Raw genomic sequence first — 72,089 nt, 5'->3', positions numbered from 1 at the left:
ATGTTACATAATCTTTTCTTAAGGTTGTAACTATTTTGAAAATGTTTTCTCATCTTTGAGTGATTTCTATCCAGTCTGGCATTTTGCCCATAAACAAAAGTTTCAGGTTCTATTTGACATCCTTTTCTTTCTTCCAGCTTTTAAAGAATAATCCTTTTAGATATTAAGTTGGAAAATGAAGTGGTGAGCAACATTTTGTGTTTTTACAAGGGTTTTCTTTTGAATGTGAATCTACTGAGCTAACAGGAAGTTTCTGATTCCATTACCTGGTCATCTTATCTTGCCAGACACATTAAAAAATGAAATTTAACAAATAACTTAGAGACTCAAGAGTCTATCTGGTGCTTTCAGGAAACATGAAAACAAAAGCCTATGTAAGATATTCTTAAAATGAATTGCCTCTCTATTTCCAACTTCATATTGTTAAATATGAAATACTATCTTCTATGCAATTTTGCATGAACTTCTTGAAGTTCTGATCCCAAAATTAGTGCCAAAAATAGTTTAATAGAGGCACAATTTAGGGATTTTAAAAGCTTTTGTTACCCTAGAAATTAACTTTAGATAAGTAGTGTTCTTGGTCTCCTCATTTTGGCCAGCAAAGGATCAATATTTGAGCAGTAAGATAATACAGTGGGGAGTATGCATGGAAGACTCTTTAATTCTATTCCATGACTCCCCCATTTCATGAAAATTATTTTATGGCATCCCCAATTCTTTTTTATACCTGAGTTTGGTTAAGGGAATTCTTCCTGGAGTCTGGCAGGACATTATTCAATAATGTAGTTCATTGTGTTGCTGAAAACATGCAACTTCTGGTAAATAACACACCAAAAGTTTTCTCTGGAGTGCAGCTCCTCATCAGGGATTTCATTTTCTAGCCCTGACTATCACAAAAGGAGGTGCCATGATTAATACTCACTAGTGTAATGTGAGTGGAAGTGATGGCTGGCATTTCTAGATGGAGGTGTATGTGAGATGGGGATTCATTTTTCACACTCCTATCTGCCATTTGCCAGCTGAATGCCAGGATACCAACATCTCAGGGAAGGTGGAGCCACAAGACAGAGGGAGTCTGGACCCTAGCATCAGCACAGGAAGGCAAGTTGCATATCAATGAATATCCATACTGGACTGTTTATGAGCAAGAAATTAGCTTTTATTGTATTAAATCGCCAGGGGGTAGATTTTTTTCCCCTAAAACATCTACTGTCATCTTATAACTAGAACTAGTTTGTGTTTAGTTTCTTATTAAGAAGGTGGAAAAAATCAAATTAGTTGTTTCTAACTTTCCAATGTTTCTCAAAAATAATTCAAAATGAGATGCTATAGGTAACTAGATGTCCTTCAGTTTCCCCACTATTTTGAGCTGCCTTTTCCTTCAACACACAAGAAAAATAAATTGAGTACCTCATCCTGCATGATGGGGAAATTATTGGGGAATTTCCTATGTGTTTATAAAAAACCACATGAGATGGAATTTCAAGAAATACTTCATGTTGCCTGCACTCACACCCTGAACTTCTTCATAAATCTCTTTTGGTCTTTTTGTAATAATGAGTCAATACCAAAGGATGAATTTCTTAGGGCCATCCTACACTTTACACTCACCCTTCTCTTCAGTCCACAAAGCACAGACACTATTTGAATTTAGATATTAGGGAAACCATAACATGTAATAGGAAAATTTAACACAGATGCCATGTATCATGACTTATACAGCCCACTAGATACGTCCCTTCACAAGTGTTCCCTCCTGGCTGTCTCTATCTTTACAACCTCTGCTTTTGCCATGTTGCCCATGTTGCTGGAGATAGATCTCATACGCAGCACTAACATTTCCCATGTCTTGTCTTTTCTTATTTAAATCAATATACCATAACCTGAATGCACACGATGAGTTATGACAGATGTATATACTTGTGAAACTAATGCTTTGTATAGAACCTTACCATCATCACCTAAACTTTTTACTTTCCCCTTTGCAGTTCATATCTCCCCTCGCCCTCCTTTTTTACTAAGTACTATTCCATTGTATGAATAAACTACTTTATAAAATAATTTTTCTCATCTGTGAATGGACACTTGAGTTGTTTCTAGTTTTTGGTTATTGCAAATAAAACTGCTATGAAGATTTGTGTCCAAGTCGTCTTAGTATGGACATGTGTTGTCTATGAAAAATACTTTTAAATGGAATAGTTGGGTCATATGGTAGGTGTATGTTTAACATAGTAATTATCAAAAATAATGTTTTAAGTGCTTATAATGTTATACCTTGTCACCAGCAATATATGAGAGTTCCAGTTCCTCCACATTATTTTCAAGGCTTGGTATTAGGAGTTTTAAATTGTAACCATTTTCATAGGTACAGAGTAAGATCTTATGATGGTTTTAATTAACATTTCCCTGATGACTATTGGTATTGATTTTATATGCTTTTTGAATATTTATTATTTATATATTTTCATTTTTAAGTTTTGTTTATAATTTTTGTAGGTATATAGTAGGTGTATATATTTATGGGGTACATGAGATGTTTTGATATAGTCATCCCTGTGAAATAAACACCTCATGAAGAATGGGGTATCCATCCCCTCAAGCATTTATCCATGAAGTTACAAACAATTTTATTACACTCTGTAAGTTATTTTAAAATTTGCAGTTATTATTGACTATAGTCACCCTGTTGTGCTATCATATAGTAGTGTTTATTCATTCTTGCTATTTGGTTTTAACCATCCCTACCTGCTTCCCAGCCCTCCACTGACCTTCCCAGCCTCTCATAATCATCCTTGTACTCTCTATGTCCATGGGTTCAATTGTTTTGATTTTTAGATCCTACATGTAAGTGAGAACATGCAATGCTTGTCTTTCTGTGCCTGGTTTGTTTCACTTAACATAATGATCTCCAGTTCCATCTATGTTGTTGCAAATGACTGGATCTCATTATTTTTTATGGCTGAATAGTACTCCATTGTGTGTATATACCACATTTTCTTTATCCATTGATCTGTTGATACACATCTAGGTTGCTTCTAAATCTCAACTACTGTAAGCAGTGCTGCAACAAACGTAGGAGTGCAGAACTCTCCTTTATATACCGAGTGTAAACCCAGCAGTGGGATTGCTGAATCATGTGGTAGCTAAATTGAAAATTTGTATATTCTCTTTCATGAAGTGGATATTCAATAATTTGCTCATTTTCTGAAAGCTGTTTGCTTGATCTTATTAAAGTCTGAAATTGTGGAGACACACATACACACATAAACACATACACGTAGACACTCTGGATAGAAATCCTTTGTTAAGTACATGTAGTGTAAACATTTTCTCTCAGTCTGTAACTCTCTTTGTTCTTGAGATGTCTTTTGAAGAGCAAAGATTTTTAATTTGATATGGTTTAATGTATTACTTTTTTCTGTGACAGTTCATGCTTTTCATATGTTCTCTAAAAAAAACTCTGCCTATCTTAATCTTGCAAAGATTTTCTCCATTGTTTTCTTCTAGAATTGTTTTTAATTTTAGCTTTTAATTATACATATGCATTTTGGGTTAATTTGTAGATATAATATTAACATAAGGTAATAGTCAATGTGGATATCCCATACTAATATCCAGTTGTGTCAACACCACTTGCTGAAGAGATTTCCTTTCCTAATTGAATTGACTTGTCATTTTGTTGAAAGTCATTTGATTGTTTTTGGGTTGACTCATTTCAGAACTGTTTTCCGTTCAACTGATCTTTATGTCTGTCATTTTGCCAATATCACTGTATCTTCAGGGAAAGACTTAAAAGTGAAAACCCTCAACTTTTCCTCTTCATAAAGGGCATTGTATCCATTAAATTGTTTGCATTTTCATAGAAACTTTAGAATCAGCTTATCAATTTCTATAAAAAGGCTATTTAACATTACGATTAGAACTGTGATAAATCTGTATGTCAGTTATCAATACTGAATCTTTAAATGATGTATATAGTATATGTCTCAATTTTTCAGGTCTTCTTTCATTTCCATTAGGAATGTTTTATATATTTTAATGTATTTATCACACATATCTCCTGTTAAGTTTATTCATGTGTCATTTTTTTGAATTTAAGATAATTTTTTTAAAAAATTACTTTCCAGTTCTTTGCTATGAATAAATAAAAATTGAACTGATTGCAATATATTAACACTGCACCCTCTGACTTTGCTAAATTCATTTATTAGTTTTAGTGGGTATTTTTTATTCATGTCTTAGTATTTTTGATGAACACGTACATATCATTTTCAAGTGAACATCATTTTATGTTTTCCTTTCTAATTTTCATGCTTTCTATTTATTACTTTTTCCTACTGTACTATCTAGAACTTTCTACTCAAAGTTTAATAGAAATAGTGACCATAGCCATTCTTGCTTTTTCCTGATCTTAGGGGGGAAAGCATTCTGTCTTTCACTATTTACATACAGTATCTCAGTTAATGGCCCTAAATAACTTGAGTGGTAGGCACCTAATTATTGTTTCTCATTTTGATATGCTTAATGTCTCACAGCTTGTGAACACCAAAACAAAGACTACCCTAGGTCAGGTTGATCATAGGCTTTTATTCTCTCTTTTTTTAATCGTTATTTTTATAGATTTAGGAAGTTACATGGATACATGGCATAATGGTGAGGTCTGGGCTTCTAGTATGCTTGTAACCTGTAGAGTGAACATTATACCCAATAGGTAATCTTTAAAACTTCACCCCTCTCTCATTCTCGCCACTTTTGGAGTCTGTACCACCTATTATTTCACTTTGTGTGTCCATGTGTACTCATTGTTTAGCTCCCACTTCTGAATGGGTACATGCATTATTTGATTTTCTGTTTCTAGGTTATTTTATTTAGAATAATGGCCTCGGCCGGGCACGGTGGCTCAAGCCTGTAATCCCAGCACTTTGGGAGGCCGAGGTGGGCGGATCATGAGGTCAGGAGTTCGAGACCATCCTGGCTAATACGGTGAAACCCCGTCTCTACTAAAAAATACAAAAAACTAGCTGGGCGACGAGGCGGGCGCCTGTAGTCCCAGCTACTCGGGAGGCTGAGGCAGGAGAATGGCGTGAACCTGGGAGGCAGAGCTTGCAGTGAGCTGAGATCCGGCCACTGCACTCCAGCCTGGGTGGCAGAGCAAGACTCCGTCTCAAAAAAAAAAAAAAAAAAAAAAAAAAGAATAATGGCCTCCAGCTCTATCCATTTTGCTGAAAAATACATGATATTATTCTTTTTTATGGTTGCATAGTATTCTATGGTATACATACACCATGTTTTATTTATCCAATTATCCATTATTGGACACTTAGGTCAATTCTCTATCTTTGCTATTGTGAATAGTGTACAATAAACACACAAGTGCAGGTATCTTTTTGATGTAATAATGAAGACTGGTCCTTTTAATTAACCCAGATGGAAATAAAGAAAAAAAATCAAATAAATGAACAAAGACTTCTGGAAATATGAGATTAGGTGAAGCATCCACTCCTACAAGTTATAGGCATTCCTGGGGGAGAAGAAGAAAAAGTAAAAGTCTTGGAAATGATTATGATGGAAAATTTCAGGAAAACGTCCCTCGTATAGCTATAGAATTAGGCATCCAGATACAAGAAGCTCAAGAAACCACTTGGAAGATTCTCAGCAAGACAAATCTCATCAAAGTATATGGTCGTCAGACTACCCCAAGTCAATGTGAAGGAAAAAATTAAAGCAGTTAGAGAGAAGCATCTAATCATTTATAAAGAAAATCTCATCACACTAACAGCGAGCTTCTCAGCAGAAACCTTACAAACCAATAGAGATTGGGGGCCTATTCTTAGCTTTCTTAAAGAAAAAATAATGTCAACCAAGAATTTTATATCCTGCCAAGCTGAGCTTCATAAGTGAAGAAGAATTAAAGTTTTTCCTAGGCAAGCTGCTAAGGGAATGTGTCACCCCTAGACTGGTCCCAGAAGAAATGCTCAAAGAAATTCTAAATATGGAAACAAAGGAGCAGTGCTTGCCATCATAAAAGCACATGAAAATATAGAACCTATAGATACTAAAAAGTGATTACACAATTGAGACTACAAAGCAACTAGGTAACACTAAGACAGGAGCAAAACCTTGCTGGCTTATATTCTTAATGCCTGCTCTGCACTGCCTCAAGAGAAGCTGGATCAGAGTCTGCCACTAAATTTCAGGCCGCCACCCACGCTGCTTGCACCAGGCTTAGACCCCCAGGCACATTCTCTCTAAGCTTTGAGACCAGGTCTGTGCTAGACAACAGCTGAAGTCCATACCAGAAATCTCCTTTCCTGAGCCAGAGCTGCTTTTTATGACCCATTCATTTGGCAAGGGTATGACTCTCTGTGCATGGTTGGGGATGGAAGGCATAAATAGGAGGGAGAGGGAGTAAGGGAGTGGAGTGGTAGAGGCTTGCCACAAAGAACACTGAGCCACTAAAAGAAATCTTTTTCTTCCCTAACTCTGTTAGTTCCTCAACTCTGTTTCCCCTGGCTAATGGATTAAGTCTATATCTAATCTCATAGCAGTAGTCACTTACTAATCAAATACCTCTTAAATTATTTATTCCTTATCTCTTTTTCTTATCATAATATAACCCTATTGCACTGTTGATTGTGAAATGGCAATGAGATTATATCAGTGAATATGCTTGTAAACCAAAAGCTGCCATATAAGTGCAAAGTAACATTGCCATTGTTGTTACTATTGGTACTGAAAGAAACTCAGAGAATGGACACAAAACTAAGTTTGCTATTTCTGAGAGTCACAAAGGACCAAGATTAAGGTGCCCTAGAAACCTACGAAAAGATTGCTTTTACATTTTATTACCTGATTTTCATCTTTTGCCAACTACGCCTAAGACGTTCTTTCTGGGAAAGGAATTTAAAAGTGGATGTTAGTATCTGGGAAAAAATGTAGGCTCTGTGAATATGACAGTAATTTTTAAACCTGGACTAAATTGTACAGTCATTCATGAGTAGTTTTTGCACTAATTTTTGCACTAATTTTCCCTTTCAAAAAACTACTAACTCTAGTACTACTAGCATTTATCTTAGGTAGATATATCTCTAGTATACTTGTCAATAGCAGTCACTGAAGCTAGGAAGGAATGATTTTTTAAATCTATGAATCCAGATGGTGTGAAATGAAGAATCATCTTAATCAAAATAACAGCATCCAGAAACATCTGGTCCCATAAGCTTTGTTTATCATTTCCTGAACCTCAGTAAAAGCTTTGTCTTGTGATTTGTAGGTGGCCTGGTATTTCTTACAATTTTCCAGATGTTTTTCCTGAAGTCAGGACAGCCACAGGAAATTTGTTTAACATTATAATTTTTAATCATGAATGAGTATGTAATACTTTTGACTTTCATTTCCTTTCAGAACCTTCTCAGATATTGTCTTTTTGTTCAGTTTTGAACTTTATTGAAATACCTCACTTTCACATTCCAAAGTTATTTACTAGAGGGAAGAAAATATACATTTTTTGTTCCTATTTTCTCTAGACCTAGCATAGTTTCTGTCATATTCTAAGTCCTCAATAAATATGTGAACTAGTGGAGTAAATGAATGAATAGTTAAATTGAAATTTTATTTTCTCTCATATAAACATGTTAAGATGTTAACACACACACATACTTGGTTTTGTGGAAAGAGGAGGAAAAATAAATTATTTCAAGACATTTTTTATGTTGTTCACATATCATTGTCAGACCAAGTGGCAATATGTGTACTTTATAGTCATCAATATGAACATTTACAGAATTAGATGGAGTCATTTCATGCTGCAATTCCATGTAAAAATTGCCTTAGCTATAGAAATTGTATGTGTTTTCATAATTTTCTAGTTAAACATGCTGGTATAATGTCTGAGGCTCACTGAGACCTCCTGCAGTTTCAGGAATATGCTTTCTTTACGTTATAAGACTGTTTGTTTATAACTGTCAAACCACCAGCAAGTTATCAACTCACATTCAATACAGGCACCAAGCCACACTTTTGTTAATGTGAATTCTTGAAGAAAACAGAAACTAGACTGTTTTTATAAGTTTTAAACTCATAAGTCAAAACACAGCGATTTTTTAAAAAAAACAATGATTTCTTTCTCAAAAGGTTTTTTTCTTTCCTGGGTGGTGTTCAAGCAAGAACTGTTTTGGAAATGCTGACAGGATCATAGCAAAGGCATCCAGAGGGAAACATATAATATGTTTATTTATCTTAGAAACCACAGAACATTGCAAAAGGCCAAATTGGCCCTGTAAAATGTGTTGCTAACATGTACAGTATGATAGCTTAGTTTGGATAAAGTCAAGTCATCTCTGTGCTGATAAGAAAGATCACCATCTATATTCTGGCATCTCTAGAATTTATATCTACAGCTCAACCCTTTCCCTTGAACTCCAAAATTCTAGATCTAAATCCTTCTTGACACGTCCATATGGAAGTTGAATATGCATCTCAAAAAGAACAGATTCAAAACCAGATATTTGATTCTCAGTTCTTCCAACTCAACCTCCCAGTCATTCCGATCTCGGTAAATGGTGACTTCATCCTTCCAGTGGCCCATGCCAAAATTCCTGAAGTCATCTCTGTCTCTTTTCTTTCTTTTTCATGCCCCATCTGATCATTCAGCCATCCCTGGCCTCTCTACCATAAAAACAAACCCATATTTTGATCCCTTCTCAACAGTTTTTCTACTATTATCCAGGTCAAAGTCTTCCTCATCTCTCACCTGATTATTGGACTAGTATCCGAAATACTCTCTCTTGGCCTATTCCTGTTACCTTACAGTCTATACACAAAAAGGGATCCTCTCAAGACAGTTAAATCAGGTCACTCCTCTGCTGAGAGCCCTCTAATAGCTCCCTGTCTTACTCAGAGTAAAAACTCATCTTTACAATGGCCTAAAGAGTCCTACAGGATGCAGTTGTCATTACCTTTCTGACCTTGTATCATATATTATCTCTACTTGTTCACTTTACTCTTCTCACATTTGTCCTTTCTGGTCTTGTTGGAACCTGTCATGTATTTTTTCCAAATTCAGGACCCATTTTTTTTTGCTTGCTCCCTTCAGTTCTTCATCTCCCTGCTCAAATGTCACTCCTGATAAGGTCTTTTTCCGACCATCCTATATAAAATAGCAAGTCTCACTCCCTTCACATCCCTTATTCCCCAGTTCTGCTTGACATTCTTCCACTTTAATTGTCATGTCCTGGCATGTCTCCTCCTGCTGCAACATCTGCTGCAGAGAGCAGGGTATTACGCACTGCTGTGTCTCTGCCACTAGAACAGTGTCAAGCACACAGTAGGTTATTAATAAATATTGGCTGAATAAATGAAGTAACATGTGCTAGTAGATATGTCTGATCAAGCCAAAAAAGTTGGATTGTTTTGACATTTTTGAGTGTATTTTAAAATTGATTTGTGTTTTTATGCTTGTTCCTGATAGCCTGGAAGCATTCTTTCAGCCCTCACAGTCCCTACAGAATGTGTGCCCTGGGAAGAGTCTCCTGCTGTCCAATGCCTAAGTGATTGATGGTGGTCATAATACTCAGGAGGCAACTCACCCAGTCCTTGTCTGGTTATCTTGTACTGGGGTAGGGTGTGCATATGGCCTTTCTCTTGGTTCAAAATTGTTCAACTTCACTGAAGGTTGTTTTGCTTTCCTGAATGTTTGTGCTTGTATATGGTTTTAATAAGTTTTGTGTTCTCCCTTTCTTGATTTTACTTTGTTTTCCACTATTACACTTAGTAGTGTGAAATTGACAGTCTGTCACAGACCTGTGATTTGAAGTCATTGTGACAGATGGTGTGCTTGAATACATAAGCAGATCCACTAGAAGGAATGTTTTAGCAATAAGTATGGGAATTTAAAATTGAGCCACAAAATCAAGAGTGAAACGACTGCAATGTTGACTCAGCAACCTCAAATGTCTGTGCTGCAGGAGAGTCTGAAGGACAATGAAGTCTTGTGAAGAGTTGTTGTGTGTGTGTGAAGGGGCATTCTTGGACTAGGACTGCCTGGAACATTGGATGAATGAGAAATGACTTTATAAAACATTTTTAGTTTACTTGAGGGATTAGGCATTTCTTCCTTTGTATAAAGATAAGATTATGATATCCTGCAGCTGCTTCTGCAATAAAATTGTGGAATAAAATGGTTTCTTGGAAGAGCGTTATGGAGAAGGGTAAAGGAAAATAAAAAAGATAATAGTGATGATTCAGACAAATGAATGAGCTGAAGAAGAGGAGATCCAACTTATGTCTAATTTATGTCATGAGAATTACATAGTAACATTTATTGCCAGATCAAAGTCTTTGACGAGAAATGCTTTAAAGAACATGAATATTGTGTTCTGGAAAATCTGTGTCACTTGATAAACTAAGATGGCTGTCCTGAAGACAGAAAGTGGTATGGCCTAGGCTAGCATAAATGTACAACAGAGGCTTTTCCAACCAGGGGGGTTAGAGACAAATTAATAAGTTTTCAACCTTTTATGTGAACCACACATAATCGAATAACAGTTTTAATAAAAACAAAAAGATAATTAAACATTTAAAAAGGAAAAAAGAAAGTGGATATGAATGATTAAATTGAACAAATATTCCTCCCAGAAGATAAGTTCAAGATTGAACCCCCAATACCTGTGAGTCTGACTTCATTTGGAAATAGAGTCTTTGCAGATATAATCAAGTTAAGATGTGTTCATACTAAATCAGGGTGAGCCTTAATCCAATATAACTCATGTTCATAGAAGAAGAAGAGAAAAGACACAAACACATGAGAGAGAAGGCCATGTGAGGATGAAGATGGAGGCAGAAATTAGAGTCATGCTGCTATAAGGCAAAGAACAACTAGATCTAACCAGAAGCCTAGGAGGAGCAAGGAAAGGTTCTCTTCTAAAGGCTTTGGAAGGAAACTGACCCTGCTGAGACCTTGATTTTGAATTTTTAGCCTCCAGAATTGTGAGAGAATAAGTTTCTGTTGTTTTATGCTACTCAGTTTTTGGTACTTTATTATAGCAGCTGTGAGTTCCTTAAAGAGGCTAAAAAGCAGGAGACAAAAGACAGACATGGTACAATAGGAAATGAGAGGACTCTCTGCTGACTTATTTCTCCAAGTGTGGACCAAGAAGCAGCAGCATTGCTGGAAGTTTGTTTGAAATGCAGAATCTCAGACCTCAATCCAGACCTGACAGGTAAGAATTTCCCTTGAGATTATTATAGCTCCAACTGTGTGCCTGTAATAACAATGGCAGTAGCAACAACCATAGTTGAGCCCTTTCCATTTACGCTACGTTTATCTAAAAGTTATACTCTACACTTGCTAACTGAATTTACATACCAATCCAAAAGACAGGTACAATTAATATTCCCATTTTATGGACAAGGAAATGAGTCACAGAAAGGCTAACTAACTTCCCTTAGTCATGCAAATTTTAAGTGTGGAAGTCAAAGAAATGAGCTACATTTATCTTTATTTCAAAGGAAATAAAGATACACATATATGTATATATACAAAAAGATATATAAAGAGATATATATGTGTGTGTGTATATATACAAATATATATATATACATGGGGGGAAGTTGTGTTGACACTTAAGAGTACTGGAGAATCAGGATTGTCTCTCATTTTGATATTGAACCAAATTAGAAATAGCTTGACTATTCTGCCTTACAGATAAGTGTCCAAAATGGTTTTCCCGTCTTTAGATTTCTACTTATTTCTCACCACAGTTGTCAATTAAGCAGCAAGATAACTGCAGGCTTTTCCCCATAAGAGAAAGGCTGCAACATAAAGGGTATACTGTTCAAGGTTATAATATGGACTGTACATCATTGAAGGCTACAACATGAAGGATGCATCACTCAAGGCTACACCATAATGGGTGAATCACTCAAGGTTACAATAAGAAGAGTGAATCGTTAAAGGCTATAACATGAAGGGTGCATTATTCACGGTTACAACAGAGAGAAGGATGCATCATTCAAGGTCCAGCTCTGAAAAAACAACAAAATGTCCACTGATGGACATGCACCTTGAATTCCTGAACGTGTTCCAGTGGAAACCACCTCTTCAATTGTAGTCATGAGAGGAGGATTTCTTGGGAGAAGAAAAAGAGAAGAAAAAGAGAGATTCCCCCCCTCTTATTAAACATACTGGAAAATTCTGATTTTATGGTCCTGCAAGAATGTGGAAAGATGGAAAAGAGTAACTTTCCCTAATGCTAATAATAGCTCGATATATGTCAAATGTAAATGAAAATTATTGCTTCTGCTTCTGAAGAAGAAAAAGAGTTTGATTAAGCTTCCTTTATGCCAACCTGTCAGAGATGTATCCAGGCATACCTCTTGGATTTGGAACTTAGTCCCTGTCTTGAATTGTGCCTCCCCATCCAATCTTGCTCTTGAAATATTATGCATCTATGGAAACCCACCTCAACTGTTATCTCCTCAAGTTGTTCGTGTTCCACTGCACTCATTCTGCTACTATTAGCGGAATTGATTACCTCTCATGTGAACCTCTACTGTAACTTGCATGTATTTCTGTGATAAAATTTATTCCACCATATATATATTATTTGCTGCATTTAATAAATTATTTAAATTTATCCTGTAGTATTTCAATTATTTTTCCCATATGAAACTATGATTTATAGGGCCTTTAACCATCAAATATCCAACTTCATAGAAAACAAAAACTATTTTTACATATTTGCTTATTAATTGTTGATAGCACAAATGTACAATTTGATAAATGTTTACTCTAAGTAAATCATCCCCAGGCTTGTTAAATTGTCTACATTGATAGCTGTTTCTAAATTCTACAGAAAACATTTCTAACATTGGTGGTTTAACTAAAGAAAATACTTATGTCTAATACATCTAGTAATTGTAGAAATGTTCAGTCTGAGTACATGAAGTCACATCATAGTTTTAATATTTATTTAGCAGAGGAGTAAATTGAAACATCAGTTCTCTAGCCCAATCAGGAAATGTATGCTTTGTGCTTTATAAGCTTACATTGAACATAGATGATGTAAGTTACCATACTCAAATGTAAGACAGAGAGAGGTAGAAGAAATAGCAGAGAACTTGAAAAGATATACTGTTATTGTCAACAGAGCAATGTCTTCTCTCTTCATAAAATTGTGTTTAGGGAATGTTAACAATTAAGCTTGTATACAATAGTAATTTTCAATGTATTTTTAAATTTATTTTTTCAAAATAATGACATTACCAAAAATTTTACATAGCCTGTATTGAATTCACACATTCAAATGAGGCTTTACCAGTAATAATGGGGATTAATACAGAGCTAGTGTTTGGCATTTGACTTTATCTCAAAGGAGCTAACTGCTCAATGAATTACAGAAGACTCATACTCTTTTTATTTTTTCCTGGAAATTCAAAAAGAAAAGCTTTACTAAATATTGACATATATATTTACTCCAAATTTTACATTTAGTGAAATAAGAATGTCTCTAATAGCTCAGTTAACATCAACAGAAAGCTTCAAAAGATGATCTGAAAATGGCAGGCAAAATTTCTTTTTATTGTAGGCAATTACTTAACTGGAAATTTGGCTTTATGCATAATAAGTCATGTGGGTAAAACATCCACATTGCAGTTAGGTTTCCAGTATCTAGCTTTTATTTATTTTTTAGCAATGACATTAACAAGATTTTGCCAGGTTATAAAAATGAGGGCTTTCTTGAGAATTACTTATAGTTTCCGAGTTGAATGGCAGAGCGCACATAGACACATCTGAAGGTGGATGGCTGTATCTCCCAGTACTGGACTGGGTTGCTGAAAAGACTCACACCCGAATAAGAAGCCTTTTTGGTATTGTGTCCAGGTGGGCAGAAGTCACTTGATCCAACTACAGAGATATTGTTGTTATGAAGGTAGACAACCTACAACATGAAACGACAGAAGATAATTATCATTCTCTAAATATGTTGAGGCCCTTCAGGTAAATATTTTCTTCTTTTTATTATTTTTTCATCCTTCACTTTTTTTTTTTGAGATGGAGTCTTGCTTTGTCACCCAGGCTGGAGTGCAGTGGCATGACCTCAGTGCATTGCAGCCTCTGCCTCCCAAGTTGAAGCTATTCTCCTGCTTCAGCCTCCTGAGTGGCTGGGACTACAAGCACACACCACCATGCCTGGCTAATTTTTGTTTTTAGTAGAGATGGGTTTTTACCATGTTGGCCAGGCTGGTCTCGAACTTCTGACCTCAAGTGATCCAGCCACCTCAGCCTCCCAAAGTGCTTGGATTACAGGCGTGAGCCACTGCAACTGGCCCCACTTTGAATAACTGACTACTTCTCAGATTAAACTTTTGATTTCTCCCTTCCTTTTGAAAATTTGTTTTTCCATTCTTTGGTCTTGTCTTCCCCATCTCAGTAAATTGCATGCGAATCATTTCAGATGCTCAGGCTGTATACATTGTCATTATCCTTGAGTTCCAATTCCCTTATGCTCTCTACATAATCAACAACAAATCTTGCTAGCTCAGCCTTCAAAATGTACACTTAATCTAGTTCTTTTCTCCATGTCTACTCCTACAGCCTTGTCCAAGTCACCATTGTTTCTTTCCAAATGATTGAAGTTGCCCTGATTATTCTTCCTGCTTCCCCTTTTGCCTTCTGAAATTTTATCCTTTTTTTTAAGCTCTAAGAGCAATTGCTTTAAAAAGTAAACCGAATGATATGTTCTTTGCCTCGGAACTCCAGTGATTTCCCATCTCATGCAGAATAATAAAATCTAAAGTTCTCAAAGGGGTCTACAAATCCTACATGGTCTGATATCCTTCTACTCTGACCTCCTCTTCTCTTACTGTACAAGTCAATCATCTGGTCTACTTGCTGCTCTTCTAATGCACAAAGCATGATCTCTTCTTAAGTTATCAACACCATTAACTCAACCTGGCATAATTTCTAAGGTGTCTTCAAGGCTTCCTGCCTCATGTAATTCACTTTTTCTTACCAGAGAGACCTTCCCTGACCACCCCATTCTGTCATTCTCTGGGGCAGAATTACATTTCTGCATTTTTCTTCATAGCATTATCAATATGTCACATATTATGCTTATTTGCTATTGTTTGTTTCTCTCCTCTAGAGTAAAAGCTCCATGAGACAGGAATGGTTCTGCTTATTTATGGCTGTATCTCCAGTACTAGAACAGAGCAGGTGTTCAATAAATATATGTTGAAGGAATAAATGTTATTTCATATATCAGGTCTACATGACTATATTGGGTCTACAGGAAATATTATGTTTTCAGGGCAAAAAAATATAAACCTTTTAACAAAATTATATAGAACAAGAAAGTGCTGTGTAGTGAAAAAGAAAAAGAGAGCATAAAGTACAGCAATTGAAATAAAGAATCAGGAATTCCAAGAAATTCTTAAATATTAAATATCACAGCATTTAGAATAAATAGACCTAGGAAGTTTTAATAAACATGTATTTTACATAATACATTTTACTTGATGAATACAGTGCAATAAAATTAATCAGAGATTTTTTCTGAATTATGTTTTATAATCATGTTTAAGATAATGGTAATTTGTCCATAGATTTTCTTAGGGTCACTAAATACCAGACTTATACAAAGAATGTTAGAAATGAGTTTACACTTCACTTTGAGGATATAAGTTCTGTAGGTCAAGAAGCAACTTCTCTGAAATCATACAAGCAAGGTTAAAATATAACGCTAAGACAACAAGGTCTTAAGTGAGCTATAAAACCTATGAAGTACTCCCTTAAAAAAATAACTTGAAAGGCTAGGCGTGGTGGCTTATGTCTGTAATCTCAGCACTTTCGGAGGTTGAGGAGGGTGGATCACGAGGTCAGGAGTTCAAGACCAGCCTGACCAACATGGTGAAATCCCGTTTCTACTAAAAATACAAAAATTAGCCGGGCATAGCGGCGCATGCCTATAATCTCAGCTACTTGGGAGGCTGAGGCAGGAGAATTGCTTGAACCTGAGAGGCGGAGGTTGCAGTGAGCTGAGATCGTGCCATTGCATGCAGTCCAGCCTAGGTGACAGAGCGAGACTTCGTCTCAAAAAAAAAAAAAAAAAAAAAACTTGAAATATTTGCTCTACCCACTAGGACATTCACATTCATGTGCTGGCGAAAATGGCTTTGTTTCTGTAAGGGCTTAAAAGTGAATTAGTAGATGTCATATAAAAACAGAAACAAGGAATATTAAAGTGAAAGCAACACTTATATGCATGGTTTATGATTCTCATCTTTTGGAAGTATCTTGTTGTCATTTACCATCCTCTATATTCCAGTAGTGATTAACAACTAAAGGAAGGGGTGTTTGGTGAGCATTTATGGTTAATCTTGAAAGTGAGAGAAGAAAATATCAAGACATAAGTATTAGTCTGTGTAGAGCAAAATAAAAGCAGATTCCAAACTCATTCTATGGGGTCAATATTTTCTAAGACCAAAGCCAGACAAAATTCATCATAAGAAAAAAAATGTAATCCAATCTCTCTTATGAATATGGACAAAAAATCTCTAACAAAATGTTAGGAAGCTACATTTCACAACATATAAAATGATTTTATACTATGGGACCAAAAATGATTTATCTCAGGGTTGTAAAATTGGTTTAAGTTATGAAAATCAAAGTAATATCAATGTAATACACTATATCAAAAATATAAAGGCCAAAACTCGCATGATTATCTCAATAGACGCAGGAAAAACATGTAAGGAAAAAAAAACATTCATAATAAATGTTTTCAGTAAACTAGAAATAGAAGGGAACTTTCTCAACTTAATAAAGAGCATCTATAGAAGACCTGTGACTAACATCGTAACTAATGGTAAAATGAATGCCCCCTCCTCCTAAACTAACAAATAGGGCAAAGATGTTTAATTTCATCACCTTTATGCAACATTGTGCTGGAGATTCCAGCCAATGCAATGGGTGGGTTGTGGGGGAGGGGGGACCTAAAAGAATCCAAATAAAATAACTAAAGCTGTCTATTTGCAAATAATATATCCTAAATATAGAATATCCAAAGGAACTCACAAAAATTACTGCAACTAAAAACAAATTTGGGATAGTACCAGGATAGCTCAATATATAAACATCAATTGTATTTGTATACATTAGCAGCAAACAAATAAAAAAGATTAACAATGCAAAACAGGCTGGGCGCGGTGGCTCACGCCTGTAATCCCAGCACTTTGGGAGGCCGAGACGGGCAGATCACGAGGTCAGGAGATCCAGACCATCCTGGCTAACACGGTGAAACCCGGTCTCTACTAAAATACAAAAAAAAATTAGCCGGGCGTGGTGGCGGGCGCCTGTAGTCCCAGCTACTCGGGAGACTGAGACAGGAGAATGGCGTGAACCCGGGAGGCGGAGCTTGCAGTAAGCCGAGATGGCTCCACTACACTCCAGCCTGGGCGACAGAGTGAGACTCCCAACTCAAAACATTCAAAACAAAAAACAAACAAACAAACAAAAAAGCAATTCAAAACAGCATCAAAAAGAATGAAAAAAATGAATGTAGTAAAAGAATTGCAAGACATGTATGCTAAAGATGACAAAAACTGTTGAGAAAAGGAAAAGAAGATATAAATAACCCTTGTTTGTGACTTGGAAGATTCAATATTATTAAGATAGTAATTCTTTCCAATGATCTGTAGATTCAAAACAATACCTTTCAAAGCCTTACAAGAATATTTTTCCAGAAATGAAAAAGTTGATCATAAAATTGATATGGAATGCAAAGGAACCAGAATAGCCAAAATAACTGAAAAAAAAGAATAAAGTTGGAGAACCTACATTTTCTAATTTCAAAACTTAATCAAAAGCTACAGTAATTGAAAGGTATAATACGGTCATATGACTAGACATATAGATAAATGTAATAGAACTGAAAGTCCAGAAATAAACCCTTACATTTATGATCGAGTGATTTTCAACAGACGAGACAATTCATTGGAGAAAGAATATTATTTCCAGCAAATGACATTGGGACAATTGCTATCCACATACAGAAAATGAATTAGACTCATATCATATACTAGAATCATCTCAAAATTAGATTATAAAACCAGTTTTATAAAATTATAAAATTTATAGATGTTAAAGAATTCTCAGAATCGAAAACTGTGGTCTATGAAACAAAAAAAAAATGATAAAATAGATTAATGATTCCCTGTGGCTGGAGATGACATATTATCTCACACCAGTCAGTATGGTGATTATTAAAAAGTCAGGAAATAGTAGATGCTGATGAGGCTGTGGAGAAATAGGAATGCTTTTACATTGTTAGTGAGAGTGTAAATTAATTCAATCATTGTGAAAGACAGTGTAGCAATACCTCAAGGATCTAGAACAAGAAATACCATTTGACCCAGCAATCCTGTTACTGGGTATATACCCAAAGGAATATAAATCATTCTACTATAAAGACACATGCACACATATATTTATTGCAGCACTATTTACAATAGCAAAAACATGGAACCAATGCAAATGTCCATCAATGATAGACTGGATAAAGGAAATGTGGTACATATACACCATGGAATACTATGCAGTCATAAAACGGAATGAGATCATGTCCTTTGCAGGGACATGAATGAAACTAGAAGCCATTATCCTCAGCAAACTAACACAGGAACAGAAAACTAAATATTGCATGTTCTCATTCATAAGTGGAAGTTGAACATTGAGAACACATGGACACAGAGGGTAACAAAACACACAACAGGGTGTAGGGGGTGATGGGGGGAACTTAGAGGACAGGTCAATAGGGGCAGCAAACCACCATGGCACATGTATACCTATATAACAAACTTGCACATTCTGGAAATGTATCCCTTTTTTTTAGAGGAAATAAAGAAAAATGATGAGGCTATGCCAAAAAGAGGCAAGAGCTAGACCATAGAAGCTCCTCCCAGTCAATTCTTGAATAATTTGAAAACTAAAATTAATAATGATGGTGAAAAAAAAGAATTTTGATTTTACTTGTGGCTTCAAACTCCCCCTGCTTACTATGGCACCACCACCAACAGCACCCCTACTGAAAAAAATCAGCATTACAAAAGACTCTAAGTTTCATCTCCATACTTTTAAATCAAAAACTTTATTGAAATCGAGCTAATGTAAGTTGTGCTTCTTGATTTAATTTTGTTATGGTATTTTGTCATAGAAATTCTAACTAAGACACTCTGAAAAAAAATTCTAAGAAGAGCTTCCTTTCTCCTAGCATCCTATAAGCGGGGTGGGAGTCTTGCTCTCTGGATATTCCTCACATAAGCAGTGGCTTTGCATTACCTGGATGTACTTATGCTCTGCCAGCCCACCAGGTACTCTGGTAAGCTTGTTGTTGTCCAAGTGAAGCTCCCTCAGATGAGGCGTGTTGGCCAGAGAGCCATTGTCGACAGCAGAGATGCTGTTGAAACTCAATCCCAACCTGCAACAGAAAGCAGAAATGAAAGCAAACACCACACATGGATGCCTTTCTTACATGCATTGTGTAATTAATCAAGTCTATAGGAAAGGACATTTTTTGTTTCTGTACTTAACTGTTCCCAGTTCTTGGAGTGCTTTCTCCAACCTCTCTGAGCCTGGACAAAGCCCATGTATTGTTAAAGTCTCGGCTCTTTGAGATATATCTGACAGAACGTGATTGGCCATAGTCTCCTATTTCTTACAATATCCTAAGTTATTAATATTATTAGAACATAATATTCCTAATAATTTATTTTTAAAAACCGTTCACTTATTCAAATATTTATTTGTATATTTAATAAACAAATGTTCTTGAAAACTTATTATGTGCATGATATTATGTTAGGCATTGTGAGGGACAGAGATCTCATGGATCAAAAACCACTTTTCCCATCAAAGAATATTTTACCTAGTAAAGGAGTTGATTATACACACACACACACACACACACACACACACGCATATATATAACTACATATATATATTCAAAGATATATTTTATATTTATTTATCCACCATGAAATGTATATATAAAAACAGGAGTGAGTAAATCTGGCATGATACTGTGCTTCTCTGTAGGGATAGTCAGCAATATATACAGATCAAAAATAACATAGTGTTCCTTGAAGACAAATGAAAATGTTTGCCAGATTGAAGTTATGTTTGAAACCACGACAAGTACTAGTATTACTTATTTTTTAAAAAAATCATTAAGAAGGGCCAGCAAAAACAAAACAACAAAAGCTTTTCTTTTGTTGATCTACATTAAATGTCCAGAGATACTTTATTTTAAACTTTTCAGAGAAAAGGGGGTTAGAGAATCTCATAACTATTAAAATAGTAATTTGTGTGATGCTCAATATTTCTCTGTCTTGCTAGATTTCATTTTAATGTATTTTCAAATTCTGTAAACTGTGTTATAATTTACTTAACCTTCTGTCTGATGCAACTAAGTTAGAACATATTAAATGCATATACTGATTTAATCACACACTTTGTGTATAAAATATAACTAATCTGTAAACAGTGTAGTATTAATAAAATGTGAAGCTGATCTTGGTGGTTTCAGTAAATGTAACTATTTCATGGGCTTCTTCTCAAGAAATCATTAGATATGCTGAAGTTTGAGATGATTAGAAACAACAGCAGCAGCGAAAATGTAGTACAGTCAAAAATCAATCATCAGGTTTGTAATTCTTATCATATAAGCACTAATATACCTAGCCATTGTTCTGATAGAATGTAATGAAAGATTATTACTTAGCCAAATTATTCAGTCCTTTCAGGCTAGCTGCATCAACTCTGCTGATTTTGTTGCCATCAAGATGTAATTCAGTAAGGGAAGGAGGAAGACCTGGATGTGAAGTTGAAGATGTTAAATTAGCAGATAAACATTATAAGTATGGAATGTGGACAGACTTGAAGACATATGCCATCAATTTTCTAAAAGACACACAGTTTCAAAGAATCAGTTTTACTTATCTTTTTTTCATCCCTTTTATAATAATGTGTGCTTTTGGAAGTAGTGGAAGCCCTTACTATTTTTCTCTTAGGTTGACTTTAACAAAAACCTGGATTGTTTTTATCATGTAGTTGATTTTTGTTCTTGGAATAGAAGAACTGAAGTCAATGCTGAGTCTCATTATTCTCTTCTACCTTTGTTAATGGGCTAAAATTGACATTGATAAAAGATAGTAACTGCAAAGTGGGAAGGTCACTATTCGAACCACAATGAAGAGATTACATATAAATCGAACCCATATATAAACTTAATTGTTTATTTCATTAATGAGCATCATTAAAAATTAACACTGATATGCTGTGCTGGTCTTAGCCTTAATTGACTTTTCCATAAAAACATCAAATACCTCTGCAAAATGTCTGTGTAGAAACAGCTAACGTTTACTCATGCCTATTAAATCCAGAATGTTTATGCAAGAGGAGTGGAGAGGTCTATAATCAAGTGATCTACCATATGTGGAACACCTGGGGGAATAATTTTAGATCCAAAGTACCCACTAAACCTCTAGATAGTACTTGCATGGCTGTAATTTCCAAAGATTGAGTATTATAAATATAAAAGTTTAAATATTTTATTTTCATTTCCTCCTAGCGTCTGAAGATGTATTATATTTTATACAGTTTTTTAAATAGCACATTGTTCCACTTAATAGCAATAGATACAGAGAAAATAGCAAATTGGTTACGTGTAGAAAGAACATCTGATTGGCAGAAAGTCTTGACTATTTGTCTATAAAGACACAGAATTGAAAAGCCATAGGTTTAATTTTCTCTAAAATTTTTATCACATCACACTGAATTCTGTTTACATTGTCCATTTAATAGAATAGTTTAGTCCATATTTGACTTGAAAATGTTTCTTAGTTTCCTATGGTAGCATATTTTGTGTGGTAGCTGCTAGGAAAAGGAACATCTATTTATTGTATGTCTGTTACTCACCGAACATTGACCTTGGCACTTTTCCTACCTCAAATCCTTTAAGCCTCTCAAAATATAAACTATTGGTCACTCATCCCCTTTCACAGATAAAGAAATAAGGCTCAAAGTTACAAATTTTGTAGATTATCTTTCTATTAGGTAGGGAATGTATGTAATATGCTGATAGATGGCAAAAAAGAAGTTAAAATAGCATGTTCTTAACTGGAGGAAATGAAATAACAAGTACATTTTTCTTATAAATAAATATTAGGAAATCACAATCACTCTGGGAATGAGGGATTTCAACCACTTGATTCTCCTGAGAATAAACAAATATGCTTTTAAATACCTCCATAGTAGAGCAAGTGTGTTTATAACAGAGCAAGTTTAATACACACCCTTTCTTCTCTATCGCCATGAAGATATGGTATTTTTTCATGCAGTGCCTCTAGGACACCAATTGCTCTCATATCCATCACCCTTACTTAGTTTCAAAGTGTCTCCCTTTTTGGGATGTCAGTTTCCCAAATGTAAAGTTATAGTTAGGAAGAAGTTTGACTATGGGAGAAAACTTTGCAAAGGTTTGAGATAGACAAATTCACTGTGGCATTGAGTTAAAGAACCCATACTCTAGTTCTTTTATTTATTTATTTATTTTAAATTTTCTTTTTTCTTTTCCTTTTTAAGATAAAATATATTGAGGTTTATATTGGGCCAAGTACTTGTGTGTACATTACAAGCCTTACTTCTACGTAGTAATCCTCACAATAATCCTAGTGGATAAATGTTATTAATAGCTCTATGTAACAGATAACAAACCTGAGGCTATAGAAATGCAGAATAATTATCCTAAAGTCACAGTACAACTAAATGACTGAGTTAGATCTCTCACCCAGGTTGGTCTAAGAGTATGATTTTTATAGTCTCTACACTACTTTCTACTGCCTTTCCATTTCCATGAGTGATGGGAGAAAATATCACCAGGAGGTTGCTGATATTCAGGCATAAGTATCCCAGCCTAAGCAAGGTGGAATCATGTACTAGATAGGCGTTAACGATGAATAGAAAGGAGGACTTAATATGCCAACACAGCGAAATAGTTAAACACACGAGTTCTGACATCAGCACCACATAATTCCATCTCTGCCGCTTCCTAACTCTACGAACTTAATTATAATTGTCTTTACCTGTTTAAGCCTCATTTTCCACTTTCATGAAACAGGAATGATAACACTACTATATAGGGATGTTGTAAGAATCATATAAAAGACTCCATGACAAGCATTTGGCATGATACACGGAACTAAATACATGCTTAATAAATAGTAGTTACTTAACTTTTCTATTAAGTGGTGGTAAATAAAAGCAAGCTATAAATGATGAGGAAAGAATACTTGGGATAGATAGAAGACATAGCAAAGTAAAGGAAAAGAGATCATGAAATGATAAAAGGTATGAGTGAAGGATATTTTGGAGCATGCATTAAGAGGGACAGCAAAGTCTGAGACTGTGCTAAATGTAAGTCATCTGGCTGCATGAAATAAATTTCAGCAAGAATTTTAGCAAGATCTATCCATCTAATCTCTCTCTCTCTCTCTCTCTCTCTCTCTCTAAAACCCCAATTTATATCTATCTGAGATATAAATATTTCATTCCTGCACTGGGGATACCAAAAGATCACTTGGTACATGCAACCAATTGGAGATTCAACACGAAAGTGCTTTATAAATTATAAATCAGTCTTTATCATCTACGTATCTACCTATCCCAGTAGTTGCTACTAAGGAAGTCAAAAGCATGCTCTGTATTCAAAAGACTAGGAATAGGGCAAGGGGTGGTAAGAAAGCATCCTATGGAATATGTACTTTCAGGAGTCAAAATTTCTATAAAAGAACAATAAAGCACAACTGATGTTTTCTGTGGCCAAATGCCTAATTTTTGTAGGCACTCAAGAACAAGGCATCTAAGTTAAGAAAGGGGCACACTAAGGGTAAAACTAGAGAATATAGAGGGCTTTTGTGAGACTGAAAAACCAAGAGGAGGAATGATGTGCAAGTTAGAGGAATTTTTTTATTGGTGGTTTGATGCCTTTTCTAATTCACAAAGACTGGTTTTTGTGCCTCTCCTGGGAATCCCTTGGAACAATTAAATTACCCTTGTGGCTATGTGGTCATTGCTGTGTATTTGTCTGGCTTGGTTTTAGATAGTAAGCTCCTAAAGGCATATAGCATATCCTATTCCCTGCCCTGTCTTAAGTGTGTGGTACATCGCCTACATATACTGATTGTTCAGAACATTTTAAATTAATAATAGAGAGTTATATTAATTCCCTACTTATCTATATCCTAAATATTTCTCTAATTATTTATTTAACTTTAAAACAACTTGATGAAGTGGACAGCAGTATTATTTCCACTTGACAGATAAAGAGATAGAGGACAAATGAATAACTTTTTCAAAGTCTTTGAACAATTTGATGGTAATTTGGGCTCCAGCAAACTGACTCCAAAATCTACACTCTTCACAACACACAACTACCACTATCATTTAGATATTAATAACTGGAAAAAAATTCCCTAAGGTATTGCAGACCCAAGGTGAAAATTGGATTAATTTCAGAGGTACTCCCATATATCTTTTTTTTTTTTTTTTTTTTACAAACACCAAGGCATGCTAATTTTTTAAATAAATATACCTTTTCTTTGTGATTTCACAGTATTGTAAAATCACTGTGCATTAAGTTGTGTCTTAGAGTAGACATTAACAGGAGTCTACCCATCTCTACAGTGAGCCTGGATGGCCCGGTGGCCCCAGACTGAATCACTGGATGTAACACTAGCAGTAATAGAGAATTTGCTGGAAATGTAAACACTGGATGAAACACTAACAGTAATAGAGAAGTTGCTGCAAATAAGGTTGGTCTCTTAAGTGACAATTCAAGTTTCCACAAGATTTTTTTTTTTTTTTTTGGGGGCGGAGTCTCGCTCTGTCGCCCGGACTGGAGTGCAGTGGCCGGATCTCAGCTCACTGCAAGCTCCGCCTCCCGGGTTTACGCCATTCTCCTGCCTCAGCCTCCCGAGTAGCTGGGACTACAGGTGCCCGCCACCTCGCCCGGCTAGTTTTTGTATTTTTAGTAGAGACGGGGTTTCAGCGTATTAGCCAGGATGGTCTCGATCTCCTGACCTCGTGATCCGCCCTTCTCGGCCTCCCAAAGTGCTGGGATTACAGGCTTGAGCCACCGCGCCCGGCCAGATTTTTTTTTAATTAAAGTCTTTGAATTTAAATTTTTCAAAATGCTTTGGAGAATCGTCTATCACCTTGAGGAATGCTGGTGATATTGGTGTCAGCAATGCGGATGTAGGAGAGCTTCTTCATTCCCTGGAAAGCCCCATTTTCAATTCCTGAGCTCTTCAGCGGATTGGTGCCCAGTTCTACAAACGTAATAAGAGGAAGGATTTTAGAGGAAATTTTGGGATATTACTAGTCACTGTAGTATCTGTTTCAGCAAGCAATCTATAAAGAAATAGGGATTAATATCAACTTGACTGAAAAACAAAAGTGAAATTAAAGGGCATGCTCCTCAGGAAAATAGCAAAATGGGATAAAAATTTCCCTTATTAAAACAAACAAAAGCCAAACCAACAATGACTTATGAATAATAATGACTGATGAAAAAGACTATTAGTGAAAGCAATAACAATAAAATTATTTAAGACGAATACATAGGTTTGCCCAGAAATCAACTAAAGCAAGTTTACAATTCCCATCTTATTTATTACTTTCCTAAGGTATTTTAAAATTTTGTTACAGAATTTCAATCTAGCATTTTATAAGCCAATAATAAAATTACAATTTTTACTATATGTTTAGTGAAACATTATCACTTTTGTTTTGTTTTGTTTCGTTTTGAGACGGAGTTTTGTTCTCTCGCCCAGGCTGAAGTACAGTGGCGCGATCTCGGTTCACGGCAAGCTCCGCCTCCCGGGTTCATGCAATTCTCCTGCCTCCGCCTCCCTAGTGGCTGGAACTACCCGCCCCGCAACCACTAATTTTTTGTATTTGTAGTAGACACGGGTTTTCACCGTGTTAGCCAGGATAGTCTCAATCTCCTGACCTCGTGATCCGCCTGCTCCAGCTTCCCAAAGTGCTGGGACTACAGGTTTGAGCCACCACACCCAGCCATAACATATTTTTAAAGCAAATGATTTATAAGTGTTTAGAATACAACAGGTCCCCAAAATGAAAAGGTATCTCAAAATATCTCTAGTTAAGCACTATTTAAACTCATTTTTGCATAATGTGCGTGTGGTAGGGTAACTTCAGCCCTAGGGTTTTCTCCGTGTTCTCAGATACTCAAGAATAGACATAAAAATATCACTGTAAGGTCCAGATTCAAAATCCCAATTTCTCTTGGCCCTGCTCTTAAAAATCACATAGGCTCCAGGCATGTAGGTTGTAGCTGATTTACCTTACTGCACCTAAAACCCAGTTGAAATTTCTTAAGGTAAAACTTGAGTTTTGGTCTTCAAGTTATAAAAATGTCTGTACCTATGACAATCATCTGGTTCAGTCCATTAAAAGTAGTTTTTCGCACTTTGGTGATCTCATTCTCATGGGCACGCAGCTCCTGAAGAGTTTTGGGCATTTTTTCTGGCAATTCCTTCAGCTGATTCTTGGACAGATAAAGTCGTTCCAGCTTCACCAAAGGTGTAAATGCTCCAGGGCTAATTTTGCTAATTTTATTGTTGACAAGAATCAATGCCTGTAGATAGTGAAGAAAAACATCTCCTTAGATCCACAACCTTCCACATACATGTAAAATGAGTGCATGTTTGTTCATGCCATTCCATAGGGATGGCAGAGAAATCTAAAACATTGCAAGAAATCAGAGAAAAAATTAAGTAAGTATTAGTTCTTTACTTAAGAAGTGTATAGGACAGATGCGGTGACTCACGCCTGTAATCCCAGCACTTTGTGAGGCCAAGGTGGGTGGATCACTTGAGGCCAGGAATTCGAGACAAGCCTGGCCAGCATGGCAAAACCCCATCTGTACCAAAAATACAAAAATTAGCTGGGCGTGGTGGTGTATGCCTGTAGTCCCAGCTACTTGGGAGGCTGAGGCAGGAGGATTGCTTGAGCCCGGGAGGCAGAGGTTGCAGTGAGCCGAGATCGCACCACTGCACTCCAGCCTTGGTGACAAGGAGAGACTGTCTCAAAAAAAAAAAAAAAAAGTCTAATATCAGGACCTGAAAATCAGGAATGAGGAGGAGGGAAATGTAATAAGATATATAATATGTCCATAAACATACATGTACCCTACACACACAGACATGTATGTGTATATATATACATGTATATATGTATGTAAATTTTAAATAATAAATACACCTAACAATTGAAATGACCCAAGATACCTGAAAATAATCAATGCCACAAACATCCATCCCGCAGTCAGCTTTTTAATTTAAAAGTCCATCTTCATTGATTGTGATCATGTATTCCGCAACAAAAAGATGATACCAATTTATGCCATCACTAGCAATGCAAGGAACTAAACTTTTTCTGCAGCCTTGCAATATTTGATATTATCTTTCTTAAGAGTATGGCCAAAATAATATCATGTTGTAGTTCATTGCTTTTCTATTTCCTTGTCATTTAAAAAGGTTAAGCTATATATTTTTTTATTTTCCTACCATTTATTGTATTTTTTGGAGAGAGGAGATTGCTTGATCACAAATACTTCTCATGTTTATTAAATTTTAATATATTTTAATAATTGATTTAGAGAATAAAGATATGGTCAATATGACACAGAGAGCCTTAACATATTTTTCTCCTGATTTTTTTTTTTGCCTTTTTTATGTGTAAAGATTTTATATGACAAATAAGTTAATATTTTGGGTAATTATTTGATTTTTATTTCTGAGTTCTTCTTATGTAGAAATTACCTCTAATTCATTGTTACTTTGCTTATAACAATTGCTAGGCCTATTTTTGGACTATTTTATTCTTTTTCAATTATCTGTATGCCTAAGAAAACCACTTATTATTTCAAGCCACTTTGTTAACTAGTTATAAGGAGCTTATAGTAACTTATTAAGGTCTAATTTTACATTTTCAATTGTAGTATAAGTTTTACATATATGAGAATATGGAGGGACAGAAGGGGACCTGTAATAGGAAAGAGAGTATTTTTAGTCTCAGAAATGCAAGAATGTTTTCTAAAGGTAATAGCTGATTAATTAATGTATGTATATCCTCACATAGTCCACATTACTTGATTAATTAAAAATTCTTATTAAGTAATATAATCTTTTAAATAATCCTGAAAGATGCATTGGTTGATTGATACAAAATACTAACACATTGCGATCAATAACCAAAAGTTCAAAAACCTGTGGGAGTTAAGGTCATAAAAAAGTTGACATTAATAAACACAAATCAGGGAAAAGCCAGTGCAAGCTGAGTGGAGTGCGATGACATATATCATTACAAGACATCCAAAACTGTGGATGCCTAATGAAAATCGCAAAGGAGATATTCAATTCTTATCCATGGAGGAAAATTTTAAAAGTGTGATGTAATTAAATGTATTAAGCATGATCTGAAAAATCTGTATTATGTTAAATGTTTTTAAAACCTGACTTTTAATATCATTTTTTTCTCCAAAGCCATTTATATAGGGCTTACACTGTACCAAATATTGTTCTAAGGTCTTTCCTGGTGACTGTTATATTTATAGGCAATTATTAGTGCACATACTCAAGCCAGAATTCCGAGTTTAGAATCTCAAGTTCTGAGTCTTACTTGGCCTATGACTATGAGCAAGTAACTTAACCTTTCTGTGCCCATTTAAAGGACATATCAAGTGTGATTACCTCATAAGAATAGTTATAAGAATTAAATAAGTTAATGTATATAAGGTACTAAGAACAGTGCCTAGTATATATAGTAATCGCTAAACAAGTGTTTGCTTTTGTTCAGTCTTTGACAATTTGTTGATTTTTAATTAAAAAATGTTCCTTACTCAACTTATTAAGCTTCAATTCAAAGAAAATATAGTAAATGTTGGCATTACCACACTTAATTTTCCATCATTTTATAGAACAATTATGTAGCTTTTCCTACTATTTATAGGTATAAAATTACTCTTATACAACATGTACCACTTCCAATGAAGCACAGACAGGGAACATGATTCTGTTAAATTCTTTCTATTTTAATCCTTGCTAAATTTTCATTTCTCTCCTTCCTTAAGTGTTGCTTTGCTAGCTGAAATTATGAGGTTTATTTGCAAAATAACAAGGATAGAAAGGATCATGAATGAAAGAGTAAGAGAAAAATAGCTGTTTAACATCCTCTGAATGGTTGAAGGCTCTAATGAACTCTCTTTATTCATCTGATGTATGTTTTGAAGTAGAAAGAAAGAGATTGTCAAGATAATGGCTGCTTAAAAACATAGTTAGAAGGAGACTTGGGAAAAGAAAGAACACATTATTACAAATGCCAGATTTAATAAGAATGTCACAGACACTAGATGTCACTTTTTTAAGGATATAAAGGTTTTTTTTAAAATATTCAGATTATACTTAAATGTACAGGAAGTTGAGATGAGAGTAAGAATGTTTCATCCTTTAAAAAAGTAGCTAAACGGCAAACTTAGGCAAATAAAAGTTTTAAAAATATTTTAGTAATCTAAATTTAGTAATATTCATTTTTTATGGTCTCCTTTTTAAACTTACGCCAACAGTAGCTTAAACAGCCATTAACAAACTTTGCTGGTTTCACCATCAGCTCATTCCCAGTGAAACCTTAAGGTGAAGGCAGGGAATTGGTGAGTAAGTTTCTAATCCGGGGAAAGAGACCCAAAGGTCGGAATCTCCAGTTTGTCCTTATCCTCCATTGTTTCAGCTGTTTCTTTCACTCTAGCCAACTTGTATTTTTATTTGTCTGCTTCTTATTTTCTTCTGCCTTTGCTTTCTTCTTGTACAGAAAGTCCTTTCCTCTTTGCCTTTCAAACTTCTGCTGATCATCTAATATTCCTTCCTCGCATATTCTCTCAAAACTGTGTCTGGTAATTGGATAAATAATGCCTAATTTTTCCTTTTACTTTATGTCTTTAACACTCACTACTTATATCATATTGTGCTTATATTGTTGGACACATCAATAAATTGATCATGGCACTGTTTTATCTATCTTTTTTTTTTTTTTTTTTTCTGAGATGGAGTCTCACTCTGTCGTCCAGGCTGGAGTGCAGTGGCGCAATCTCGACTCACTGCAACCTCTGCCTCCCGAGTTCAAGTGATTCTCCGGCCTCAGACTCCCGAGTAGCTTGGAATACAAGAACGCACCACCATGCCCAGCTAATTTTTTATTTTTAGTAGAGACGGGGTTTCACCAACTTGGCCAGGATGGTCTTGATCTCTTGACCTTGTGATCCGCCCACCTTGGCCTCCCAAAGTGCTGGGATTACAGGTGTGAGCCACCGTGCCCAGCCTTTCTGCATTTTTTAAATGATTCCTTGTAGAGTCTTAAAATTTTAGAAAAAAAAATTTTCTTTCTTTAAAAAAATCGTATATTTTCTTCTAATGGCTAAATGTTAACTGCTTTTCCCATCTTGGTTGTTGGAAAGTTTGTACTAAATGGTATCTTCATTATACTAACTGTAATAATTATGACCAGTTTATTCTATTTTATATTATATTATTTCCCTTGTATCTATATTTTTTATTCTTATGTATATCAGATGATTTATATTTATACTTTACTGAGTAGTGCCTATTCTCATGATAGATCCTCCTCAATTATTTTCTATAATGACTAAAATAAATAACTAGATATGAAATTACAGTTTGGTATGTCTATGCTCCCAACATTAAGAACGTATTCCTATGCCATTCATTATACGAAGCTGTGAACTCTAATCTTCACAGGCAGGTAACAACTCATTAGGTAAGTCTATTTTCTAAAAATTCTGATTCTTTAAATTTTATTTTTAATGTTGAATAAAAATCTGCTTCTCTAAAATTTCTGCTCACTAGGATGATTCTGTCATCTTGCAGTTGAAGCAAGTAAATACAATCCTTTTTGTTCAACATGGCCCTTCAAATGTGCCATTAGTGACCCTCCACACTCAGTTTAGACATCCACCTCTCCATCCACTGTGTCTGTGAGACCTAATTTCTAGATTCTTTATCTCCATGGTCGTCCTTCTCTAGATATTCTTTAATGCATTTCTTAAAATGCCAAGAACCAGACTCAGTACTTTAGAGTGGTCTACCAGAATGGAAGTAGACACGGTGAGATTTCTAGAGTATCTATTTTGGACATTGAGGTCTGGCTTATTTATATTTCATGTGCCCTCATGTTTTGATGGAGGACCATGTCACACTCATCCCACAGATAGAGAGCTGGGTGAGAAAATGCATTTTATAGTGATTCTGGTGTTCAATGTGAACAAACGATGCATTTACTCTTACAGAAGGTTGTCTTAGCAAGGCTTATCTCTATTTTATTGGGTTTATCATTTCCCTTGTATAGTATATCCTCTCCCAACTACCACTATATTTATTCTTTGCACTTTTTGGCCCTTCCTCATGTCCTGGGAAGCTGACCTCTGGGGAACACATTAATCAAATGCCCTTGTCTTTTCGTCCGAAGTAGATTCAACCATAGGTGACACAGGCAGGAAATTAAGAAGTGAAACTATAGCTCCCCACCTCTCCCATGGCTTTGAGACCCTCAAATTCTTCTAGACCTTTGTGGGACTGGGTGCCTCACAGTGCCTTGTTGGGTTCCCACGCCCCTTTGCAAATACAGGTTTCAATAACGTCTCCTCCATGAAACCCCTTTGTGAGTGGCATCTCTTTTCTGATGAAATCCTGACTGATAGACTGAACATTATGATAGGGTAGAGAGGTAAGAGAAAACCAAAATAAACATACAGATAAGGACACAGCATGCATAATCCTAACTATAAAGCAAGAAACATACATATGAAGACAGAATTATATTTTACTAAATAAAATATGAATAATTATCTTTTTTCACTTGATTCCAATTTTTGAGATTTTAGAACATCATTCACACCTCTCTTAGAAAATGCATGGAAAAAGACAAAAGAAACAAAGAAATAAAATGATACTAGGATCAATCCATTTTGTGTTTTGTTCCAATATTAAAATACAACTTAATTTGAAAGACAATTTTTATTTCCAAAAACGTGAGAAAAAATTAAGATCTAAAGTATTTTTTTGAATAAAATACCTAAGATATATGAGGTATATGTATAAAAGCCTGGGTACATTGTTAGTGGTTAATGAATATGATGCTTTGCTTCCCTACCACTGCTAAAAAAGTGAGGTTAATAAACACTAATGTGCTTCTTTGTTGGTGCATAATACTCTTGGCCTTATCTAGGTGGTGTTTTGAAAAATACTTTGAGTCCTATCTTATTGTGATTTAAAAGTAAATAGTTCTTACGTGAAGGTTCTTCAGGTTCTTAAAGTCTCCATCTTTGATTTCGGTTATTTTGTTGTTTTGCAGGTCTAGCAGAGTTGTGTCAGGGGGAAGATCCTTTGGCACTTTGTCCAGACCTAGCATAAGAGTAATAGGAGTGTGTGGTGAGTCGAAGGGACAAATGGCTACAGAATCACACAGTATATATTTACCAAAAAAATAATGTGATGATCATGTTAACAACAACAATTCTTCTTCTAAGAATTGCATTCATTGTAGGGTAAAATTTTTGCTTTATCTTTTGCAACCAAGTCAAATGACTTTTTGTATTTAATAATAAACTCAACATGATATTTTCCTCATGGAATTACTCCTCTGCATTAGGGGAACATTGGTATTTCATTAGGGTGTGGTTCAAATCTATATATTTTACCTCTTTCTTGTTGTATTGAAAAGTAGTTATTTTGATAAGTAGTCAGCATAAGTGATTTGTAAATCTGTACATTTTTACATAAATAACGTGTCAATAATTACTCTAGCCAAATCATCAGCAATAAAGATCTTTTCAATAAACCTAACCCTGTCACAGATCTACAGTTAAAATTATATAAACGTATAATCAACTTGTGGCAGGATCTTGAAAATTTATCCAACATTTTGGGATAATGGTTCTTTTAGTTTTCATTAGAATGCCAAAACAATATTAATTTCAGTTGATATTTTATGACCAATAGATATATGGCTACTTAGAATGAAATAAATTTGGTAGTATGACATATCTTAAATTAATTTTATGAAGCATTACTTTTGGACTTTAGATTTTGGTCTAATTGATGGAATTATTGTTTTTAGTTTGCAAATATAAATTCATTGAATAATCAAATGGTCCATGGTATTAAGAAATATTTTAATAGTCATTCAGCTAGTCATATAAGGATGAACCAGAGTTCTACAAAAGGCAATTATTTTGAATAAATCATTGTGAATCATAATGGAGAAAAATATTTAAAAAGGCCGTTTGCTTTTCATTTTTCCATTGTTTCATATTGAAGTAGGACATTAAGTAAAAATTTGATGTTCTATTAACTCAAATTAATGTGATCATTTCCGTATTTTAAGACTGCATAACATAAATCAGAAATCGTTTTTAACCTTTGGTAGAAGCAATCTCTCCATTATATCTGAAACTGGAAGTACTGAAGGTTATTTTTTCATCAATTCAACAAGCCTTTATTGAATACCTCCTAGGCAGCCTAAATTTACTAGATCCTGGGAATACAGCAGGACCAAAGTAGACATTGCCCATGATTTCATAAAAATGTAATTCAGTTTACCGTTTTCAAGTAAAATAAAATTACAACAGGGTATAATTACTGCTATGTTGAAAAAAATCACTTTTCAATTTTGAGTTTTATGTAAACATACTTGTAAACCACCATGGCAGCCATATTTTGACTGTCTTCATTTCTTCCATGAAAATTACAGAAAACATACCTGAAGCTACCTATTTCTGAGTCTTTTCTAAATAATTTTTTCTTTACAATATCACTACTCATCAATAGTTGGGGTTGCGGGTGGAATCGTGTTCTTAATTCAATGACCACCTATCTTTATAAATTTAAGTATCAAAATACAGGTAATTCTGAACTTATGTAAATATGTTACATAAATGTATAACTTTTATAGACACAGTTCCCATCAAAATAACAAGAGTTAAGTGTTTCAGTGATGAACAGTAAAATACCAGAACAGTTACCTTGTAGGAGGTTGTTTAATGACACTGTACAGTTGTAATCACTACCATTTTCAGAAATGTCAATTTGCTAATTTCATGCAATTAGGAATACTAGACTTCTGCCAACTCTTTGATAATTAGTGTTCTCCAACCCAGAAAAGACAAACTTCTTTTCATTTGGAAGGTAGTTACTACATTTTATCATTTCTTCTTGGGCACCGTCATCGAAGTCCTAATTTCCAGTTATGCTTACTTTTATTCATTGGTGAACTTAAATTCTAGTGACTCTCAACATTTTGTCAATGTGAAACTGCAGATAAAATTTCAAATGTGTAGGGAAAGAATGATATGTCTGGTGGCTGACACTTTTGATTACACTGTCATCCTAAAATTTTATAATAATAGGAACTACTTAAGGTAATTTATATACATCTTATTTCTAGAGATTCAAAAAAAAAAAAAGGAATACCATCCTCAGGATTCTAATTCTTGTATTTTAGTTCTTGGAGAGCCATTTCAATGATTAAAATCATAGTTCCACAACCTGCTCTGAATTAGTAAATTTATGTTTATTTGGGGGATTTCACATATTAGTATTTTTTATTAATAATTTAGTTTTAGAGTTTATTTTTTAAAATGAAAATATGTTATTATTTACCTTACAACAACCCAATGAGAGAGGTAAGGCAGTATGGTAATCTCATACTTTCAGACAATTCTTTTAAAAAGTTTCATAACATGAACAAGCTTATCTAGTTAGGAATGACAAAATGTAGATTAGATGACAACTCTCCTGGCTTCCAGTATGACTTTTTTTTTTCTGGCATACCTATCTATATCCCCTGAAATAATTGTTCTGACATCAGACCCCGTAATATGCTGTACCTGTAAGGGGTAGATAATGCATTGGAGTGTTAACTAGCTTGCTCAAAGACAAGAGGCAGAGTATAATGGAGAATTTACCCTAGTTATTATGAGTTCTCTGAATGTCATAAAGGGAAGGGCCCTTAAATATCAGCTAGTCTATGGTTCCCAAATGCTGATTAGGCAGACTCTGTGATGAAGTTTTTAGCAATCTATATCAAAATTTAAAAAAATCAGTAAGAGCAGTGTGGTTAGTTTAAATTATCTCACACACACACAGACATACCCCCCCCCCCACACACACACACATGCACACACACACACACACAATTTCTGAGACCATCTGAGACCAGTTCCTGCCTTCACTTCCATTTCTACTTTTAAATACACGTTGTTTAAAAAATGACTGTGATAGTAGATGGCAGGTTCTTCTTTTGTTAGGTTTGGTATTGATCTTAATGAGAAATTAGCGTGTTCAACATTCAAAAAAGTTTACTTATCCCAGAAATCAGAGAATTTTAAGCCAGTCTAATCTTCTCATTTCATAAGTAAAGAAACAGAAACCCAAAGAAATTAAATAGCTTATCTAAGGTGCCTCATGGCTAAAGTAGACCAAGAACCAGGATAGTCTGAGTCCTCACTCCAGAACTACATGTTTTTTGTTGTTGTTGTTGTTTTCTTTTTGTTTGTTGTTGTTGTTGTTGTTGTTTTGAGACAGTGTCTTGCTCTGTCGCTCAGACTGGAATGCAGTGGTGTCATCTCAGCTCACTGAAATCTACACATCCTGGATTCAAGAGATTCTCCCGAATAGCTGGGACTACAGGCGTGTGCCACCAATGCCTGGCTAATTTTTTGTATTTTTAGTAGAGATGGGGTTTCACCGTGTTATCCAGGATGGTCTGGATCTCCTGACCTCATGATCCGCCAGCCTTGGCCTCCCAAAGTGCTGGGATTACAGGTGTGAGCCTCCGTGCCTGGCCATGGTTTGCCATTTATTCATGCAGTTGATCATTGTGCATATTTTCTAATGTTGATCTACAGCTATTCCTTGAGCATATTATACTCCTTCCTAGCTACTCATTTTTGTTCATACAATGCATATTTTATGTAAAACTCCACTTATTCATTTATTTCTATTTCCATTCTAACAATCCCTTGAAGTATATCCGTTATCTCCTCACCTCTGTAACATTCATCCTGACTACTCCTGTATAACAGTAATCTTGCACCACTGAACTTCTTACAGGCTACAGATTTGTAAGTTTAAACTATACTGTCCTGTATTGCAGGGTCTTTGTTTTGTTAGTGTATTTATTTATTGTTTTCCTGGTAAGAAGGACTAATTATTGTTTCACATCAGGAATTTGCTCTGGCTGCTTTGAAAACAGGAAGAGCCTTTCTGATTAATTAATTTTCAAGTCTATCTGCCTTGCGGTCCCATGATGAAAAGTTTATGAGTATGGCTTTGAGATCATTTCTGCCGTGTTCTGTTGTAACCATCTCCCTATAACCTGCTATCATAGGAAATTCTATTTTTCCTCACAAGTGTTAGGATACAACTGGTTATAATAATTATATATTTTTTCCTGATTATCAGTTGGCCAGGAACATTTTATAAATGAATACTACTTACTATCAAATATGTCATTTCCATTATCTCTACCTGAAAATTGCTCTCACTTTCTTCAGTGTCTTTGCCATATTTGTGAAGCACCTTTTGTCACATAAATATCTAAAGAAGACGATTTTTCTGTCTTACAGGGTGACTACTCCAGCAGTAAGAGTTTCTCTACATGGCATATATTTCTCCTGGGAAAGGATCAATTAGAAGCTTCTATATGAAGAAACAAATCCCTATTCATAGGTTTGTATTGTCAAAAACAATTAATCCCGAATCTGATTAATCCTCTAAATTCCAAAAGAAAATGAAGAAATTGTGAGTCTGTAGTTTAAAGAGAGTTAAGAGACGTTTTAACTGGGTGCTGTGTCTCTTGCCTCTAATTCCAGAAATTTGGGAAGCTCAGGCAGGTGGATTGCTTGAGCCTCTGAGTTCAACACCAGCCTGGGCAACATGGCAAGACCCCATCTTTACAAAAAATTAGCTGGGCATGGTGGCACAAGCCTGTAGTCCCAGCTGCTCGGGAGGGAGGAGAGGTTGAGGCTACAGTGAGCTGTGATCGTACCACTGCACTCCAGCCTAGGCAACAGAGTGATACCCTGTCTCAAAAACAAAAACAAAATTTTAAAAAGCTATTTTTTAAAAAGCAATGTATGTACTTCATCTGGATCCTAATTCCTATAAATAAGCTACAAAATACGGTTATTTTATTTGAGAGCTTTATTTTTCAGAGAAACATACTGACATGTGTATTGATAGATAAAATCATATATCTGGAATTTGCTTCAAAATGATATGGAAGTGGGTGGAGATAGAAAAATAGTGGTATTAGTTGACATTGGTTAAAGCTCTGTTGTGGGTACACAATGGGGTCACTTTATTCTGTAGAATTTTCATATTTAAACATGCTCCTATCATAACAATTTTTTATAAGACTGCTATGCAAATTTCAATTCTGGTTCCTCTTCTTGATCTTTAAGATTAGAAGACATATTGAGGCCGGGCATGGTGGCTCAGGCCTGTAATCCCAGCACTTTGGGAGGCCGAGACGGGTGGATCACGAGGTCAGGAGATGGAGACCATCCTGGCTAACATGGTGAAACCCCGTCTCTACTAAAAATACAAAAAATTAGCCGGGTGTGGTGGCGGGCACCTGTAGTCCCAGCTACTGGGGAGGCTGAGGCAGGAGAATGGCGTGAACCTGGGAGGTGGAGCTTGTAGTGAGCCAAGAACATGCCACTGCACTCCAGCCTAGGCGACAGAGAGAGACACTGCCTCAAAAAAAAAAAAAAAAAAAAAAATTAGAAGACATATTCTTTAAACTCTCTGTCCTCAGTTTTCTTAAGTCTTTCACAGAAATTTTGTGAAAATTCAATAAGCTATGCTACAAAATAATCTCCTACCATAGTGCATAGCAGTGTCTCAAGTATTGCTACCTATGATTATTATAATAAGCAAAATAGAGGGTGTTGCTCTCATTATCTTTCTGAATAATCTTTCTGATTATTCATCTGTAACTCCTTCTTTTCTGTACAATCACCATGCATATTATCCTAGAGACTGAAATCTGTTTTTCAGGTATGTCAAACACAAGATGTTCATCTAAAGATCTTGGTCCTGAAATGTTTTTTTTTTTTCTTTACAGTTATTTCCTGTTCTTTCTGCATTCATCATTGTTCTCATGAAGTTCAGGGCCTTTGGGGTGCTAGTCGTCCTATCTCTGCCTTTGGATAAGCCTTCAGTTTAGGAAGCACATGATCCGATCCCCACTGAATAATTAGACCCCTCAAAAACTGCTCCTTGTCAATTTAACCCTATTTTAATGGTGGCAAATGCTACACTCTTGCAAATCTATAAAATACTACTCTTTGTTTGTACATCATTAGAGTCAGAACGGCTTGGGTTAAAATCAACTCGGCTATTAAGGAGAGATGACCAGAATCTGTAAGTTAGCATTCCTCAGGCTCCATTTCCTCATCTGAAAACACCAAGCCTGAAGTAAATTGTGGTAGAAATATACTAGGACTAAGATTATTTTTTATGATGAAAAATGCTTATTTGAAGTAAACCTAATCTTCAAAAAATATAAAAACCAATAGTATTCCATGAAACAGTTATCCTACCTTAATTTTTTAAACTTTTAAATAAATTTAAATTCTGCCTTTAAGCATATCTGATTGTTTTAATTGTATGTGCTTTTTAACTAAGTAATCCCTATTGATAGTGATGAATTTTATGGTTATTCAGAAAATAATATAGAAAGTAAAATGTTAGCATTTTAAATTATATGTATCAATTAGCCAGGTTCAATTTACATCCAAAAAATGTTCCATAATGAAAACAAAGTCATCAAGATATGGCTTAATACTTTTCTTACAATCTTAAGTAGAAGAATTAACTAACTATGAAGTTAATTTATAAATTAATTTAATTATAATTATTTAACATATTAATGTAGTTTGCAATTATTAAATAATGACCTTCATGGGGGACATGTAATATCTGTGGACTTTCTCTACATAATATATAATTATGCTCAAACTTCTCATTAGAAATTTATATAAATCTAAGTATATATGCAGATGATTATATTTTCCAAAGATGCTATACATTAAATTTTCTATCCTACATCCTCTTCTACAATAAGCATTTGTCCCATTACCATTAGAAGGCAGCATCTAATTCCTCTCTCTTCCCTTTGAATGTAGGATGGTCTTTTGATGCCTCTAGGAATCAATAGACTGAAACACCATGACATTTGAGACAAGGTCAGAAAAGATTGTACAGCTGCTACCCACTTCTTCTGGGATGCTTGCTCTAGGATAGCCAGGGGCCATAGAACAAAAGAGAAGCCGCCTGAGGCAATTCAGAGGATAGAACAGTCAAGCTTGTGGGCGATAGTGGCAGCAACTGTCAGTTATGACAGTGAACTGTCTTTGGTGTCCACCCCAGGCTAGCCTTCTTATGACTATAATCTTGGATAACATTTGACTACAAGTGCAAGAGTGACCCCAAGTGAGAACAGCCCTTCAGAGCCCTTGCCAAATTTTCCATACCTCAAGTCATGAACAAATTAAATTTTTTTAAGCCACTATGTTTTGGGGTAAATTCATTCAGCTGTAGTAACAGGAGCATAATGGTTTCCTACATTTATTTTTCATTGAGCAGCCTTTATTTAAAATAATTCTAAATTTTCCATTAAAACACACTATTTTCAAGGTAGCCTGGATTAGATATTTGCTCTCCTAGTTTTAATAAGGAATTTTATCTTCTTTAAAATCTAGTTATTTATTAAAGCAAATAAGATACGACTTAAGACATTACCAAAATATCATTTCTGAATAAAGACTAGTAAGAAATAGATTTCTTTTTTTTTTCTTCCCTTCTTTTGGTTGTCCCAGTGATGAATAGCATTGTTCTGTTAGCAAATGTCAGCAATCTCGTAAACATCATGTTGGACAAAGGCCAGGTCATCTTAAAACATCATGCTTTTTTTGCCATGTGGCAGGAGTCCAAATTCTAAAATTTGTTCTTACTGATTTTCAACAATTTTTTTTTTATAATTCTGTATTCAACTTCATAATTGGGACATTGGTGGTGTACTTCAGTTTTTGGGCAAATGACCAAAATAATATTTAGGAGCTCAAGCCCCAACAAAAAAACTTTTCTGCTCAAGGCAGGCATGTTTCCCTCTTTCCATCTTAAAAATGGCTATCTGACTGTATTATCAGTTAGACCAGGCTTCAGACATAAACGATTCTTCTCTTTAATTCTATTCTCTTTCCAGTCAAACTCAAGGAATTTCTAAGCTTCCTGGTTTTACAGTTGTCTTTAAAGGGAAGGAGCAAGGATGCACTGAGAAATCACTTCTGTTTCTCAATCAGACATGTTCCCTTCTCTTTGCAGCTTGCTAGAGTCAGGAATATTGTAGAATATTCATCCAAGCATTAATTCAAGAACGAAGCCATGCATATGTTCGTGTGTTCATTCATCAATCATTGATTGATGTTTAAAGAGTCTAGAAAGTATAAGGCAGTTTATTGTGTAGAGGTTGTACAAAGATAAATTATTGCAATACTTCTTTTCTAGTGAAGAAAACAATAAAATAGATATATAAAAAGATAATTAAAAGATATTGTATAATCACAGATACGTATATATAATTGATTAGTATAGAATAATCAAAGCAAATGTAGATTACAGTAAAAAGGCAGAAGTAGGCAAGCTACAGAAGTTAAAGCAGTCCACAGACTAAGTCAAGAGTAACTGAGTCTTGAGTGTTACAGTATATATGCTAGGGGCTTTCTCTTTTTATTAAGACTGAATTGCAAACTCATTTTTTTTTTTGTATTTTTGAGGAACTATGTAATCTTTTTCCACTCTTTTGAAGGAGAAAAGTTAAGATTAGAGGTCTCATAGTTTTCCTCTTTTATCCAGGGAATTGATATTTTAGCTAACCAATTCCCACCGTATCCCCTGGAGCTAGGGATGTTCTTCCAAAGAAAAATGAATCACAGCTGCAGTCTCACAAAATGCCTTGATCCCACACAGCTGCCTCTCTCTCCCTCCTGGGGACTGAGAAGGAAACCAGGGTTGTGTTAGTTGTCAGTCAGGTTAAGGAGACAGACGCTTCCTTTGGCCTTCTTGACTCCTTCTCTTCCTCCTCTCCATCTTTTAACCCCTTGATTCGGGAGACTTTGGGTCACATTGAGCATTACTCTTGCTTCATCTGAAGCATACTCCACTCCTACCCAATGTCAATTTAGGCAATCCAGTGGGCATACTCTGTGCACAGCCTCCTTCCCATATCATGTTTTGGAAACACCCTTTTGGTGCATTAGAAACCCTAAATGAGGAACACCTCACACCTCTGCTGCTGCAGAGCCAGACATAAATGATAAAGGCAACTGAGCATCTAGCATTCTGTCTGTTCCTCTACAAAACTGTCCTAATTTATTTTTCTGGGTTGATTTCATGGGAGAAGTGTAATGGTTCATTTATCTCTTGTATAAGGTCTGCTTCTGGAAAACCAGTTTCCTCAGCCAAGCGAGAAACTGTAGTACAATATGTCCCAAGTGGTAACCTCTGACAAAATTTTTCAATAGTTCAAGAAAAATGAGTATGAATAAGAAGCAACTGTATAATTTAAAAGGCTGTACTTTTTCTGAATTTTTTAAAAATTAAAACATTATTTGCATTATAACGTACATTATTAGAAACAAGTAGTTATTTGTAATGCTTCCATATGGCAAAATTAAATGTGTTTCATCTTCTGGCACCATTTCTAGAGGGCTAAGTGTGTGGGGGTGTGAATCATTTATGATTATAAAATAGCCAAATGCTTCATTGTTCTCAAATCAAACAAACTCATTTTGTTCAAAGGAATATTGGTTTGGAGAATATTCAATTGCTTAGTAAATGCACTTTTTTTTATTCTTGTCTATTTACACTTGGAGATGATGTGGTCCTCTTTAGAGAAGTGGAGAGAGATGGTACTATTTTGTCTCTAGCTTGACAACCCATATACTTATTAGAGACTCTTAATAAGTCTCTAATAAGACTCTTAATAAGTCTCTAATAAGTATATGGCTTATTTTCAATTAGTATAATATGATATAATTTGAATTGAGAATAATAGGTATAAGTCATTGACAGTCTCTAATAAGTATATGGCCTGTACCTATTATTCTCAATAATAAATAAAAATGAAAGGAAATATCAGAAACAGCCTCATGTTCTTAGCCAACTTTGCCTGAAATGGTAAGTGAAATGTAACAGTTACTATAATAAGCATTTGTACATATATTTTTCTATTCCTACCCAGTGAAATAAGATATATTTCCATTTGTCAAATGAGGAAACAAAGTTTTGAAAGTTTCACGGTTACAGGTAGTAAACAGCAAAGCAGAATTTGAGATCAGAGGTGTTTAACTGCACAGCCCAAGTTCTTTCCACTACTAAATAGTTTTAAGAGACATTTCAACTCTTGAAATTTGTTTATAAGAAATATATCAAGAATTATAATTTTAATTTCAGAGACTAGTCAAAAGACAATACTCGTTCTTATTTGACTTGTCAGGACTGATTTGCATTTCAGTAATGAGGTGTTAGTCCATACCAAATTATACTACCTGATGACACTTGATCCAAAGATGAATGGCTGAGTCAAAGAGTACCTAAGTAATGGAAGCTGTCTTCCTACAGGATGTCAAACATATAAAATAGAAAATCCAATCAAAATCAGAACATTTAAAAAATGTTTGATTTTTAAAAGACTAAGTTACCTTGTGGATTTATTATTATAAAGTAACTGAAAGACTTCTGAGGCCGGGCGCGGTGGCTCAAGCCTGTAATCCCAGCACTTTGGGAGGCCGAGATGGGCGGATCACGAGGTCAGGAGATCGAGACCATCCTGGCTAACACGGTGAAACCCCATCTCTACTAAAAATATAAAAACTAGCGGGCGAGGTGGCGGGCGCCTGTAGTCCCAGCTACTCAGGAGGCTGAGGCAGGAGAATGGCGTAAACCCGGGAGGCGGAGCTTGCAGTGAGCTGAGATCTGGCCACTGCACTCCAGTCCGGGCGACAGAGCGAGACTCCGCCTCAAAAAAAAAAAAAAAAAAAGAAAGACTTCTGAATTTGCTAACTCTACATTTATTTATAATATGACTTTTTGAAATTAATGCTGTAATTAAGAGGGAACTGATTTATGTCTTAACATGATAGATAAAAGAAGACAAGATATGGGTCTCATAAAATTGTGGTTCCAATTACAAAGCAAGTTGCAACAAGTTCAACGAAACAACTTGACCAATATCTATGGGGAATTCATGTTTACTGTCTCAATCCCTTATCCTCTAAAAAAAAAAGAAAGAAAGAAAGAAAAAGAAAAAAACACATTTTAATACTACTGTGATAAATTAGAATTAGGGACTAAACCAGTCCATGCATTTTCCAGAGGCCTCAAATTACCCTACAGAGTAATTACATAATTTTAATTTCACAGTTTTTGATGTCTTAGCTTTGAAAGAATTGTTTAAAATTTTGATGTTTAATTTTGCCAAGAATATTTCTCAGTGGGAAAAAGTAGTCAAACATTTTAATTTAAAAAATTTATTTGTATTACACATTATTCAGATAATAAGATGACAAAGGACTTTTGGCCTTCAACACTGCAGCTTCTCTCTGCTCATTAAATGTCTGCCGAGGATAATCCACCAAGGATAATCCTGAAGACAACATTGGTCTTTAATACAGATAAGCATTAACATTTGCCATCCCCAACTGCACTGCATTTATTTTCTTTTTTATAATAATTCAACCTTCATGCTTAGATCACTAAAGGACATAAAACAAATAAAAAATCAACTATATTGCATTTACAGTGAATTAGGTGGTCCATTTCTCCTTGCTTGCTTTCTTTTTTCTTAATCTGTTACTGCATGTAATCATATTATTTTAAAACTGCTTGAAGCTGCTACTATGACACAGGTACCTCATACAATTAATAGGATTTCTAAGACTGTGATTTTTCTACCGATGAAGATGTGAAGGCTCTCAACAGCTTGCCAGCATCATAAAGTAAGAGTTAGATAATAGTTAAAAATATGAAATGAGTTCATTTGTTTTATTTAAAGTCAAGTGAATTTCATTTCCCTTTAAGAAATGTATTTTCTTAGAGATATCTGATTTTAAAATGTATAGTATATTTAAATATTCACCTTTAAATTTTAAGATATTGAAAATATATCACATGAGACCACTGCTCACTGGAACTTAGTTCTCTTAGTTAAATATGGTGTTAAAAACAAATTATTTTTATAATTTTAGCTACTTCCTTAGTATATGAGTCAGTAAACCTAGCCATAATAAAGGGATGATGTACACTTTGAGCTCCTAGAAAAAAGATAACATGTAGAAAACTTTCTCATCTAAAAACACAACAAAATAAACAAAACAATATCAACAGCAACAACAAAACGATCATAAAGGTCCCAAGTCAGTGAACTTTCTGCTTCCTAAGACCACATTTTGTTGTTGTTTCGCTTTGAACAATAGACCTATGCCCAGTGCTTTCATCGGGGTCAAGCTTTCTGAACTATTTTTCATGGAAGCAAAGGCCTCTATTTATGAAAAAATAAAACTTCACTAAAGTAACTGGCCAACTCTGCTTTCCTTAAAAACATCAGCCCTTCATTTTTGATAATATATGTAGTGAAAGTAATAATACATTCTTTTAACTTGTTCTCAGAGGTAAAGTGAAATTTAACTCGCATCACATTTTTGGGGAACTTCGCCATTTTAGTAACTTTAGAAAAGATTATCCTGTGTATATCCATCAACTGGTGATTTCTTTGTCCAGATTTTTTTCAACCCTGTTATTTTCCTGCCCAAGACAATAATGCAGGTCATCTCTAGATACTTATAAAGTTTCTGAAGAGTAATCCAATCTCCCCTGTGGTGAATACACAATTCAAAAAGTAATAGTCACCACCACTAGAATATAAGATCCACAGGAACTAGGGCCATATTTGTCTTCCTCATCCTTTCCTCCCCACGCCTAGAGCAGAGTTCATCCATGATGGGTTCCCAATATAGCTTCTGAATGAGTGAACAAATCAATCCACTGGAATTATTCTGTGGCCTTTTGAAAGCCTTTACATAACATTTGTATTTGGGTTTTAAATGGCTATACAATATATATGTTGAAGAAGCTATTTCGAATGTTTTTCAGTTGTTACTGCTGAATATACTTTATGTTTTTCCAGGTTCCTAGAGGTAGTTTATTCCAACTGTAGAAGCTAGTAGCATTTTTCTCCTGCAGACTACTGCTAGAAAGCATGTTCTGAGTAAATATAGGACTTCTGAAAGAAGTGCCTGATCATAGTATGGGATTTCCTCCAGAAGGAAGTACACATGGCGGAATCATGATATAAAGATTTTTTTTTTTTCTTTTCATCTCCAATAAGAAAATACACCCCTGCCAAAGGAGGAATGTGAATCAGCTGCCATGTAAACTGAGTTCATTCCCCTTTGGCCCATCCACTGAGCTTCAATCTTTCTGGAGATTTATCTTCTAAGTGTAATGCTCTTGGAATTTCCAGACCAAATTTTTCTGAAAAGATGATAAATCAAACTGTCTTTAGGGTGTTAGGCTAAAGATATATGTAACATGATTATATTGAATATTTACACCATACCTTAGTGATAAATATTTCCTTTGAAACTTTCTAAAGAATATAAGCAGCTGGATTATAAAATGTCAAAAGTAAAGACAAAACTAAGGCTCAGAGATTAAGGGAGTATTTTTATAATTGAAAGATAAGATTTTGTCATAAAATTTGACAAGTTTTGCTTTTGATAACTGCATATTTTACAATTTAGTAATGCTGAAACTCTGTTGTCTGGGCTAAGTGAATAGTAGAGAGACTGACCTGATTTTCTTAATATCTAATATTTTATAAAACCACGTTATAGAATTAAGATTAAACCATCACTCTGAAATTTTAGAACATAAGACACTGTTTTCTTCAAAATTTTGTTTTGTAGAAGAAGGGATATGAAGCTCAGAAATATTTTTTAAAGTGATTTCTCCAAGATTGCAAAGTAATGGAGGAAAAAAGGAAGAGGGATGGGTGGGGGCAGAGAGAGAGAGAGAGAGAGAGAGAGAGAGAACCACAACACTACTTTTCTTTCTATCCTGTTCTGCTTCCTTTATTCCTCATTAGGTGGCACTGTGTCTCACATTTGGAGAGATTAAAACTGAAAATGCTAAACTCTCAGAGTTGCCATTCCCAAGAACAAAACAAATAAGGTAGGTAAAGAGAAACTGCATCCCACTCACCCAAGTCAGAACACTGGACCACTCGAAGATGGCATTGACAGCGGAAGGGGCACACTGGGCCTAGAGGGGGCTCAAAGTCGTGGTCATCAGGAAGTTCTGGGCCTATCCCAGAAGCCTCATCTTCTAGCATAAAGTCAAATAAGCCTCTCTGTTGAAACGGTCCGGCCCAGGAAATTTGTGCAAGCAGAAGGAGGATGATAGTGACCTTCATGACTTATCTCATGTATTTTCACAACCAGGGAACCTAGGAAACAAATGAGAGTTTAAAGAAGAGTAGCTCTGCCTAATCTGTGTGTTGTATAGAGTGAGCACAGAGAAAAGGTGCAAAATAATATTTCATTTATTATCAGGAAGCAGTGCATTAAGAATGTATTGAAAGATGATCAGGTACATTATAGTATCATTTGCACAGCTATTTACTTAGGATGAGAAATCCAAATATTATTTAAATCTGTTTGTTTTGAATTTTCGGTATAAACTAAGATGTATACTATATATTCAAATTGTTTGCAAAATTGTCACGATAATAAATCATGTTGGACTCTTCAATGCTCACTTAACACAAGCCTTGCCATGGTCAAATAAAATTCTCTCTATACATATAGGAGATCTCCAATTTCTGCTTCAGAAATATCTCTGGAAGCCAGTCACATCTCTCCATCCTACCACATTTATTTTGGTCCAGGCCTTTCTCATCTCTCCCTAAACTATTACAAGAGTTTCCAGTTCATCTCTGCCTTGCATGTTTCCTCTATTTCAGTCCATCTCCCACTTTGCTGCCCGAATCATCCTCTAAAAATTCAATTTCATCTTATTAATTTCTACTACAAACCATTTATTAACTTCCTATGACCTATCAATACTGCCCACAGTCCCTGTGCTGTATGTCAGACCACTCACAAATTGGTATGAATTAATACCTCTAGCCACATTCCTTTTCATTGTCACACCATTCCCAGTCCTCACCTGAACCCTGACAATCAAAGCTACTTGCCATGTAGAATACCCACCTTGCAAGAGTGTTGTAAAGATTAAATGAGATAGTGGGCTTGTCTTCTGTGTCCCCTGGCTCATCCAGGCAGGATGCTGCTTTCTCCCTCTTCTCTGCTCCCAAAGCACGTTGCTCTTACCTCTTTTAAAGAACTTATCACATTATATTGCAATTTGTTTTGCGTGCTTGGTCTGTCCCTCCACTAGACGATGTACTCCTTCAGGGCGTGTCTTATTATTCCTTGTTCTGTACCCGGGCCTTGCACAATATTTTGCACACAAATGACTCAATTGACCATCACTTTATTGACAAGACAATTTACTCCATTTGTTCCAAGCAATCAGTCTGATTTTTTAAAACACAAAATTAGCTTTTTTCAATATCGAATTTCTGATATAAAAAAGTTAGCAGATTGAAAACCTCAACTTGGTATAAGCAAGATCGGCTTTAAAAAAATAAATCAATTTCCTAGTTTCTCAAACATTATTTTTAATAAGCTAATAAACACATACGGAAAATTCTAACTGATTTTTATATGATGTATATATGATCTCATTTTGCTAACAGGGCATTTTGTAAAAAACCAAGTATTCTTTTGATAAATGTATTCCATATTTATCCATTCATTCCACAAGCACGAATCTATGTTGTTAAATCAACTGAAGTGCACTAAATAAATCTGAGTGACAAAATCGTAATAAATCTGAATAACAAAAGGTATTTGATTATATAGAAACAAAGTCATTTGGGAGACGAAATATTTTTTAAATCGCACTGAAACTATTCTGATATCTCCAAAACATAGCAGATATTTAGCAGATGTTTAGTCCCATCATAGCAGATAATTAGTCCCATCATCTCTACCTTGAACTGTACACTTAGATGAATCCATATTAAAGCTGTACGTTTGTAAGTAGAATTTTAGAACTGTTTTGAGTCATTATCCAATTGTAGCATATTTTAAAAAAAAGGAGGAGAAAGAAAGAAAGAAAAAGAAAGAAAGAAAGAAAGGAGAGAGAGAAAAGAAAATAAAAAAGAAAGATCTTTGTTCTAACCTTAAGGTATATTCTGGAAATTTTTGCCTAGATTCTCTAGAGAAGAAACAAATGTTTTTCAGTTTCTTACATTTTTGTTCTTAGTTTATATTTACTACTGATATGTGTTTAAGGCAGCACATGTTGAATACAGGCTTGTGGCTTTTCATTTAACAAAATATCATAAAGATTATTCTTCACACTGCCACTTTAAGTTCAACATTAAGCTTTTCTAGGAGCCCACTCCCACTCAGTTACTGAGTTTCCCTTTAAGAGAAGACTCTTGTTTTGGCAGCCTGTTCCCTTGAATTGTATCTGAGGGAGTGGTTTTGTATCTGTTTCTCATTAAAAATGCAATGTTTATGGTTTACCACAGGCTTGCTAGCCTTGCATATTTAATGTCTTACAAGCTTAAAAGAAAAATGAAGCCAAGTAATTGCAGATTTAATAAATAGCAACGACAGTTAATGCAGATGTCGCTTTGTAATCTTTTCTCCAGAGCAGAACATGCCTGGTTTTTTCACTAACAACCCACAAAAAGAAAGTGTTGAGTATTAGCTGAGAGAAATAGTATTATAATTTATGTTTGTTTACTTCTGTTAAAATGGCACAAATTCTCCAAACAATATTCTTTTTGATTGAAGCTGACTATAGACAGGCAGCTTATAACTTCAATCACTGATTTTTATTTCACTTTCATTTGCTCGTGTGTGTGTATGTGTGCATGTGTGTGTGTGAGTCTGTGTGTGTGTGCATTTAACCCTGACTGTACTGTGAAAAAATAATAGCATGTCCAGAAACTTTGTGCAAAATCTTCCATAAAATCATCTGTTTTAAATTAGTGTCATGGTACTTGAAGACCCAACATCTTAAAACATTTAATGTGGGTTGTCAATACTGATAAATCCTTTAGCCATTTCCTTCTTTCCTTAATTAATCAGAAATATAAAGAGCAAAGAGCAGCTGTCCAAGTAGAAACCAAGGAGATTGTTATTGAGATGATATGCTGTTTAAATTGTATTGAAACTGTTTTAAGTAGTCTGAAAATGTGTGACACTCTCCAAGATGCTAATTACTAATGCAATATCACTACTCCACTAAAGCTAGTTGCCATAGTTTACAAATGTTTTACCAAAAATAATAATTTCTGGTTCCTAAAACTACTTAAGCCCATTAAATGAACTATATCATTCAGATCAACATTTGCATTATGTCATCTATGCCTTTGGTGTCACTTTCAAAGACAAAATTTAACCCTCAAGAGGTAAGTGAAGCTGTAAATGCAAAAGCAAAATTAAAATCCTACAGCACTAGATGATTAAAAATTTCAATTATATATATATATATATATAATTTTAAAATAAAGAATAAAAGCAACATTTATCCACAAGCAAGCGTTACTATAGGGGGCATTTGGCTCTTTTTCTGGTTAGAAACAGCAACAGGAAAAAAAAGCCACAGGTATTTACATCACTGGGAGCCCACTTAACCAGTGGTCACTGTGTTACCCTGTTTTAAAATTAGAAAATTAACCCACATCCTCATTTTATAGTGAATGTATCTTAAAATTTCACTTGCAGTGAAGATACTGACTGGGACACGTTACATTTAAGAAATTATACAGCTTTTGTAATATCTTAGGCATTTATAATAACATAAATATTTTCAATGTTTATTTTCACTTCTCTGGTGATAATTTCTATTGATTTCTGGGGTTGAAGAAATATACGTTAGGTATCTTCAGCTAATCACCAGAGTTCAGTTCTTCTGGGCTTTTGAAAGTTCTTAAAGCAGACAAAAATTCAGGAGAAAAATACATTTTTAAATATACAGCTCAATTACAAATGTGCTACTTTAGAACACTTTTCGGTCACCACCTCTTAAAGAGCTAAACATTCATTAATACAAACACAAAAACATTAATACAGAGAGTCATGGTGTTAGGTTACAGTTTTTTAAGAAGCATCTTTGCAAATACAGAAGAGAAAAATAAAACAATACATTCAATCATTTTATCAAATATTTAACTTCTGTTTTCAAATAATACTTGTTTAAAATGTTGCATAAAGACTATAAAAGTTTAAGTTTTTTTTTTTTTCCTTTTCTTTTTCTCACCAAATAATCCCTTTTGCTCTCAACTTGACCGAAGTTTTATTAGTCTGTAGCAGAGTTCAGGACAGTTATTGAAAACCATACCTTTTAATCCGGGAATTTGCCACAGGAGCCCTCAAAGCTGAGATGTAATTACACTAAATATTCAGCTCAAGTAAAAGAGTTTGCAGGTGTGGAAAGGAGGAGGGGGTAGGTGCTGCTCTGTGACTGTCACTAGGTTGAAAACCTCCTGCTTCTACTCCATAGCACAGTTAAAAAATAAGGTTTCCCTCAATGAACACAATCCGGCTGACACCCACATTAGATCATATGGTAATGATATGTCTCTTGTATTGTAGCCAGAAACTTTATCGGCCTTTTTTTCCCTCCCATTTGCTTTATTCTTTTTGCATCTGCTTAAAATTCTAAACTGCTTATGTAGTATAGTGGAACAACTTGATTTGAAATTTGTCTAATTGGAGATTCATTTCCCTAAGATATTGTAACTAAAGGGTTTGCTTCCCCACCCCCATCCCATTTCACTCTCCACCCTTTCTAGCCTTGTTTACAAGTAGCATTTAATATACTTCCAAAATGACATTTTTTTCTTGCTTTCAGGATGTATAAGTCCAGAAAAATGGAATGAAATTAATCTTGTAGTTGTTTTAAATGCGGACTGCAAAAATAAATGAGTAGCCTTATGTGAAACTACTCATTCGGATTCTTACTTGCCTTGGAGTGTTTGTGTAAATTCAAGCACTATGCTGTGGAGTTTCTCTGTATATTTTGGACATATTTCTAAAGTGTCCTGAAAGAAAGCCATGGTTTTATACGAAAAGTATGTCATCTATCACTTTCATTAATCATAGTTTAAAATCTTTCTCATTGTCTACCAGTTTTTAAATGAAATACATAGAAAACTAGTAGTTGATCACAACATAGTTTCATCATCTATATATGAAAAATTTGCTTTTCATAGATTATACTTTTATAAAAACTAGAACTTTGAAAAGGCAATAGAGTCTATGTGTCTTTCCAAATTTCAGTAATGAAAAAAAAAAACTGCAACTACAAGGAAAGGTATTTATTTAGCCACTGGAAATATTTTTTGAGCTTTTATAATTCCCTTGCTGGATGCTATTAGTTGTCTCTGTGTAGATCTCTGTATTTTGACTTGTATCATTATGCTCTGGCCCCTAGGCTGTTACCAGGTGGAAACTGGAAATCAACAGCTGTGAAACACAAGAGGATCCCCCTCCCATCCTCCAGCCTTCTTCCTTCCCTCCTCCAGCCATCAAAGTATATTCTTCCACAGTAAATATTCTTTTTCCTCAATAAAACTTAGAGAAATTAAATTCTTGAGTGGGTGTCTAAGGAGGGGGAGAGGTGTTACCACGTTATAATTTGCCTTATTTCCGAAGCTTAGTCTCCCAGGTAAACAATTTACCCTACTCTCCATCTCTTTAATATTTAATGACCACATATCTAGTTATTCTGACAGTTTAGACAAAGGCAGGCGCTACTGCCCCTGGACATTGGTGTGAAAGTTCATGATCCCCTTACCTGGAATGTATTAATTTCCTTTCTGAACTCTCCTTATATGGCATTTATCGCTTTTTGATGACATATAATCACTCCTGCCTCACATTGTAATTATTTATGTACATGTCTTACTCAAGGGAGGAATGACATTGTGTTCATGTTTGTAGAATCCCTGCGCCCAGAATAACCATGGTATATACTAAGTTACCAAGACACATTTACTAGATTAGTAAAGACAATCAAATGATTGGCTATGGACCATACCCGGACTGGTGTTTTGCCCCGATCCTGGTTTATTATTTATCAAAACTTAACCCTACTAAAGTGTATATGACAAAGTATGGCAATCATTATTACAAGACAGAGAAAGAGAGAAAAGAAAGTATTAAAGAAAAGGTAGAAGAAGAATAAGGAGGAGGAGAAAAAAAAGACATAATGCCTTTTTATGTAGATAATTTTACTTTTATAAAAGCAGAACCATTATGGTTAAGATTTAGATCTTGTTCCTTCCCCCCCATAGTAAGCTGTATGAACTCAGGCAACTTACTTAACCTCTCTGAATTTCAGTTTCCATATCTGAAAAATGGATAGAAGTTCTTACCTAACTCATAGTGCTGGAGTAGAGGTTAAATAAGGCACTGTATATAAAACACTTTACTCAGAACTTAATCCTTATAAGTGAGAATCTCCATAAATGCTAGCTTTTATTATGTTCCGATATATTTCAAAACAATCCTTTGAGTTAGAAAAGATAAGTCATATTTACTATTTCTGTTTTACAAATGAGAAAATGGAAGTCCAATGACTTGTCCAAGTTCACAGAGCTGGCAAGAAGCAAAGCAGAAACTAGTATCCAGGTCTTCTCACAAGTAATCCATTACTAAACTGTAATATATCTTAAGAAAGAGCAAGCAAAGTCTTATTGTATAGAAAATTAATTATCAAAGTTTTGAGATAACATCTTTTCAGACTATTTTACAAACCATGACCAAGTTACAATGCTTTTAAAACTTTATTTAATTTGTTCAGGAACAAATAAAAATTTCCTTTTTGTTGTTGTTTGGAAAGAAACTCACCTCCAAAATCTCAAGCATTTTACCAAACATCATCATATTTAAAAGCTGCATCTTTAATCACAAGTTACATCTATTGTCATACTAATTTTTCAGTAGAAGAAACTATGTCCCAACAAAGTCATATGCAGTTAAGTCACCAAGAAGTCATGACACTATGACCAGAAACCAGGCCTCTTGCAATCCAACATGCAGTGGAACAATTTTAAGGTTAGAAACAGCACTGTGCACAGATTGCTTAAACTCATTCTGGCTTGGAATGTTTGGGGTAGGATTCCCTGAATCCCTGACTGTCATGTAGATATGTGAAATATTCCAATTCAGAGCACATCCCACATCTACTGTTAGAACTACTTAAACTTTGATTTCTACTGTCAACCCATTAGCTAATAGGGTTAACTGTATTCTGCACATTGTCGAAGTTCATTTCAGGACCATTCTCTCTCATTGACATCACATACAAAGTATTTAATTGTACCTGATCATTAACGATATGAAGAATGCCAGAGCTTAGAAAGGTCTCCTTCTAACACCCCTTTCCTTTCTAAGAGGTCTGGAGGCAAGTGATTATCTTCACAATCCTGATCTGACTGGTTTGTCTGTGGACTGACTCTTCAAAGTCAGATCTGTGTCTGGTGTGAATTGCCTGGCTTTATACTTGCCACTGTAGACAGAGTTCTTCTCTAGCCAAGAAAGATGGTTAGGGTGGAACTGAGGGCACTTTGAATACAGAATAGCTTTAAAGAAAATTTGGTGTAGAAAACTTTTAGCTTGGCTATCTTCCCATGCCTCTATTCCTCCATCCCTCACCATTGTGTTGTGTCCTGGTACCTTGTACAAGTAACTTAACCTCTTTGTTCTCCAGGTTTTTAACTTATAAAATGTGAATAGCCACAGTGGTATCTCCTTCATAGGTTTATAGTGAGGTTCAAAGAAGTTCAATACATGAAACATTTAGAACTGGGCCTGACCCATCTCAAACAACACATGAGCATTTGTTGTTGCTTCTGCTGCTGCTTCTCTTGTGGTTTTTGTTATTACAAACCTTACCTTGGACACTCCAGTACAATAACCAGACTGCACTTCTTTTATAGTCCAATGGGTTTTCCGCCTAACAACACAAGAAATCAGTTAAGCTATGATATAGTTTGGAGTTAGATAAGCTTTGGTTTAAGCCTTGACTTTGTATTGTTAAATAACAGCCTGGCTTTCTTTATGCATAACATTTTATTGGGCTCCAAGTCCAGCTGAAATCCATTCATGGACTTCATAAGGAAACAGTCTTCAGGTTAAGAATTTCTACTCCGAACAGTAAACTAGAAATGGGAATAGAGACAGGGACAGGATAAGTATTGAATTAAAATAGATTAAAAAGTATCAAGGAGATATTCAGTTCCTTAATTTGCTGACTCTTCTTGAATGCTCTGGGGCATCTCTTTTGTCAGTTGTAATCAATTAAAAGACTAGTTATTATTTCCATAATATTGATTAGTTTGTACTTGTACAGTAAGTCAACATTTATTGAATATCCATTAGTCTGCACAAGGTACATACCTCTCTGTTAAATACAAGGAAATTTATAATAACTCATCAATTAATCAACAAATATAGACTGAGGAACCACTGTGGGAGGAAGTGTTAATACCAGGCCCTATGGAAGATACCAAGAAATACAAAGTACGAAGTGAAGGGCATAGCCTCAAGGGAAATAGGTTGCATAAGGAGATACGGCATAAACTATAGATTTCTATAATAATATTTTAGTTTCAGCATACCAGAAAACTTGTAATGTATAATTCCTGGCCAAAGCAAAGTATGATGTAATTAAAATAATTGTCTTAGAAAGTCAGAGGAGGGCTTCAGGGAAGGATCACTTTACATTTGAGTGGTTAGGTAAGTGTTTATAATGAACAAGGTACAATTTGAGCTAAATCCTGAGGGATGAAAAGAATGTACATAGAGAGAAAAGAAATGGCTTTTTATACTGGCAAAATGGCACTAACAAACCTTGGCAACGGGAAAGCAGAGGTCAATAAATAAATCAATGTGGCTTAAGCAGATACTTTCTTTCAAAGAAGCCGTGAGCTCCTTTATTTCTTTGAATATTCAGTAACTCTCATGGTATCTGACATGTCAAAGTCACACAATAAATGAATGTCCCATGTTTATGGAAATAACTAAAGGGAGATAATGAAATAAATGAAGGTAAGGTCTAACTGTGGAAGGACTTGAAATTCTCCCATGGAGCACTTATCCATTTATTCATTCATTTGTTCATCAAATATTAATTTGGTGATGAATATGTGCCAATTATTATGCTTGAATCTTAATGTTATCAAAGGTAATTGAATGAGGTAATAACATGATCCAATTATTATTTCAGAAAATCAAATCTAGCAAGTACAAGTAGGGTGGTGAAACTAGAGTCAAGGAAACTAGTTAAAAGGTTATAGTTTTAGTTTCAGTATATTAATACCTTAGTAAGGGAAAGGAAGATAGATGAGCATGGCGAAAATAGAGCTACTTCTCAGGAAGATGATGTAAATGATGTAATACATTAAAAAGAAAAGTCTGGAACACTCATTCTGCACCAGGCATCATGGTACATAGTCAATTTTAAAAGCACAAATAATGTGTGATGAGGCCACGCACTCCGAACACTGCCCTCTGCACCACTCTAACCAACACTTCTGCCATTGTAAGTGATAGCAGGAGCAGTTGACTGCTTTGTTTGCATTTTCATCTCCAAGGAGAATATGCTTCCAATGGAAAGGAAGAACAAACAAAATGATTACGTTAACTAAAGTTCTCGATGTATGTGAAAATTATAAGAAATTACTCATGCTATGTGAGTTCAACTTTACTTTTAGGATACTAAAATAATGTATCATCTTGAAAGGGACTCTAGTCTGAGCAATGTTGGAGAATCACACAATCTGAATTATAGAACGACAGAAAGAAGGAAAGATTCATATGGAATTTTCCCCTGATTGGCTGGCTTTTCACATGGGAAAGGACCTTGTGTTTATTGAAAGCTTCTCGTACTGAGTGATGGCAAAAATTTTGACATTTTACAGATGAGATGATCTTTGGAACTGTGTGTACTGGGAGTGAGGGAAAACTACCAAAGAGAATGATAAAAGCCAGACATTACCTGGAAGACTCCTTCCCGGGCCCTGCTCCTGCTTTTTTGCATATTAGTTGAAAGTGCTGCTGAAACCGGGCCTGCTACCATATACCTGCCAAAATAGACCCTTTAACAATGCTCTACCTCCTTTTCCAACAAGAAAAATGCCCTGTGTGAAGTCAGAAGTTGAGGCCAAACACAAGATACAATATAATAGAATAGTGTGGAATGCCTGACATGTGGAAAACAACAAAGACCCTGTGTTTGTTATTTCCTTCAACAAAGATCTCTTCTCTTCACTAGTTTTTCAGAAAGGTAGCATAATGCAGCAGTTCAGCATGCAGACCTGGGGCCAGATTGCTTACGTTTGATTCTCAACTCTGCCACTGGCTATCTATGTGACCTTAGGGACCTTCTCCATGGATAGTACCTGCTTCAGATGAGAATAAGATGAGTCAGTGTATGTAAAGGTTTAGAACAGAACTGTCATATAAGACAAACTCTGTTAAGTTAATGACACATAAAGAAAATTTGAGAATGGATTGAAGATTTTAAGAGATTGTTTTCTTTTTCTACTTGACTTTTATTCACACTCTAACCTGAAAGTTATGTCCTGTTCAGTTTGGAGCATTCAAATGCAGGTCATGTCTGTGCAGCGTGTATTTACTGTAGAGCCCCTATTTGGTGTGTAAATATTCTCCTTGCAATTTACCCAGTATCCTAGGAAAAGTAAATGCTCCACCACAGGGTACAGCCTTGCAGAATTTAAGTAGGCAAATGAATGAAAAGTTTTATTCTAATGTTGGTACTATAAAATAATGACTTAGTTTAGCAACTTTTTCTGAGATAGTTTCAGCCCCTTGAGAACTATTTGATTTGATTCAAGTTGCTCCTTCAAAGGCAGTAATTCATCCCTTGCAATTTGCCTTTTTGAGATTATTTCTTTAATAATTCATGACATGATTTTTTGATGCAGATATATATTAACATGACAACAAAGTAAAACATGCTGTTTGAATCATGAGTGTTTTTATGTTTTGAAACAATCCTGTATCTTGTATAAATCCATTTCCACTACCTGCGAAAATACACTGCTTGAAAATAATTTATGTGCCCATTCTTTATAGAATAATGTCTGAGCTTATCATTTATAAAAGCAGTAAATCACCAATATGCAAGCTTACTTTATAATTATGAGCCTGTGGGGGCAACAAGAGAAAACTAGGGCATGATCACATTTGGTGTTTCAGGTTTAAATCTCTTTGGAGCTTTCTTCATCAAAAGATTGGCTTCTTATGAAACATCTTCATTCCTGGAGGCCAGTTTCAATAACTTTTCTAGCATTACTCATCGTCTATGACAATTCAAATCCAACTAGAAACAGAGTATTTAATTCTTTCCATGGGCCAAGAACCATAGAAGTCTGTGCTATCAAAACACTCTCCAAATAGGTGATTTGTTAACCCTCTGAATGATAAGAACATTATGTGCCTGTCACTGGAAAGTAAAACCACATAGGGAAAGCTACTGAGAGATTACAGGAAATACTGTGAAGGTTTTTTGTTTTTATTCCATGTGGTTGCAAATCTTGACTGCTGCTAGCTGACAATTAAAACGTGGTAGTACCAATGTTACATTAACTCGTGTTTAATGATGCCATTGCAAATGCGGTGGTTTAAATGACTCCTTTGTGTATGTATGCTTTTCACTGTGGTAAAAATATACATAAACATTAATTTTACCATTTTATATTTAAGTGTTCGTGTTAGTGAAATTAAGTATATTTACAACATCATGCAACTATCATCACTATCTACTTTCAAAAGCTTCACTACATCCCAAAGACTCTGCATCAATGAAACAATAACCTCAGATTTCCTTTGTCTCCACCTCCAACCACTTGTACCCTCAGATTTCCTTTGTCTCCACCTCCAACCACTTATACCCTCTATTCTACTTTCTGTCTTCATAAATTTGCCCGTTTCAGGTACCCTATATGAGTAAAATCATACAAGTTTTCAATTTAGAAAAAAAAAAAAGCTTTCTATATTTCTTTCTTTTGTGCTAGATTTTTTGTTAATTTAAGTGGGAGGAGAGTGAAATGGGAAGAAACTATCAGAGGCAAAGGAGGAGACAGCACTATGAGGCTTCAAGGGAAAGACTTCTAGGAAGACAGGCATTACTTTAGTCAATAAGCACTGGGAATTTGCTATGATTCTTCAAAGGTGCAATTTGGAGAGGCTTAACTTTTTTTTTTTTTAATTAAAATCAGTACCAAACAGAAACACAGCAATTAAAATGTACAACTTTTCTGTAAAAATAATTCATCAAAGAAGCTTTAATGTCACCAAATGTTTGTTTACAAAATATCCACTGTGGACATAATTTGGAGACCAGCTAAGGTATTTGGAGGGATGATACTGACTCCCTATTAACAGGCCCTATTTTAAGTTCTCTAATCAGTATTGACAATAGGACTTCAGTAATATACCTGTCTTGTCACAGCAGTTTTACGAAAAAAAGGAGAGGATATATCTTGTGACTATAAAATACAGTTTAACTAACTTGTCATAATCAAATAAAAGCTTTAATCTGGGTCTTACGAGAAATATTTTCTGAAAAAACGACTATTTTAATGGAACAACTTAATATCTTCCTAAAATAATAATATCTATTACTGTACAGTGCTTTTTTATTTTTAAAATACTGAGTACTTTGAAATTAAAAACAAAAGACTTAAATGTCTAAATTTAGGTAACAGAAATAATTTAAATATTATGTAAAGAGTTTTAGGAAAAAAAATCAGTACAAGACAAAAGTTGCCTACGGTTACTTTCATTTGCAGTTTTAAAACCGTAATTTAGCTCACCCCACAGTAAAATCACGCTAAGGCATCCTAGATGTGACTCCCAGAATGCAACGTCCATAAAAGCAAGGATATTGTCACTTTGGTTCACTTTTGTATTTTGCATGCCTAAAACAGGCATGGCGCATGATAAACCTAAATAAATAGCTGTTGATTATTAGCCCCGTAGGGGGTCAAGATTCTTCAAACCCCGAGGCATATACATTTAATTTTTCCATGTTACATCCCATTAAGCAGCTAGAAGAATCTGCCTTTGCTGGCAAAAGCCTGTTGGCTTGGCATTGCTTTAAGTCCAAGCTCTACTCAAGCCGAATATCCCTTCAGAATGGTAATTTGTGACATCTCAGTCCATCCAGTGCCCTGCCAGGTTCCAGAGTTGAGATTTCACCATCCCAACTGGCTCTGCTCAAAGTTTCACAAATGATCCCCCAGGCACCCACAAATTAAATTGCAAAACCCTACTTGTCTGTACTTCCTGTTGCCTCTCCACTTTTATTTCCATATCTCAAAGCTTTTGCCAGAGGCAGGATTTTCCCATAACTGGGTAATCCTCAAAATGCAGTCAGTTGGTTAACAACTTTGTAACCTTTTTCAACTATTATAAATGATGATAAAATCTGCAAAATCATATCATTATAAAGTAGTTATATTTTACGTGATATGTTAAAATACATATGTAATTATTATGAAAGTATTTATCCATGTATCATCTAAATTCATGTTGCCTACTACCAATTGCATAGATTTTGCTTTTTTTGAAAAATATTTAATATCCTTTAACCTGATGCTTTTAAAACCAAATTCCAAGACATTGTATTTAACTTAACATTGGTAACAATTAATTCCTAAAAGACATCAGGCATATAGATATTTGGAAGATTTCTATCTGAAGACCCCTTTAGTTTGCTGGGATCATATCAGACACATATTCTTAGTTCACCAATCTTGTGAGGTCATTCATACCTCTGTCTTTAATGTCACAAAACAATCCTAATAACAGTGATACAGTTTGGATATTTGTTCCCACCCAAATTTCGTGTTAAAATGTAATCTCTGATCCTGGAGGTGGGGCTTGGTAGGAGCTATTTGGATCACAGAAGTGAATCCCTCATGGCTTGGTTCTGTCTTTGCCATAGTGAATGAGTTCTCTTGAGATCTGGTCATTTATAAGCATGTGACATCTCCCCTCCACCCCATCTCTCACTCTTGCTCCTATTCCAGCCATGCAAAGTGCTTGCTACCTCTTCACCTCCTGCAGTGATTGTATGATTGTAAGCTTCCTGAGGCCTCCCCAGGAGCCAAGAAGATTCCAGCACCATGCTTCATGGAAAGCCTGCAGAACTGTAAGCCAATTAAACCTCTTTTCTTTATAAATTACCCAGTTTCAGGTATTTCTTTGAGGCAACGCAAGAACAGCCTAATACAAACAGCCATCTAAAGGTTATACTAATCTTATGTCTTATGTGTTACTTCTACTACATATGGACTCTGAACACTCAAACTTCTCAAAATTGTACAGAGGTTTATCGAAAAACTAAAAATAGAACTACCATACAATCCAGCACTCCTACTTATGGGTATATATCCAAAGGAATTGATATCAGTGTGTCAAAGAAATGTCTGTATTCTCATGTTCATTACAACACTATAAGTATGGAAGATATGGAATCAATGTAATTTTTCACCAACAGATAAATAAATAAAATGGTATATATACACAAAGGAGTAATATTGAGCCTTAAAAAAGAAAATCTTGTCATCTGTGACAACATGCATGAACATGGAAGACATTATGGTAAGTGAAATGCTCCAGACACAGAAAGACGAATACTGCATAGTCTCATTTGTATGTGGAATAAAAGCCATTGAATTCGTAGAAGCAGAAAGTACAGTTGTGGTTATCAGAGGCTGGGGGTGCAGGTTGTGGGGAGGAGGCAATGGAGGGATGTTGGTCAAATGGCACAAAATTTCAATTGAAGACTATGCTTTTGAGCTATATTGCACAGCAATGCGACTATAGTCAATAACGTGTTATATTTTTCAAAATAGCTAAGAGAGTAAATTTCAGGTGTCTCCCCACAAAAGTGAGGTGATAGATATGTTAATTCACTTAATTCAATCATTCACATTTTATTCATAGTGAAAACATCACATCACACTACAAAATGTATAGAATTATAATCTATAAATTAAAATAATATTAATTAAAATAAAACAAAACGTCTAGTGCCCTCCCACCATCCCACTTCCCTCTGCATAACCTGGTTCATCCAGGTTGCAAAATGACAAAGCTTCTGTACAAAGAGGAGCATCCCTTAGAGGAGCACTGCTCTGAGGGTGAGAAGATCCAAAGGAAATATTCAGAACTAGCAGGAGGTAGTAGAAAAACCTCCCAAAGCTCAGATGGGAAATCTGGACAAAAAGAAATACATGATGCTTTCTCATCTCACAGTTGGTCAGTTCTACCTTTTGATCTGAAAGTGAACTCATCTCAAATTGGAACTCATCTTATATTCAATATACTATCAAATTACATTGTATTGAGAGTATATTGAAATAATAGACTTGGCTAACAGATTTATACATGACTGTTTATATATTTTTCATAGGATATAAATGCCAAATGGACTATATTATAGCATTTTGTTATAAAGTATAATGAACTGTAATATATTGTAGGGGTTTTTAAACATGCTACCCTCTGAGGGTTGAGGGAAAATGTGGCTGATACTTACCCAAACCTCCTACCACTAAGAAAAGATCTATAAAAATATAATAGTTCTCAACAGTCATTTTATAGTATGCATATGAAGAAAGCATATATGAATTTCTCACATTTATAAACATCTCTAAAGGAAGGGATGCAATATAAAATAGAATATATAAATAAAAATGTATAAAATTACATTTATCATGTCAATTTATTTTTACTTGACTCTTAGTTAAAGAAGCAATTTTTCTAGTTTCCTCAAGCAAAATTAAAGCTATTAAATTTAGATATTTCTTATTTTCTCATTAAGCATTTCATACTACAAATGTCCTTCTTAGCACCACTTTGACTGCATCCCACAGATTTTTATATGTTGTATTTTCATTCACATTTCAATACTTCCAATATTTATTAAATTTTCTCTTTAGATATCTTCTCTGACCCAAGTGTTACTCAAGAGTGTGTTGTCTAATTTCAAATATTTGGAAATTTGACAACTATCTTTCTGTTTCATTTCCATTTTAATCCCATTGGGTCTGAGAAAATACTTTGCATGTCATCTAATCTTTTAAACATGTTAAAGCATATTTTATGTTCCAGAATGTGGTCAATCTTGGTTAATGTTCCATGTGAGCTTGAGAAGAATGTATACTCTGCTATTGCTGATTGGAGTATTCTATAAATGTCAATTAGTCCAAGTTGATTGACGGTGATGTTCACCTTAAATATATTCTGATTTTCTTCTTGATGATATATCAGTTATTAAGAGAGGTGTTGAAAGTTTCTGCTATAATAGTAGATTTGTCTATTTCTCCTTTCAGTTTTGTCAGCTTTTACATCATGTTTTTTGACATGGGGTATATACACATTTAGAAAAAATTAGAATGGACTCTATCATTATATAATGCCCTCATTTATCCATGATAATTTTCCTTATAAGTATACTTTGTTAGAAATTAACTCAGCTACCTTAGCTTTCTTTTGATTTTGTTAGCATTGATGTATCTTCAACCTTGCCTACACTTTGAACCGATCTATTTATTTCTAAAGTTGGTTTATAATACACAACCAAAAGTTAGCTCTTGTTTTTTTATCCACTCTGACAATCTGTATTTTACGTGGTGTTTTGACCATTCATATTGAGAATTATTATTAATACAGTTGGGTTAAGATCTAATATGTTTGTAACTTTGTCCTTTTTGTTGCATTTTTTTTCTTTTTTTCCTTTCCCACTTTCTCTGGTTTTAAGTGAGCATCTTATATAATTCCACTTAATCTCCTGTCTTAGAATATATATGTACATTTATGTAATGATTACCTTAGAGATTCCAACATACTTTTTAACTAATCGAATTTTCATTCAATAACACTATGACACTTTACTTGCGGTACACGTCCCTTATAACAGATTATTCCCAACTCCTTCTTCTTCTCCCTATGATATTCATGTCATTCATTGCACTTTCCCATGTGGTATAATCACACAATAACTTGTGCCTATTATTATTTTTAAGAAATGGTTAATTTCAGATCAAATGAAAATAAGAAAAATAAAATATTTTTATCTTTTTTGTTATCTCTGAGGCTCTTCTTTTGTGTATGTAATCAAAGTTTGTGACTCATATAATTTTATTTCTGCCTAAAGAAAAATTTTAACATTTTTTGCATGCAGGTGTGTTGATCATGGGTTCTTTAAATCTTTCTTTGTCTGAGAAAGTCTTTATCTCTCATTCACTTTGAAAGATAATTATGCTGGATATAGAATTATTGTCTGAGCTTTTTTTTTTTCTTTCAATGCTTTAAATATTTATCCCACTACATTCTTTCTTGCCTGCTGAATTGGTCCATCCTCGTGCTGCTAATACATACCTGAGACTGGGCAATTTATAAAGGAAAGAAGTTTAGTGGACTCACAGTTCTACATGGCTGTGGAAGCCTCAAAATCGTGGTGGAAGACAAAGGAAACGCAAAGGAACATCTTATGTGGCAGGCAAAGGAGTTTGTGCAGGGGAACTCCCATTTATAAAAACATCAGATCTCATAAGGCTTATTTACTAACATGAGAACATTACAGGGGAAACTGCCCCCATGATTCAACTGTCTCCACTCAGCCCTGACACATGGAGATTACTACAGTTCAAGGTGAGATTTGGGTGGGGACGCAGTCAAACCATATCACCTGCTTTGGGACAAGAATTCCACTGTACTCTTGTTCCTCTGTAGGTAGGATGCAGCATGTTCCTCTGAATTGTTTTAAGATATATTTTCTTCTCTGTCTTTTATAGGGGGAAGTAGGGGTTCAAAGTTGAATATGATTTGCCTAGATTTGTTTTTGGTTTTGTTTTGGTATCTAGCCTGTCTAGTATTCTCTGAGTTTCCTGAATTTATGATTTGGTGTCTATCATTAATTTTAGAAGGTTCTCAGGTATTATTACTTCAAATATTTCTTTTTTCTTCTGGTACTCCAATTATGTGTATGTTACACCTTTAAAAATTGTCCACATTTTGAAACTCACTTATTGCTTTTTCCCATCAATTCTTTTTTCTCATTGAATTGCAGGTTAGGAATTTTCTGTAGAACCATTTTCAAGCTCACTGATTCTTTCCCCAGATGTATCTAGTCTGCTGATGAACCTGTCACAGACATTCATTTCCGTTACAGTGTTTGCAATTTCTAACATTTCTTTCGGATTCTTTCTCGAGGTTTCCATCTCTCTGCTCACATTACCTAACTGTTCTTGCATATTGTCTATGTTTTCCAGTAGAGCTTGTAACATTATCATAGCTTTTTAAAAATTCCCTGTCTGATAATTCCAACGTATGTGTCATGTCTGAGTTTGGTTCTGATGCTTACTTGTCTCTTTAGGCATTTTTGTTTTCTGCTTCTGCCTTGTCATCTTTATTAAAAACTAAGCATTTTTATTGACTGATAGGAATGAAGGTAAATAGGTTTTTAGTGTGAGGATATATGTAAATTTTCTTAGGTATTGAACTGTATCAATATTTGATTTGACTTTAAGTGACAAAGTCTTAAATTCCCCTGCTGTCCTTGTTTTGTCTCCCTGCTTGGCCTTGACTTTCCTTAAATATTCCTCCTCAGAGAGGGTATGTGCTTCACAGAGCTTACAGCTGTAATCCACTGTTGAGCCTAATAAGAAATAGGGGAGATAAATCATTCTCTTCTACAATTAATTTTTAGTTTTACTGGTCTTTTCAAGTATGTTTCTCCTGGTATAGCTTCCTACCTCCTTGATGAAACAGGAAAGCTAAAGGAGCTCGAGTGGCAGAAAACCACTACCCTCAGCTAGGATACAACCCTGGTAACGACTTCTCCACTGGATAGTAGTTCTTTGTTACAGAGAACACTCCAGACTTATTATACAATGACCATCCTCTGCCCATTCCAGAGCCATGTGGGACACTTATTTACATCTTCAACTTGAGAACTTGGTAAAGTTTCTAAAGGAAAAAGTCATGAAAGTGTAGTCTCCCCCCTAAGACTACAGAACCCAGGAGTTTCTCATTTTCATGTTAGTCCATATTGAACTTCCAGCAACCAATCAAAATTACCATTGAAGTGTTTATACCCAGGTAGGACTCCAGTGACTTTTGCTCCAGTTAAGCAGATCTCAGCATGATTCTTCAAATTCACCTATCTATCTATATTTTATGTGGCATTTTGCCCTGAAACCTAAGTTTTCTACTGGAGACAAGAAAGATTATTGGTATTTCAGTTTGTTTAGATTTTTTAAATGATAAGGATGGAAATGACTTCCAAGTTCTTTACATGCTGTTGCTGAAACCGTAAATGCCATTTATTTTAAATTGTTGAACTTTTTCTTTTTAGCTTCCAAAATTCTATTGCTATAGTCTCCTTTTCTCTTTTCATTATTCTTAGCTAGATCAACAGATAGATGATACAGATATAGATACAGATTACACAGATATAGTGGTAAGAACATGTAATATGAGATCTACTCTCAACAGATTTTTATGTGTACAGTACAGGATTATTAACTATAGGTACAACATTATAAGCAGATCTCTAGGAATTAATCACCTAGCATAACTGAAATTTATATCTCTTGTATAGCAACTCGCCATTTCTGCCTCCAGCTGTCTCCAGAAAGCCACAATTCTACTTTCTGTTTCAAAGAATTTGATTACTTTAGGCACCTCATATATATGGAATCAAGCAGTATTTGTCTCCTATGTCTGAACTGTTTCACATAGCATAATATTCTCAAGGTTCGTCTATGTTGTTGGATATGGCAGGATTCCCTTCATTTTTAAAGCTGAATAATATTTCATTGTATGTGTATACCACATCTTCTTTACCCACTCATCTGTCAATGAGCATTTAGGTTATTTTCACATTCTGTCATTTTAAATAATACTGAAATGAACATAGGAATGCAAATACAGTACACAAAGGTTCCAATTTCTTCACATGCTTGCCAAAATTTGTTATTTTTTTTTTTTTGGCAACAATCACCCTAACAAGTGTGAAGTATTAGGTTGGTGCAAAAGTTATTGCGGTTTTGCCATTAAAAGTAATAATATAACTACAATTTCTTTTGCATGAACCTAATAATATTGTGGTATTGATACAGGTTTTCTTGATGATTAATGATGTTGAGCATCTTTACATGTATCCATTGGACATCTGTATATTTTCTTTGGGAAATATCTATTCAAGTCCTTTGCTCATTTTTAAATTGGTTATTTGTTTTCTTACTATTGAGTTGGAAGAGTTACTTATTTTTTTTAATATTAACATGTTATCAGATATGTAGTTTGCAAATATTTTTTCTGACTTCATAGGTTGTCCTTTCACTTCATTAATTAGCAGAAGATTTTTAGTTTTATGTTATACCACTTGTACATATTTGTTTTTGTTGCCTGTGCTTTTTTGTCATATCCCAGAATCATTGTTAAGACCAATGTCATGAAGCTTTTCCTCATGTTTTCTTCAAGACAAGAGTTTCAGGTCTTATATTTAAGTCTTTAAGCAATTTGGAGTTGATTTTTGTATACTGTATAAGATAATGGGTCTTATTTCATCCTTTTGAATGTGGATACATAGTTTTTCCAAGGCCAGTTTTTTTTTTCCCCATTCTGCATTCTTGGCACCTTTGTCAAAGATCAATTTAACTTATTTATATGGATTTATTTTTGTACTCTCTATTACGTTTCATTGGTTTATATGTCTGTCTTTATGCCAATATCATACTGTTTTAATTACTGTAACTTTGTAATGTATTTTGAAATCAGGAAGTGGGATGCCTTCAACCTTGTTCTTTCTCAGTGGTCTGAGGATTCTTCATGTGATATTTGTCTATTATCTCTTCTTTATTACCATTGACACTCCCTTGACTGAAGTTCTCTGTCACTATGTCTCGAATAAACTATTGTTATAATATGCCTCCAATGTTATCTTCCCCTACTCCATCATCCATAAAGCTACCAGAGTGACATGTGTGACTTAATAATGTCTTCATAGACCGAGCATGGTGCCTCATGCCTGTAATCCCAGCACTTTGGGAGTCTGAGGAGGGTGGATCATTTCAGGTCAGAAGTTTGAGACCAGCCTGACCAACGTGGTGAAATCCCGTCTCTACTAAAAATACAAAAATTAGCCAGATGTGGTGTGGTGGCACACACCTGCAATCTCAGCTACTCAGGAGGCTAAGGGAGGAGAATCACTTGAACCTGGGAGGTGGAGGTTGCAGTGAGCCATGATTGTGCCACTGCACTCCAGCCTGCCTGGGTGACAGAGCAAGACTTTGTCAAAAAAAAAAAAAAAAAAACAAAACAAAACTGTTCTAATGATATTTATTGCTTAAAATTCTTGAAACACTGCACAAAGATCATAAATAGAGGCTAAACTTTGGATATAACCTTTGGCTCAATGATTTTAATTTATCTAATTTCTTGAGCAATTGGAAGATCCCACAATGACCCAATAGTTATATACTTATTTGCCTAAAAATGTTCCTACTCTTAAAATTTAAGTCTTAATTCAGATGTACTCATTTTTTATTACTCATCTGATCTCTGTAAGCATTAAAATTTGGGATTCCCATTCTATGTGATTCAGTGCTATTAAATAGAACTTTCTCCAATAATGGAAGTGATTGACATTTTACTGCCCCAAATGTGATCACTTGCCACTTAATCACCTAAACTGTGATTAAGGTGATTGCAAAATTTAGTGTTTTATTATATTTAATTTTAATTAACTAATGTTTAAATTTGAGTGGATACATGTGGCTAGTGGTTATCTTATTGGACAATACTGGAACAAACTACACTACTCAGAATATGAGATTAATGTTAGAGTTTGCTTAGGGTTTTTTTTTTTTTTATTTCTTACTATGTTCTTCCATGTCCTACATAACTCACTGGTCATAGTGAACCACCTGAAATGTCCCAAATGCATCACGGTTTCGTACTTCCTCCTAGCTCATGTTTTTCTCTTCCATCAATTAATGAAATTCACTTAGTTTTTAATACTCATTTAAAAATAACTTCTCTATAAAGACTAATTTGATGTTTGTCATTGTCTTGATCTTTACAAGTAGCTGTTACTCCTTTTTGTCATTTACACCATCAGGTACTTAACACAGAATTGTCTCAAATCAACTATGACATTCCATTGTGTTTGCTTGTTCATATGTCTCTCTCTTATTAAAAGAGAGTGCACTTAATACACTTCTCAAGAATAACGATAGTGCACTATTACCTTTGTTACCTGGCACAGTGGGTACTCTATAAGTACTAAACAAGTATATGTGAAATAAACCAACACATAGACAGTTAGGACTCTGATGCTAATCAATTTAAAAATAAACTCCATTAAATAAAAGTCATATTATCAGAGTTTTTAAAAGTTTGATAGAGAACAGTATCTCTTTCATTTTATAGGATATATAAAAATAAAATCTGAAATTAGTTGTGTTGATGCAGAGGTGTGATCATAGTTTCCTTTGAATTCCACCAGTGTATCTCTGTGACTATACATATGAGAGATTATTTGGAGATCATGGTAAGAGTTGAGATTTGGGAAACTGTGAATCTCAAATTCAATGTTAAATGTTCCTACTACACCTGGCCTCCGTGGTAGACCTTGATTATCATACATGGAAACATAGAGGAAAAGGAATATATTCATCTTTGCACATGTACAATTTGTATTTTTTGAAATTTTTATAGGTTTTAGTGAGACAATGTAAGAATAGATGGGTTCAGGTGTTTCATAGTACTGTTTTGAACAGTTGTCATTGTAATCTGAGATTTCCAAAACTGGTTATCATTTGATTGCCTTTTTACCCCTCATTGTTTTTTGTATGTAATTATTGATAAAACCTGGTTGTTCTCTAAAAGAAATTCATTTTCTTATAATGTTGCATGGAATATAGAGCTATGAATCATAACGACACATAATTTATGTATTTGGAGGAATGCATTACTGCATGTTTTCACTTGTATTAAATTATACCCCGAAGATAACTGTAAATATTATTCAAGCTGCTTTTTTCTGGTTGACATGAAAACACAAAATTCCTTGATTTATAGTGTGGATGAAGATTAGCATTCAGAAGTAATTTTTATTCTTAAGAAAAAAAATAGCTTGCAGAAAATAATTCATTTGTTTTAAGATAATTTCCATCTATGAACATAAGAAATTGCAACAGCCATAAAACAGCTCTGCCAGACACTTAATTAAGTTTACTGTTTTGGAAATTAATTTCTTTAGGGTCTAATTATTCTCACATTCATGCATTTAAAGCAAAATCTGTTGACAGCTACATATTCTACATGGCATGGTTAACATTATCAATGAAGGTAATATTCATTAATCACTCATGGTTATTAAATCTGATTTTGTATCTGTTTCCTTACTCTCTTTTAACCACTGCAAGTATGTGCAGATTGGTTTTACATGGCTAACGATGGACAGTTTCTGTGATAAAGCCGAAATTTTCTAAGTAAATTCTTTATTGGAGGGGGCAGGACTTGGGCATATGTTATTGCTATAACAAATGCCTAAAATATAACATTGGCTAATGAATTTGGGAATAAATAGTGATAGCCAAGAAAACAGATTTTTAAAAGGTTCAAAAATGGAAGGGATAATAATACAGGAAGCTAGAAAAATGGCAAACTATGTTACCCACTTCTAATAAAAATTTACTGCTATAAATTGGAAGATGGTAAATGGGCCCAATGAACTTACAGATTTGGGAAGTTGACTTCCGGGCAAAATGTTGAAGCAAGAGCTAATGGCTTTATGCAGCTTATGACTAGTTACTACAAGAAAGATGGTATTTTGTGTTTATCAGACCTGAATATGAATCATCGTTTCACTGCTTCACAGCTGAGACGCTGTGAGCAAGTTTTCCTCTCTGAGATTTGGTTTGTAAAATTATGCTTAAAATAAAGAAACTAATACCCCATCCCAGAGAATTATTGTTGGGCTTCGACATTTAGATAGATGTGCCTAGCACCTGAAATATCATAATTCATTAATAGTCCCAAATGCCACAGTATATTAAATGAATGAATATATTTCAGTATGATTGCATGTGGCTTTTACAGTGAAATAGAAGAATCTATTAAGCCCCACGAAAACCTCCACAAACTACAATGTACCTCTCCATGAGGGCAGAAACATGTTCTGCCTTGTTTATTGCTCTATCCCAGCCTCAAAATGATGTACATAATAGACACTTAATAAACATATAAACATTGGGTAAGTGAATCAGAGAAAATTTTAATTTCTAGAATTAGAGAAAAGGGGACTGGTTGCACCATCTTTTTGCTTGAAGATGGCTGATGTAAATGCATTTGCCTCTGTTGAGTTAATTGCAGAGACTGTGGCCATCTGAAAGAGACACATGTTTTCTAAAAGAGTCGCTACTACTCACCTCCAACACTCTGGCACTTTTTTTAAAAAACAAACATAAAAATCTGAATTTTTATGTACAATTTACCAACTTAACATTTTTGCTTAAAATTCTTGGGGTACACTTGAAAGTCTAAATAAAACACAACACTGGGAACATATGCCACATAGTCCATCAGTTTGCAATGTCTGAACTTTGCCTTTGTATATACTATTACCAGCGTGCGTATTTTGCGTCTTGGAGTCTGCACTTGAAAAATGAGAAAGCAACAACTCCTTCCTACAATTGTTAGGAAGATCTAGTGAAACAGTGACTTCACAGGGAAAGGTTTTTCTAAATAAAGTGCTCCACAGGAGTCATTGATTATTGCTGTTCTTCATAGCACTTTTAGTAGGCCCCTGTGGTTCACTAAGGCTACTAACACTTATCTCTAAGTAAGTCCTGTGGTGTTTTTGTACTTTCTTATTTACATAATACTTTACATTTATTGCCTTTCCTTGAGACGAGGCTTACCAGCATGTAACAACTTCTGTTTGCATGACAAAAGAACAAAGCAAGTACTTCTCAAAAGTCCTTTTAAGAAATGAAAGCAAATAAAGTACTTACTGAGGGTTTACTTAGCAAAGCTTCTGGTTGCATTTGGACAGTTTAGGTGCTGGCTCAGGGTGTCTATACATGGGTGAGAGAATCTGCCTTTATCAGCCCACAGGGTATTTTTTTTCCCTCTAATTCACCTACCTAAAATGAACTCCTTTTGATTTCCCACCACAGCTCCCTTCACAAAGCCTTGTGCCAGTACTGAACATGATACTACTACTGCTCATAAAGCAACTTATGGCTCTATTAAAAAGAAAAAAAGGTGAATATTTTAGGTAAGTCTAGACAAAATTAGGGTATTACGCTATTATTAAAATAAAATTAAATTCTGAGACAACTGGCTCTCAGTATTCTTCATTTACTTGAATTCGAAAAAAAAAAATCTGTAAAAGCTTGCAAAATGATCTGAAAAGCTATGTTCTCTGAAACTGGGCAATACAAGAACAGAGGGTTTGTTGCCAGTAGAGTTAGTGATTAGTGTCAGAGAAAAGGCCCTTTGCCATATGTAAAGAGATTTCATTTACATAGAAGGAAATCTGCAAGTTAAAGATTTTAAAATACAAAGCCCATGTTTAAAAAACTTTGAAATACCCATGTGCCTGGTCTGAGTGAGGCTTTCCTGGAGCCAGGAGACCATATTTAAATTTCAGTTCTTCAGAAATAGCTGTAATTT

The 72,089-nt window shown here is 34.9% G+C and overlaps 1 protein-coding gene across 2 annotated transcripts; it reads right to left on the bottom strand.

Moving 5' to 3' along the window:
- Positions 1-13,214: 13,214 nt before the first annotated feature.
- Positions 13,215-51,167, bottom strand: DCN (decorin). Of its 2 annotated transcripts, none has more exons than XM_033221093.1 (8): positions 50,698-51,167; positions 46,477-46,720; positions 32,441-32,553; positions 26,504-26,717; positions 25,273-25,386; positions 20,777-20,870; positions 19,340-19,478; positions 13,215-13,940 (listed from the first exon to the last, which is right to left on the bottom strand). In XM_033221093.1, exons 2-8 carry the CDS (start codon positions 46,685-46,687, stop codon positions 13,746-13,748), a joined length of 1,080 nt encoding a protein of 359 aa, XP_033076984.1. In that variant the 5' UTR covers positions 46,688-46,720; positions 50,698-51,167; the 3' UTR covers positions 13,215-13,745. The 2 variants fall into 2 exon arrangements, with proteins under 2 accessions (XP_033076984.1, XP_033076983.1); XM_033221092.1 differs by lacking the exon at positions 50,698-51,167 and adding an exon at positions 47,487-47,807.
- Between the last annotated feature and the right edge of the window lie 20,922 nt (positions 51,168-72,089).

The sequence above is a fragment of the Trachypithecus francoisi genome, unplaced genomic scaffold, assembly GCF_009764315.1.
Source record: "Trachypithecus francoisi isolate TF-2019V2 unplaced genomic scaffold, Tfra_2.0 Lachesis_group11, whole genome shotgun sequence".
NCBI lineage: Eukaryota > Metazoa > Chordata > Mammalia > Primates > Cercopithecidae > Trachypithecus > Trachypithecus francoisi.
This window is presented reverse-complemented; position numbering and strand designations above follow the sequence as displayed.

Coding starts and splice junctions, on each gene's coding strand:
- DCN (XM_033221093.1), bottom strand. CDS start 46,687: ATGAAGGTCACTATCATCCTCCTTCTGCTTGCACAAATTTCCTGGGCC. Junction 25,387..26,503: donor GAACCAGATGATTGTCATAG/GTACAGACATTT, acceptor TTACGTTTGTAG/AACTGGGCACCAATCCGCTG. Junction 19,479..20,776: donor GGACTGAATAATTTGGCTAA/GTAATAATCTTT, acceptor TTTCTGTTGCAG/GTTGGGATTGAGTTTCAACA.